Source organism: Neofelis nebulosa, chromosome 11 (assembly GCF_028018385.1).
Source record: "Neofelis nebulosa isolate mNeoNeb1 chromosome 11, mNeoNeb1.pri, whole genome shotgun sequence".
Classification (NCBI taxonomy): domain Eukaryota; kingdom Metazoa; phylum Chordata; class Mammalia; order Carnivora; family Felidae; genus Neofelis; species Neofelis nebulosa.
In genome coordinates this window covers 60,538,784-60,610,872 of record NC_080792.1, presented here as the reverse complement: position 1 = coordinate 60,610,872, position 72,089 = coordinate 60,538,784, and the positions used below count along the sequence as shown (strand labels likewise).

The 72,089-nt window shown below is 45.7% G+C and overlaps 1 protein-coding gene across 1 annotated transcript; it reads right to left on the bottom strand.

Annotated features, from left to right (window-relative positions):
* Nucleotides 1-12,247: 12,247 nt before the first annotated feature.
* Nucleotides 12,248-46,539, bottom strand: APCDD1 (APC down-regulated 1). Its single transcript, XM_058692717.1, has 5 exons — nucleotides 45,807-46,539; nucleotides 32,890-33,073; nucleotides 29,314-29,845; nucleotides 15,795-16,116; nucleotides 12,248-14,328 (listed from the first exon to the last, which is right to left on the bottom strand). Exons 1-5 carry the CDS (start codon nucleotides 45,862-45,864, stop codon nucleotides 13,877-13,879), a joined length of 1,548 nt encoding a protein of 515 aa, XP_058548700.1. The 5' UTR covers nucleotides 45,865-46,539; the 3' UTR covers nucleotides 12,248-13,876.
* Nucleotides 46,540-72,089: the final 25,550 nt, after the last annotated feature.

Here is a 72,089-nt window from a genome sequence, read left to right as displayed (position 1 = left end):
TCAGCAGCACATTTTCATTCCCTTTTTATACTGTCTTCCCAACACATTCAATGTGGATTTCATGGCCACGACAGTTCTCTTTTGAATTTTTTTTTTTTTTTTTTTTTTTTTTGGGACAGAGAGAGACAGAGCATGAACGGGGGAGGGGCAGAGAGAGAGGGAGACACAGAATCGGAAACAGGCTCCAGGCTCCGAGCCATCAGCCCAGAGCCTGACGCGGGGCTCGAATTCACGGACCGCGAGATCGTGACCTGGCTGAAGTCGGACGCTTAACCGACTGCGCCACCCAGGCGCCCCTGAAGTTTTTAAAAATAAGTTGCTGTTTATGAATTTCTTTCTTTTCTATCCTTTTAAAATTCAGCTTTGAAGTTATTTAAAAAAATTTTTTTAAATGTTTTTATTTATTTTTGAGACAGAGAGAGACAGAGCATGAGCAGGGGAGGAGCAGAGAGAGAGAGAGAGAGACAGAATCCGAAGCAGGGTCCAGGCTCCGAGCTGGCAGCACAGAGCCTGACGCGGGGCTCGAACTCACGAACCGGGAGATCATGACCTGAGCCGAAGTTGGACGCCCCACCGACCGAGCCACCCAGGCGCCCCATGAAGTTATTTATATAATGACTACAAAAAGAAGAGCATGTGCAAATAAGTGTGGGGATTAAAACGACTCGTCAATGAGCACACAAGTCAGTTGGTAGCAGCAGAAGTGCTGAGTGTACTAGAGAGTAAGTTAGTCACACCTCTCGAGCTTGCATTGTGCACAAGAATCACCTAGAGGGAGATCTTACTGAAATGCAGATTCTGATTCAGGAGGTCTGGAATGGGTCCTGGGAATGTGCATTGCTAACACACTCCCAGGGGACGCCACGCTGCTGGTTCGTGGTCCATACTCTAAGAAGCAAGGTGCTGAAGCAAGCCCTGAGCACCAGCCAGGCCTCCAGGATATTTTCTGGAGGGAACCGGACAGTCCACGAATCCAGGACACTGATAAGTGCAGGTCTGCTATAAACATTTCTATCCCCCCGGGTTAGTCTTCTCATTATGTGAATGCAGAAGCTGAACACAGAAAAGCTGAAGGACTTACTCAAAGAGGGCAAGTGGGCAGTGGGTGAGCAGGCATTCAGATGCGGGTCTGCTTGGCTCCGAAGCCTGTGGTCTTCCCACTGGATGTCTTGCACAGATGCTCAGGGAAGGGCCACAGGAAATGATGGCAGTTCTGGCCAACCCGCCCAGAGGAAACAGCAAAAAGGAGAAAATAGTTTCCAGGGCAAGATCGGTGACTTTCGGGATCGCTTACAAATCATTAGAAGGGTCAGCTAAAGGTAAGAGGCTAGACATTCTCTTCCTTAAATTTATGTATTACCACAAACACTTGGGGCTTGCAGAGTTCCTATCAGCTTGTAATTATTTTTGTCATCACCATTTTCTCCAACATCCTGGTGCTTTTTGAGTGAATTGCGACTGGAAAGTTAACTTCTTGGCTCTCTGTTGTCTGGAAAAATGATCAGAAACTAGGCACAAATGAACAATTGGGCATAGTACAGTGATGTTATTGCCTACCTCATTCCTTAGAAGAAAGGTTGCTCCAGAAATAGAAAGTATTGTTTTGTTTTTTGTTTTGTTTTGTTTTGTTTTGTTTTGAATCAGACTGCTCATTTGAATTCATATTCACTGTTTTATTATGCTGAAAATTGCACATGACTTCTTTGGATCTTTGGCTCAATCATCACTTTGATGTTTTATTTATTGATGCAAAAAAGGGACCTGCCTTTCAAATTTGTTATCTCTCATTTCAATGGAATTTTTCAAAGTATCCAGAAACTAGCTTCATAGTACTGTCTACCCAGTTTGGAATTGGCACAAGATTCTGAAGTGTTATTGGTGCCCCTGGGTGTTTCCTGCCATTTAGTTTCAAGCTAATAAGGAAATGCAGAGGTTGGCTAGAGTTTGCTATGAATACTGTAGATAGACATTTGTACTGGAACACACTCAAAGAAGTTTCTTTAGAGAATGCATTTTATCGTACCAGGGACTTTGTTTTTTTGGCCATTGAAATGATTTGTATTTGGAAATCAGAGCCATTTCTCATCTTTGACCAACTCTTTTGTGAAGTCTGAACTTCCATGTTTATGGAATCTGTCTGTGACATCATTCAGCTGTTTCCATGGCAAAGAAAGTAATTTTTAAAAAGTTTAGAAAAAGTCAAGGAAAAGACAATATAAAATGTAATATTGTTTTTGGAGAAATGTCTATTCTAGTCCTGTGCCTATTTTGAAAATTAAGTTACTTCCTTTGTGTTTGGCTACTGAGTTGTAGTAATTCCTTATACCTTATATTTCTTGGAATATTAACCCCTAATTAGATATATGATTTGTAAATTTTTTTTCCTATTCCATAGGTTGCCTTTCTATTCTATTAATTGTTTCCTTTGCTCTGCAGAAGCTTTTGAGTTTGATGCAGGCTACTGATTTATTTTTTCTTTTATTGCCCTTGCTTTTGGAGTCACATTCAAGAAATAATTGCCAAGACCAATATCATGAAGATACTCTCCTATGTTTTCTTCTTAGGAATTTTACAGTTTCAGGTGACATGTTTAAGCTTTTAATCCATTTTTATTTGAACTTTGTATATGGTGAAGGGTCCAATTTCATTTCTTTGGGTGTGGATATCCAGTTTTCCCAGAATCATTTGTTGAAGAGGCTGTTCCCATGTATTTCTAGTGCCCTGGTCAAAGATGACTTCCTGTATAAGTCTGACTTTATTTCTGGGCTCTCTATTCTGTTCTATTGGTCTATGTCTTTATACCAATACCACACTGTTTTAATTACTGTAGCTTTGTATATACTTTGAAATCAGGGAGTATGATGCCTCTAGCTTTGTTCTTCCTCAAGATTGCTTGGGCTCTTCAGGGTCCTTTGTGGTTCCATATATATTTTAGTATTATTTTTTCTATTTCTGCAAAAAATGCCATTGAGATTTTGAAGGAATTACATTGAATCTGTAGATCTCTCTGGCTAGTATGGACATTTTAACAACATGAATTTGTCCACTCCATGAGCTGGATGTCTTTCCATTTATTGTGTCTTTAATTTCTTTCATCAATGTTTTATAATTTTCAGTGTGTAAATCTTTTGCTTTCTTAGTTAAGTTCATTCTAATATGAAAAAACAAGCTATGAAATTAGAGGATATATTTGCAAACTATGAATCTGACAAGAGGTTAATATTTTAAAAATATAACTCTTACAATCCAAGAGCAAAAGAAATAAATATCCTGATTATACAATGAACAATGAAAAGAATTATGCACAATAATTAAGTGGAATTTATTTCAGGCATGCAAGTCTGGTTCAACATTTGAAAATCAATAAATGTAATCCATCACACCAATAGAGCAAAAAAAAAAAAAAAAAAAAGGAAAATCACATGATCACATCAATAGATACAGTAAAAGTATTTGACAATATCCAACATCCACTCATGATAAAAATCCTCACTAAACTAGAAATAGAGGACTTAAGTCTCCAACTTGATAAAGACTACCTACGAAAACCTACAACAAACATCATCTCCAATGGTGACAAACTGGAAGCTTTCCCACTGAAACCAAGTACAAGGCAAGGACATCCCCTCTCACCATCACTTTTCAATATCATATTAGAAGTTGTAGCTAATGCAAAAAGGCAAGAAAAGGAAATAAAATACATGCAGATTGGGGAAGAAGAAATAAAACTGGGTTCACGGTTGACATGGTCATCTGTGTAGAAAATCTGAAAGAATCAACAAAAAACCTTCTGGGACTAATAGGTGATTACAGAAAGGTTGTTGGGACATAGGAGTAATATACAAATGTCAATCACTTTCCTACATAGTAGCAACAAGTGGAATTTAAAATTAAAAATACAACGTCATTTACATTAGCACTCTAAAAAATTAATGCTTAGGTATAAATCAAATAAAATATGTACAAGATCTATATGAGGAAAACTACAAACCTCTGAGGAATAAAATAAAATAGCTAAATAAATGAAGAAACATTCCATATTCATGGATAGGAAGACTCAATAGTTTCAAGATGTCAGTTCTTCCCAAATTGATCTACAGATTCAGTGCACACCCAATCAAAATTTCAGCAAGTTATTTTGTGGATACTGACAAATGGGTTCTACAATTTATGTAGAAAGGCAAAAGACCCAGAATAATTGACACAATATTGAAGAACTAAGTTGGAGGGCTGACACTACTGGACTTCAAGATTTACTTTAAAACTACAGTAACCAAAACAGTATAGTACTGGGGAAAGAATAAGCAAATAGATCAATGGGACAGAACAGAGAGCCCAGAAATAGACTCACATTAATGTACTCAGCTGATCTTTGACAAAAGAACAAAGGCAATACAATGTATCAACAAATGGTGCTAGAACAACTGGACATCCATATGCAAAAAAAAAAAAAAAAAAATGAACCTAGACACAGACATTTCCGCTTTACAAAAATACCCAAAATGAATCATAGACCTAATGGTAAAACATAAAACTCCTGGAAGATAACATAGGAAAAAAACCCAGATGAACTTAGGTAGGGCAATGACTTTTTAGATACAATACCAAAGGCATGATCCACACACACAAAAAAGTAATAATTGATAAGCTGGACTTCATTAAAATTAAAAACTTCTGCCCTGTGAAATACAATGTCAACAGAATGAGAAGACAAGCTTCAGACTAGGAGAAAATATTTACAAAATAAACACCTGATAAAGAACTGTTATCCAAAATACACACACACACACACAAAAAAACCTATTTAAACCAAAGAATAAGGAAACAAAAAGTCCAATTTAAAAAATGGGCTCAAGACCTTAATGGACACCTCATCAAAGAAGATATACAGATGGAAAAGAAGCATATGAAAAGATGCTCCATATCATATGTCATCAGGGAAATGTAGATTAAAACAATGAGATACCACCACACAGCTATTAGAATGAACACCACCAAATGCTGGTGAGGATGTGGAACATCAGGAACTGGAGGGAATGCAAAATGGTACAGCCACTTGCAAGACAATTTGATGGTTTCTTACAAAACTAAACATACTCTTACCGTATGCTCCAACAAGAATGCTCCTTGGTATATAGCCAAAGGAGTTGAAAACTCATGCCTAGCCAAAAACCTGCACATGGATATTTATAACAATTTGATTCATAATTGCCAAAACTTAGAAGCAGCCAAGATGCTTTTCAACGTGTGAATCAATCAACTGCAGTACATCTAGAAAATGAAATGTTATTCAGTAGCAAAAAAGAAATGATCTATCAAGCCATGTAAAAACACGGAGGAACCTTAAATGCATATCACTAAGTGAAGAAGCCAATCTGAAAAGAACTACATATTGTATGAGCCAATGACATGATATTCTGGACAATGCAAAACTATGGAGACGATAAAATGGTCAATAGTTGCCAGGGGTTAGTGGGGTGGAATGGGGGAGAGATGAATAGGTGGAACACAGAAGATTTTTAGGGCAATGAAAATGCTCTGTATGATACCAGAATGATGGATACATGTTACTGTACATTTGGCCAAACCCACAGAAGGCACAGCACCAAGAGTGAACTGTAATGTAAAACCATGGACTTGGGGTGATAATGGTGGGTCAACATAAGTTCATCTATCCTAACAAATGTACCACTCGGGTGCCAGGATGTTGATAATGGTGGAGGCTGTGAATGTCTGGGAGCAGGAAGCATCTGAGAAATCTCTGTACCTACCCCTCAATTATGCTGTGAACCTTAAACTGCTCTAAAAACATAAAGTTTTAATTTTTAAAAAAAATGAGCAAAGGACTTAAGTAGGCATTTCTCCGAAATGACATACAAATTGCCAATGGGTACACTAAAATCATTAGGGACCTGCAAATAAAGACCACAATGAAATATTACCTTCTACCTGCTAAGATGGCCCTTATAAAACCACTTCACCACTACCACCACAACAAACTGATAACAACTATTGGAGAAGATGTGGAGAGATTGGAACCCTTGTAACTGCTGATGAGAATGTAAAATGGTGCGGCCATCATGGAAACTAATATGGTGGTTCCTCAGATACTTAAAAATAGAATTGCCATCTGACCCAGCAATTCCACTTCTGCCTATTTGTTCAGGAGAAATGAAATCACTGTCTCACAAAGATATCTGTACCATGTTCGCTGCGGCATTGTTTATAATAACCAAGATGTAGAAACAACCTGAATGTCCATCAACAGACAAATGGATACATGGGGTATATGCACATCATGAAATTTTGCTCGCCATTAAAAAAGAAGGAAATCCTGCAAAATGTGACAGCACGAATGAGCTAGAAGTACATTATGCTAAGTGTAAGAAGCCACTCAGAAGGACAAATGCTGTATTATTGCATTTATATGTGATATGCAACATAGTCAAACGCACAGAACCAGAGAGTGGAATAGTGGTTGTCAGAGGCTGTGGGGCGAGGGAAATGGTTATTGTTCTTCAATAGGCATAAAGTTTCAGTTATGCGAAACACGTAAGTTCTAGAGATCTGCTGTACAACATCGTGCCTATAGTTCACAATACTTTCCTGTACATTTCAAATTCTGTTAAAAGCCTAGACATTCTCAATCTTCTTACTATAATAAAAAAATAATACATGTAATACACACCACGTTTTGGCATTGAACTCTTCATATTGAAAATAAAACATCAACTAATTCAAAGTCATAGTGACTACATAAGTCACCTACGGGAAGATTAATAGAGCACGCAGGCAAATAGAAGAGAGCTTGGGGTGAAAATGTGAAATCTATCTGAATTAAATGATCAGTTACTCCCCTCCCCCAAGTGGAGAGTGAAGTTTGTGTAATATGGAAAATATTTTTCACTCAGCATGCCCTCATGGAACCTGAGCAGTTCAGCTTCTCGTCCACGTCTCTCCTCTTCTTGTTTGCCCCCTCCCCCTGTCCAGCAGTTAACCTGTCTCCATGGAAATGCGATGTGCAATGTGAGGGGCCACCACATGTGTGGGCATGGGCCCCGGAAGATTGGGTCAGGTAAGGAAGGACTTTACTGCTTATGAAAGTAGGCAGCTCCTTGGAAAGGCTGCCACCAGATTCGCCCAGATGTCCTAGAAGCGCTAAGGCATCGTCTGAAAAAAAAAAAAAAAGATTCAAATGCATATTTATGTGTTCCCTCTAATGAGATCAGATGTGCCACAAAGATAGAAAAACAAAGCTGGTCACCAAAAGTGGGGGCGATGAAGGTTATTTACGAAGGAATGCACCAAAAATGAAGGGCAAGCAACGAGGGCCAAGCCTGGTGGGGAGCCATGCAGGGTGTGGGAGGAATGGTTTCCAGAGACAGCAGAGAAGACGGCTGTGTGGAGAGAACTGTCTGGTAGGAGCCGTGGCTCTGGCAGCTGACCAAAGTGAGCCAATGGGGAGAGAGCCAGGGCTCCTACCAGCCAGTCCTCTCCACACCCTCTCCCACCCCTCTCCTCCTGCCTATACCCCCATTGGCTGAAGTCGGTTGGATGGCCAGGGAGCGCATGGCTGCCGTCTGTGTGGGGACCCAGGCAGGGAAGAGTGGAGCCCAGATCTGGACCTGGAGAAACCAGCAGATACTACCCTGCTCAGCTTACCATGGAGGGCTTCCCCTGGACTTTCCTCTGGGCCTCTCCTGCTGAGCATGGCTTCTGAGAACTTCATCCTCAAGACGTAGGTGAGCCTGTATACCTGAAATGTCTAGGCTATGGCCTGGCTGATAACACCACCCCACAAAGGGGAGCAATGGCTGAATATTTGACTTGGGTGACAGAACTGAAAGGCACAGTGGAGAGCTGAAGTGAGTGATGGACTGAACAATGGCTATTTAGCCACCCTGGCAGATGTGCCTTTACCTGGACCGTGTGATAAGCCAAGGCCAAGATGAAAGTTGGCCTAAAATATACTTTGGCCCCAGAGAGCATGGACGCTAGTTCATGTACTTCTACCCAGAGGATCCCTCCCATGCACAACATGCTTTTTCTAAGGACTTTCACAGAGTGCATTAAATATCTCTCTGGCTTGACCCGAGGGGCTCAAATACCTGTTCCTCGAATCTTAAATATCAAGTGTGTGCTCGTGTGTGAGGAGCCCATCCTGAAGGCACCTTTACCCATTGGTCTAGTAGACCTTGGACCAACCAGGAAAGATCAGGACGGGATCATTTTGGGTTGGCTGAGGAACCGAGGGTCGCCACTCAAGCCTCACGAGGTTTGGAAGTTGAAAAGGCCCACTTGTTGCAAAGAGGGCATGGGTTGTTCTGTCCAGATGGTTCCCGAAGCCTTCTGGGAGGAAAGAGGCTCCCTCGGCTTTCCCAAGCCTGATCCTGGGAGGAATGATTGGGAGTTTCACTCTCAAACTTAAAAGCAGAGACTAATGCCCCCCGATTCTCTCTTCTCTCTCTATCCTGAAATCGGGGACTAACATATGCTTCATAACCTTTGCTTGCTGCGTCTCCACATGTTCTGGAAGGGTGGGTGATAAAGTCCCTAAAGAAAAACTGGTTTGTTTGTAGGGAATTAGGACAAGCAAACCATGACCAGACTTTTCAGCAAGAACTCCAAACTGCAACGCATGGTACTAGGTTGAAGATTAAACAAAGCAATATATGTGGACAACCAATTATGATGCAATATATTCGGTGAGCCTTCAAGAAACGGCTGCCGTGCTTGAGAAAACCAGGCTGAACTGCTGGGGTATAAAAAAAAAAAAACAAAAAAACCAGCTCACTAAAAGCTCTTTGATTCCCAAATCCTTGACCTCAGGGAGCTTCACCTTCATCATCTATAACATGAAATTAATAACGCCTTTTTGGTCTGCTCTAGAGCTGATCGAAGTTTCCAAGCAGTTTAATGCTTGTTTAAGGCCATTCGCTAGCCTTATTTTAACAAACATTTAACACCTGGTCAAATTTCATGGGCAATAGAATCTGGAACACATAATGGGGAAGAATTGATTTGTACGTTGACAAAATATACACACGGTTAAAAAAACAGAAAGATCTTCCCATTGATAAAGGGCCAATAAAGCATTGAAAATGCATAAAGATGTCCACCGGAATTGGATAATGATTGCCTCTACATAGGTGGCAGAGAACTCTATAAACGAGGTTCTTTCTTTTTAATGGCCCACAGTGCATGTATTGCTGTGCTCTCCATCTGATATTAGGAAGAGAATTCATTTCAAAAGCTTAATTTGTGCAAGGGGATTTTAAGACAAAGCAGCCCTATGTGTTCCTAAGGTGTCTTTTGTTTCCAGGGAGAGCAAGGCAGCAATAACGAAGAGGTGTTTTCTTGCGAATACGAGTTTCCCAGGACAAGCTGCTTGCTTCTAATACAATGCAATATACTCTCTTTTGCTTCGAGACTGCACACTCTTTTCAGGGATTTTTTTTTTTTTTTTTTTAATGCTCTACTTAGGCACCATGAGTTGAGAATACTGCGAGGCTGGTTAACTATTTTCTTTTACGTAAGTGATGCTGGGACTGAGAGGGTAAGACTGCAACATGCAACCGATATCCTAATTTTTCCATCTATGAGATATCTCAGTTTCAATGAGATATCTCAAGACTTCAAACTGATTCCAGGGCAGATGCATTACCCTGGGCCTAGCATATGAGAACACAGACTATTTTAGTTAGGGAACAGGAAGATATTCTGTAAATGAGCTTTATTTATTTTTAAAAAAATTGTGAAATGTTTATTCATCCATTTTGACAGAGAGGGAGCACGTGCACGAGAATGGGGGAGGGGCAGAGAGAGAGGGAGAGAGAGAGAATCCCAAGCGGGCTCTGGGCTGTCAGCGCAGAGCCTGACACGGGGCTTGATCCCACTGACTGTGAGATCATAACCTGAGCCCAAGTCGAGAATCAGACACTGAACCGACGGAGCCACCCAGGCCCCCCATAAATGAGCTTTCTTAATACACAGTGTCCCTCACCTGTTTGTTATAACCTTGATCTTCTGAAGGTTACATACGTCCTCTCAATCGTCCTACCCATGTTGCAGAAAAAGCCCGAGCCTCAAGTGCCTAAAGTCCTCAGGAAATACAATTCCCAGCCTTCTGAGGATCTTTCTCAGCCTTTCATATCGCTTGAGAGGGAGACACTTCAGGAGGAATAAGAAGGCCGGAGCAGTCCTTGAGCGGCTGACCAAGCTGCCAGGAGCCCCTCCAGCTCAGGAGGATGAAGATTTACCCACCGGTTGCCACGGCGGCGTGGAGGCCTGGGGCTGCAAAGTTCTGCTCTCTGTGCCTGCAAACCCTCTAACCTCTAAATTCTAAGGTAAGAGCTACACAATATTGATTAAGTGAAGGGGGTGTGGAATTTCTCAGGTGGTGTTCCAGAGGGCGTAGGGCTCTCAGAGGTGACTGTGTGGCAGATGTGAGACACCAAGAGACCAAAAGGAATCCACGGAAACCATGGGGGTGCCCACCGGTCGGATCCTGCAACCTGCTGCCCAGTGTGCCGTGCATTGGAGTAGAAGAGCTGTGTTTGCTCAGTGTGGCACCCTTTGTGGAGCACAACTTGGTGTCGGGTCTCCCCTGGAGTAATGTGATTATGTCACGTGAGCGATGTGACATAACGTCATCACGTCTCAGTCAATGCAGAAGCTGGAGGTCATAACCGCCCTCCCCCCCCCCCCCCCCAGTATTTTTTTCTCATGATAGTGTCACTTACTTCTGCCTGCTGGAACACCGGGGAAATGGGGCAATCATAAAATAGGAGTCCCACGTACCTTCAGAGACCGTTTACCCTGCAAGCCAGAAACACTCTTGGACCATCACAGGGATTTAAAGCATTAGTACTTTAGGACACGTGATCCAGGAAAGAGTGCTTACACATTTTCTCATGAATCCAGAAATCAGTGAGAAACATCTGCCCCAGCTACCTTTATTTATTCTTGACGCAGAGGTATCCTTACGAAAGATGTTAGGATTCATGAAAGCTTCAATGTCTCGAAATGGCCGGAAAGTTCTGTGCCGGGCAGAGAAAATCTGTGTGTCAGAGTGGACCCACTCTCGCTTGTATTTCCACCCCACATCCTTGCCCCAATACCACCACCTCGGGATGGTCTGCGTTTTCCTTCGAGGCCAGCGTCCCGAAATGCCCAGTGAGGTGCCATCTGTCGGTTTCTGCACTCCATTGCCACGTGCCTAGTAAGTCTTGTAGGGACGGGGGGGAGGGGGGATTACCACGTTACAATAAAACATGGCAACGTGTGTGTGGACTGTTTTGAACACCATCTTTGTTTTCAAGATATATTTAAAGAGTTGGTGGAATACAGAATGGCTTTTCTATGATTGGGAAAGCCGTCCCTTCAACCAGGAATCACAGGACTTACATTAATCCAGTCATGTTTACAAGGTGTGTGTAAAGCCCCATTGAGGATGCCCTGACCCCCAGCCTCTCTTGCAGGCGTCCTTGGTGCTGGGCACTGCTGAGAGTCACCCCCGTGGGCTGCCACGGCACTGTGGCATCATCGCGGACTGTTCAGGATGGCGGGATGGACATCACAGACACTGGGCCCGGTGTCAGCTACTACTCTCAGCAGATGACCAGATCTGTCATGTCCGCACAAGTGGGGGACTGGAGGCTCCAGGAGGCTTCTGAGTCCAAGGTCAACTTGGACTTTACAATGCTTGCCCAAGCAACAACTTCCTGATCCTGACCATCATCAGTTACTACCCAGGAAGGGAGCAAGTCTAGTTGTAGCAGGCCAGGGAAGTCTGGAAGAGCCATCCTTTATTTACTTACTTCTTTCACCAAACCTAGAATTTACACGTGGACCTGCCTGCTACTAACTTCCTAACCCTTATGTGTGTTAGCACGTCATAACCAAGACAAGATGTGATAAATGTGGGGGATACAGCAAGTGACAGGCATACACCTAACTGAGTTGGTAACTTGTGAATAAATTATACTGGCCATTCTCTGTATAGAGTATCAGAAAGTGATATGACCACATGAATGCCACCTTGTCCCTAAGACACATATACATACACATACATTATATGTTAATACCTATGTATTTGGATATAAGTGTGTGTGTGTGTGTGTGTGTGTGTGTGTGTACTTTTTTTAAAAGTGTGAGCAGCTAAGTCTAGGTGAATGGCTGTGAATTAAATGGCTATAAATCTATCACTTTTATGGCAAATCACTGAGGTATTCTTTAGCGGTGAACATAGTTTTCCATATAATTTTATTATATCCTTTAAAGATAGCATTAGTATTAAATAGATCCACAGGCAAAATGTATTCTGTGGGAGTACTGTTGACATCTTTGTTTATGAAACTTGGCAGACATTTAAGTTAGTATTTTCATTTGAATAAACCCCCTCAGTATGCACCACAACTTAAAATATATTCTAAAGATAAAGCACTTTGGTGCTCCATGCTATCCATTTAACTTATCACCATCCTGAATGCTACAGCATTTCATAAAGTTAATTTTTAAATACAAGTATGACTCTTGACCTTGATCATGGTTTGATGCTCACTTTCGGTCGCATCCAGGCTTTCAGTGACTTGCTATTTCCCTCCATCAGTCTCTATTAGCAATAGCACTTGGTGTGCAGACAGCACCGTTTGTAATAATCCAAAGTAATGGGCAGACGTGACTCAGGCGCCCTCCCAGTGCCTGTGAGGAAGATGCTCACAGATTCTGTAGAAGGTGACCCTGAGACTCTCTGCCACACGGCCAAGGCAACAGCAGGACAGAAATCGAGTCAAGCTGGCATGTCCGATGAGAAAGCGGCTTTACCCAGAGCCTGGGTTTCACACGAGTCGAGGGTCTAGTGCAGCCCCCGTGAGGGTGCCTTCACTGCACTCTCTGAACGGCCAGGCCCCTTAACAGCAAAGCGTGGTCTCTGAACAGTCATCTTTGAAGGCAGCAGAGATGGCAGAGTGAAGATGTCTGGTCGCCCCTCACCAGAAACAGCATGAGCCAGGACGACGGTCCCACGAAGAGGCAACTGTGGAAGGAACAGGCACTTCCTATCAGTAAGGTGGCACTTAACACACTGTGACCATCCCGGAGGTCACTGTTCCTGTCTGTACTGCTTTTGATATTTGCTCAACCGCCCTCGTCAACGGAGCAGGAATAAAGCAGTGTGCGTCCTGCAGCCACCCAGAAGCCGAGTCTCCTTTCCCCACCAGTTAAAACAATGATACTTTAAATTATGTTGAAACTTTAATTACAGATACTTTTGCACTCAACATCTGAAAGCTTGGATTCCCTCCTTTTTTTTGCATAAAGGCTGTCGAGGTGGTTAAGCTAAACCCTGTGTCTTTCCCTATGTACATATCTACACCCAAGTCTCTTCTTTATTAATGAAAGGTGTCTTGATTGCAGTTCCAAACCAACTCCACACTGGATTCCCAGCTCGTAAAGCAGTTTTGAGGGAAGACAGGAAGCGACTGCGGTATAGTGGCAAAAAACGCCATAGCTTGATATCCATTTAAGTTTAACTCGGAAATTTAATAATAATTACAAGGAAGAAAAGAAGAGGACTTAGCTGTCACCCTGCCCCCTCTACCACACACACTAGCTCGATACTCTCTGTGGTCTTAAAGTGCAATTACTCTCGAGAAGGCACCCAGGCCTGGGATCCCATGGACAGAGTTCAAAGCAGGAACTTCAAACAGCGCTGCTCAGGACTCAGGCCGGGAGGGAGGGGGCCGGACAGCAGAAAAGGAGCCACAGTTCTCGGCCATTCAAGTGCATCACAAGAAGTGTCCTTCCTTTTTGTAAAGAAAACCTGTAAGTTGTAAGGAATCCTGGTGTGGAAAAATATACAGCTTTTTAACAACTTCTATCTGAGGACGTGCCACTGCAGGAGAGTCAAAAGGCCAGCAAGCACGGCCAGGAGCAGGGGACGAGCGCTCCTCCCTGGCGCCCGGCTCCCATACTGGTGACCCCGGTGGTCCTCGGAGAAGTCCTCGGCTCTGGGCGCAGAAGACGCACACTGGACTAAGGGCATCTGATAGGAGGTGGCTCTCTTCTCAGGCCTGTCCGGACTGGACCCGTCGCTGGGCCTCTGGCCGTTGAAGAGCAGATAGCGGCCGCGGGCATCCTGCTCCATTTTGAAGATCTCGTACTCGGTGTGAGGTAGCTTGATCCCCAGCGCCACACAGCCGTTGGTGTGGGTCACGTCCTGCTGGACGCCCACCTGCCAGGAGCCCTCGGCCCCACACTCGTTCCCATTGAAGACGTTGAGGAGCGAGGCTGTGGCCGCATCCATGGGGGTGACCTTCATGTGGTTCACTGAGAAGGAGAGACGACAGGGTGGTGACTCTAAGGGGGTCGCGTGCGGTGAAGAAAGCACTCTGTCTGCACAGGCCACCTGCTCTAAACCCGACCCCGCACAGCCACCCACCCGTCGCGGCCTCCCTAAAAGCATTCCCCAGTGGAAAGAGTTCAACGTGTTGGTCCGAATGGCCATCACATTGAATACAATGCAGGTAGACTGTATTTGGCGTATAAATGCGGAGCCCAGACTGTGGTTGACTGCCTGTTAATGTGAAATCAAACTGTCACGCAGAGGGTCTCCAAGGAGTTGTCTTTGGGAACACTGACTCTTTGGGATTGACAAAATATTCGACGCAAACTGGAATTTTATTTTTATGAAAGGTTTGGAGGTTTTTAGTTTTGCTGTCATGTCACACACCTATACTAATTAGCGGTCTTGGAAATTAATATTGGCCCATAGATCAGGCAACTAAAAAAATTAGGCTGAGAGCAAGGAAAATGTGAGTAAACGCATTAAATAAAAATCCCAGCGCTTGGAGAGGGCTGTTTTTGAAAGACCCCAGGGGATTATATTTTATGTATCCCAAGGCAGCTTCGGGGTGGAATCAGACAGAGATGGTTGTTCTCTTGGCCAAATCTAGCAAAAGGTCCATATTTCCTGGAGAAAATCTTTCTCTCTAAGCGGAGGGTTAAGATGCCCTGGGACTTATCTGGGTCAGCAGAAATACTTCACATTAAAAAGACTGAACCACGAAATGCCATCCTAGAAGGGGTCACACCCAGTTTCTGGGCCACCTCTCTTTTATTTGTCAATGACATGACTGACTCCGTCTTAAAAAGGTGTACAAGCTTAAAAGATTCTAGAAATAGAGGCCACAAGGCCTCCCTTGCGGATAACGGCCTGGTGAATTTCACCCCTCACCGTACCTTCCTCGCTTAGGTAATCATTGCAAATCTCAAACCTCCTCCCCCCAAGCACATGACAACTCTTAAGCGCGTGACAAACTCAGCGCTGGAAAGGACAACTGTGGGAGCACCTGTGGTGTGACTAACACCTGCTCTTTACCTCCCACTCAAGAAAGCACACTGAATGCAGCAAGTAAGTGTGATGTTATCACAGGGGCAGCTCAGAGTCGGCATGAGCTGTGCACAAGAAAGGAAACATGCAGACTTGAGGCTTCATTACTAGGAGAACATGCTCCTTGACCACATCTGACACCGTGCACAGCGGGGTGGGAGGCTCCAGCATTGTGGCCCATGGGCTGAGCCACCCCTGTTGGCCCCATTCTGAGCAGAGAGGACCTCAGAGGCTGTGGCGAATGATGAACTTGAAGCAGAAAGTCCTCCCTAATCTCTCCCCCAACATCTCTACCAGAAGAAAAGCCCTTTCCCTCAGGCTCTGCCTGGACAAAAATGTCCCCAAACTGCCCACTTTCTCACCCGTGGGGCTGCTCCCTTGGGAGTCGAGGCGGGAGCCCTACCTTTGAACACAAACTCAGTTCCTCCCATGACCCTGGAGGAGTGCACGCCCCGGCTGTAGCGGCCCTTGGCATAGATGGTGAAGGTGGGGTGCTTGCAGACGGGGTCGGAGTAGTGGTAGTAATGCCCTTCCCAGGTGTTATTGTTGTCATGGAAGATGAAGTGGCGCGTGAGGAAGAGGACTTCGGGCCGCACCTCGCAGCGCTGGCTCACCCACTCGCCGTGCAGCCCGACAGTCAGGTCGGCCTTGGGGGGTAGGAGCGGCGGGCGGTGCTCATCTGACCGGTGGATGATGCGGCAGGCTATGCAGGCGTGGTCGTGGTTCTGGAGCCAAAGAAACAAACACACGGAGAGACATTTGTCTTCATGACAGAGCAGCGCACACAAGCTTCCTTCAAGTGAGGCTCACCAGTGGGGCCGGGCAAGGCACCATTACTAGCCACCTGGGAACCCAAGAGACACCTGGAGCTACGCCCTTGGGCACAGACAGGAGGGTCGCGGTGGGTGTGTGCGCGCGCTGGTGTGGGCTCAAGAGTGCACCTGTGAGCACAGACATCAGGGACTTGTCTATTTCAGCCGCGATGTGTACTCTCTTTAGAATCCTATCACATGTCCTGGACACTTGACTTCAGAAAGGCGAGCCTCATCTCATACCCATTGGGACGGCTACTCTGAGAAACATCTGAGCCTAACAGTGTTGACAAGGATGTGGAGAAATTGGAACCCTCGTGCACTGCTGGTGGGAATGGAAAACGGGGCAGTTGCTGAGGAAAAGAACTACCGTAGGATCCAGCAACCCCACCTCCGGTTTATAGTCCGAAGAACTGAAACCAGGGTCTTGAGGAGACAGCTGTTCACCCGTGTTCACAGCGGCGTTATTCACATGGCCAAATGATGAAAACAACCCGATGTGCAAGGACGAGTGAGTGGATAAACAAGACGTGGTTCACGCATACAACAAAATATTATTCAATCTTGAAAAGGGAAGGGAATTCTGACCCACGCTACAACATAGATGAGCCCTGACGACATGACGCTAAATGAAATAAGCCAGACACACTTTGGCTCAGGTCACGATCTCACGGATTGTGAGTTCGAGCCCCCTGTCGGGCTCTGCGCTGACAGCTCGGAGCCTGGAGCCTGCTTCCGATTCTGTGTCTCCTTCTCTCTCTGCCCCTCCCCCACTTGTGCTCTGTGTGTGTGTCTCTCCCTCTCAAAAATTAAGTAAATGTAAATAAAAAATAGGCCAGACACAAAAGCACAAATAACCGTACAATTCCACTTCTAGGAGGGACCCAGAGTGATCAAAGTCAGAGACAAAGGAGAACAGTGGTTGCCAGGGGCTGGGTGGGGGGAGGGGCGGAACGGGGAGTTAGTGTTTGACGGGGACAGAGCTTCAGTTCATCTTCAGGAAGATGAAAAAACTGCGGATGGATGGGGGAGATGGCTACACAACGGTGTGAACGTACTCCATGCCACCGAACCAGATACCCTAAAATGGTTACGATGGAAATTCTGTGTGTGTATTTGACAGTTAGATTTTTTTTTCCCACTAAAAACAATGATGAGACACACAAAATAACACACACAAAAAGGATAACATTCTAATTGCTGAGATAACAAGGGGAGTTGTGTAGTAAAGCAGGGGGCCTTTCAAAGGAGGGCATAAAGGAGGAGGCCGGAAAGAGGGCGAGAGCAGCGGCCTCTGAGAAGTCAGCACGCACATCCATTTGTGTCTGCTGGCCCCGAGGTTTCAAGGTTTATGGGCTCTTCATTTGCTTCCTGCTTTATAGCTTTAAGCCACTTAATTAGTGCAAGATAGCTGCGGCTCTTCCGGGACTGCCTCCCTGTTGCATTTGCTTCAGAACGCTAACAGAGCCTCGGGGACAAGGGCCGTCTGTTTAGGGTTGTGGCTTAGAAAACCTCCAGTGAGTAGAGGTGGCCAGGGACTGCCAGCCACATAAATGCTGTCTGCCTAGACGGCTCAGGGCGCCCCTCAAAATGCCACGGTCTAGAAGACAGCAGAGCTGGGTTCTTGACCACCTGCGCCATTGCCTGGCTATCTGACCTCAGTCAGAGGAAGCCTGTGTGCCAGGGGCTGCCTGCCCCTGGCCGTGGGGAGCGTCTCTTCGGAATTCTCCCTCCCACACTGGCTGTGGCAAAGCGGACAGAAGCACGAGGCAAATCTAATCAGTGCTGTCGCAGGAGGGTGACAGTTGTGGCCCGCTCTCAGGGGGACAGCTCCCGGACACCGGCCTGGGGCTCCCCCAGCCACGGGGCCCAGGGTGTGCAGCTGCTCACTGGTGCGGCCCCAGGCCCGAGTAACAGGGACTGGCAGGCACTCCCAGGAGGGCACACACGTGTTTCCCGAAGTCAGGAATCCAACTTCCCAAGGCCTTTTCATTGCCCGCACTGACACAGCGTGATGTTCCTGCGCTTGTTTGGTTAAGTGCTCGGATGTCTCCAAGAGCGAGGGAGCTGCCCTCCCTCCACATTCTCCTCCAGGGAGAACTCAAGGCTCACTAACTTGTCACCGTGCTCGTTAGAGGAGCCTAGAGTTGTCACTGAGGGGAGAGAAGGCTTCCTTTGCTAACACCGATTACGGCTTGTAGATGGTAAGATCAAGTGGGCCGCCACAGAGTGAGATGAAGGCCAAGTCCTCACTGTGTTGGGGTCCTGATGCATCTGTTACACATTCTGTGCACAGAAGGAGAAGTTCTGGCCAGGTCCTGGGAGCCACGGGCCAGCCCCATGCTTTCAGCTGGTGACCTTGGGCAAGTCACTAATCTCTATTCCAATGTCCTGATGTGTAAAATGGGGGTCATTCTACTTGCATAACTGCTGCAAGAAATTAGCAGTAGATTAAGATGGCTCCCACTCAGTGCACCCAGAATCACTTTGGGGAGAAACTTCTCAGATGAGGCCCAGGGAGCTGGATCGCAGGCATGCATGGCATTTGACAGGAAGACTAAATAAAGGCATGTCTCCCACTACAGGTGCAAACACAGGTTAGGGTGGATAAGATAAAAATGTAGTTAAAGCACCACCGAATGCAAACTGGTGCAGCCACTCTGGAGAACAGTATGGAGGTTCCTCAAAAAAAGAAAAACAGAACTACCCTACGACCTAGCAATTGTACTACTATTTATCCAAAGGGTAGAAAAATACAGCTTCAAAAGGACTCAGGCATCCCCATGTTTACAGCAGCACTATCAACAATAGCCAAACTATGGAGAGAGCCCAAATGTCCATCGACTGATGAGTGGGTAAAGAGGATGGGGTATATCTATGCAATGGAATATTACTCAGCCATCAAAAAGGATGAGATCTTGTCATTTGCAACGATGTGGATGGAGCTAGAATGTATTATACTGAGCAACATAAGTCAATCGGAGAAAGACAAATACATGTGGAATTTAAGAAACAAAACAGATGAATATACGGGAAGAGGAAAAAAGGAGGAGAGAGGGAAATAAATCACAAGAGACTCTTAACTGAGGGTTGACAGAGGGAGGTGGGTGAGGGATGGGCTAGGTGGGTGATGGGTGTTAAGCAAGGCACTTGTTGGGATGAGTACTGGGTGCTGCATATAAGTGATCAGTCACTGAATTCTACTCCTGAAACCAGTATCATGCTGTAGGCTAACTAAAATTTAAATAAAAAATAAATAAAATAAACATAAATAAATAAAACAAAGCACCACCAAATTCAGTAGTTTTGTCATTATGTATTTTTTTAGTCAACTATCAGGAGGGGAAGAATCCAAACTTCTTACCCTGGAATGGGGTTCTGATACTCAAAGTCTGGGATGCAAAGTGAACATAATGTCTGTAACACATATGAAGAGGAAGCAGCCTCTTAACTGCTAACAAGTGTCATCATGACCAGCACCTTTACCAAACCATACCTGCTGTCCCTGGTCCCCTGCCCCTGCCCCACACAGTCTGAGTAAAACCAGCCCAGTACTCAGATCCAAATCCCTGAGATTTCACAGACAGGACAGCAGCGTTCTGGTGCCCGGGCCTATTACAACAAGGATGCTGAGCTGTGCAGAAGACGGCTCTGGAAAGAAAGAGGACCAGCCTGGCCCAGGCTGTTCCAGAAAGGTGCCATGGTAGCACCTGGAGTCCACTTGGCATTTTTAAGAATAATGGGGCAGGGTCCTGACCTTTGAGATGGGGACCTGGAGGAAGAATTCCTGTTTGGCAACAGAGAAAAGCAGGCCACAAGCAAAGGAAGCTCGCCGTCCAGGAGTTGGGTCGGTGAGAATTTAGGGACACAATGGGAAGAACCTGGCCCTTAGGTATTGATCTTGCCAAATTCTTAAACTATTTTAATTGTGGTAAAATATATGTAACACACAACTTGCCATCTGAACCATTTTTAGTGCACGGCTCCGTGGTACTAAGTACATTCACATGGTTGTGCAACCATCACCACCGTCTACTTCCAGAACTTTTTCCATCCTCCCGAATTGAAACTCGGTACCCAAGAAACAACAACTCCCCGTTCTCTCAATCCCAGCCCTCGACAACCACCCTTGTACTTTCCGTCGACCCTAGGTCCCTCACACAAGTGAAAGCATACAGAACTTACTGTTTTTTTGGGACTGGCTTATCTCGCTTAGCATAATGCCCTCAAGGTTCATCCATGGTGCAGTATGTTGCAGAATTCCCTTCCTTTTTAAGGCCGAATAGTATCTCAACGTACGTATGGACCACACTTTGTTTATCCTTTCATCTGTTGACGAACACTCCATTTTTTGGCCACTGTGCGTAACGATGCTATGAGCACAGGTGTACAAGCTATTTAAGACTCCACTTTCAGTAACTCTGGGCATGTGCTCAGAAGTGAAATTTCTGCATCACACTGTAATTCTGTGTTTAACTTTCGGAGGAACCACCATACTGTTTTCCACAGCAGCTGCGCCATTTTACACCCCCAAGCACGGTACACAAGGGTCCCAATTTCTCCACATCCCTGCCAACTGGTATTTTTTTTCTCTTTTTGATAACAGCCATCGAAGGGGTATGGTGTGCTGTACTTTGATTTGTGTTCCCCTAATGAGGAGTGATGTTGAGCATCTTTTCGTGTGCTTATGGGCTATTTGTATATCTTCTTTGGAGACGTGTCTATTCAAGTCCTTTGCCCATTTTTTAACAGGGTTGCTTTTCTGGTTATTGCCGACTAGTAACTTTTGATAACAACTTTTGAGAAGGCATTAAAAAAACCAAAGATGTAGCAGACAGGGGTGGGATTTTTGACCTCTCTGTGGATATTATCACCAAGAGACCAGTTTTAGTCATGGTTAGGTAAAGGGGAAACCACTCTGTTTTATGGACAGATTTTTAGATTTTTGTGCTCTTCATTCCCACCATCCTTGGCTTGAATAAAACCCAAAAGACCTATAGGAACAATAACGGGGAAGCAGAAATTAAGACCTATACACTGTATTGGCTCTAACGTTTCTCTTTTTCAGGATGCTTTCCTCAAATCGCAGCTCTTCAACACTACTAAATGAGAAGAGTTTTTCGACATGAAGACTCATGTGTAGTATGGAATATCACTTGCTTTATGGAATTGCTCTCTTTTTTGGTCCACACTCTGATACATGATTCTCCTCTGAGAAGCTGTCAGTTTGTAGGCTCTCCCACTGGGCTTCTTTCTACATCACTCCCCTCCCTGATTCTTAGAAAGGGCTGCTTTGAAGTCTGGGTTTCTGAACACAAAAGATCCGAAGGTTAAAGCAAAGGGACCAGAATATGTCTCCTTGTTACTACTCTTTCCACCAACCATAAAAAGCTTTAATTCTGAAGGAGGAGGGGAGAAAAAAAGATCCCTATGTAATTAACATCGTAAAAGAAAACAACCAAACTTACTCTAAAAATGAAAGATAAACCTTCAACATCATAAGCGAGCAATGTTCTAGGCAAAGAGTGGGGTTTTGCCCACTCTGTTCTCCTGCCCAGCGCCCTGGCAACACGTCAGCTAAGGGCAGCTTTGCACACACAGGACATTTGATTCTGAGGAGGTTCAAGTACACCATTCCCTTAGCTTTACAACCTCTCAAAGAGACCACGGGGACACTTCACAGATGAGGCCACCAAGGCACACAGAGATAGAATAACGTGGCCCAGATGACTTTACAAGCCAAAAGTAGAATCTGGAGCATAATTTGGTCTTGGGCTTTGCTGAGCGCTACACCCTGGCCCCAGGCTGTCTCTTAGGCTGATGTCCTGCAAAGAACAGATGCCTCCCTGTCAAGGACTCGGGTCCCTGGGTAAAAGGTCTTCTCTGGCCGATGACTGATAGGGATTCTCTAGGCTTTCTCTCGTTCCTTGCCAATATTTATTTCTGGAGAGACTTGGTCCGTCGACAACATTTGCTGACAGTATCCACTTGTTTCCAGCGTCTTCCCAGAATGGAAGAAATTACTTGATATCATCTTGCTGTGAACAGATCAACTAGAAAAGCAGGATGAATAAAACATTTCTTGGTCTAAAAGTTTTGCTCAAAGAGGAGGAGAAATGGGCACAGATGATGGAAAGTTCCTTTCACAGAGTTTTCTTCCATGGGATAAAAAACATTCATGTTTCTCAGGAAGAAACCTGCCAATGACTGAAGCTGAAAGCTTTTTTATTTATTTATTTATTTTTTTTTTTACAACTCCGAATCTCCACACATTTGATTAAATTTCTACTGTAGGTATTCCTACACATACAGACTTCCCAGGACCTCTCCATTTCACTGGAGAACAACTTCATCAAGCCTTTTGAAACTAAGACCAAAGTACTCTCCCTTTCTCCGACTTCCCGTGACATCTGGGGGGAGCACAGAGGGTATGATAAAGGTTTGAGAGTGACAGCCTGATTGCTTGAATGCGGTCACCAGTTATTTAACAATATGAATAGATTAGGCCAGCATTCATCACAAATGAGAGCTGACCACCTTGTGGAAGGGGCCTCACTGGGTGCTTTTCAGATCTGGGATCCCAGGAGTTCATGAACTTGGGCTCATTCTGACCACCTCAATGAGTCATGATGATTCTGCTTTCAGGAGGAAGCAAGGGGAACAGCCACGGTCACACCTGTTGTGTCTTACAGCAGCTTTCGGGGCCACAAGCGGTGGCTGATGGTGCCCACGAAGGGACGGGGGATGGAAGGCAGATGGAAGAACACAGGCCAGGTGGGTTGCTGACTCTCGCGGATCACATCTGTCTCCCGAGGCAGAAGCCAACTCCACACTGTCTGCATCCTGGAGTTTAGAAGGGGCACATGTTTGGGGGTGGGGGGTGGGGTCTTTGGGAGCAACCCTTCATTTCCTAGAACGGCGTTCTCTAAGAAGTCTAGAATCTGAGAGGTTAGCCCACAAACGCCCTTCCAGTTTGCAAAACATCAGCAAATCACACAAAAGACAATTTTGCCTCCACCTTGCCTACACGTACACACTATGTACAGACTCAACAGCCAGATGTAAAGGGCCCTAAGAGGCTGGTTCTTTAAAACAAATGACTTCAAAAACGTTTCAGAAGAAAATTTCTCATAGATGTTTTTGCTTGTTTCTTCTACTCTTATCAATGTAAATTCATTTAAATAGTTGAAGTAGATTCATTGTAATAATTAAATTAAATCTGCTGTAAATCCAGCAGACCCCAAGGTCTGGCCCATCCAAGGGTCCACCCTCCTTCCACTCTTCCCCCAGAATGGGCTTCCTACAGACTTTGTGGATGGTTGATTTCTGGCACGCCCAGGCTCTCACTCCGTCCTCTGGGCTCTCTTGCTTTTTTTTAAAATTTTTTAACATTTATTTATTATTGAGAGACAGAGAGAGACAGACTGTGAGCAGGGGAGGGGCAGAGAGAGAGAGAGGGAGACACAGAATCTGAAGCAGGCTCCAGGCTCTGAGCTGTCAGCACAGAGCCCGACGCGGGGCTGGAACTCATGAACCGCGAGATCACGACCCGAGCCGAAGTCGGATGCTTCACCACCCAGGCGTCCCTCTCTTGCCTTTTAAGGGCTGAAATGTTTACCACTTGTTCCGTCCCTGACAACAAGTATTTCCTGGTCTGCTAACCCCTTAAATAAAGCAACCTTGCATGTCTGTTTATCTGCTGAAACACTCTGGAGTCAAGAAATGTAATGAACTGTTTCTGCAGTAAAAGTGTATGCCAGGAGCTGTGAGGCAGAGCAACTGTATGGCATTTCATACTTTGGCCCAAATAAAAGGTCCACACAGGCAACCCTTTCACAGTCAAGACCCCATCACTCAACCCCAGTCGTCAGCTCTGTCTTCCCTTATGATGTGCAACATTTGCTGCTTTATAGTAGACACCCAGCCCCGGCGAGCTGGGCCACACTTCTCTTTAGGATTCATCCTTAATGCGAGACGGGCTTTCCTAGGTCATGACTCCTTGAGCTCTCCGGTCCTCTATCACCTCTTCCATTCCCTGTCGCCTCCACGAAGCCCGTCTCCTTTCCCTACGCTGGCGGGAAGAGAAGGAACACGAGATCTTCCACAAACACCATGCACGGCTCCCTCTACTGTTAGTTCCGTGACACCCACTCACCCACCCATCCGGGGTTCCCGCCAAGCACATGCCTAAGGAGGAGCCACTTCCCACGGCACAGCCATCTCCCGGAGCTGGCCCGAGAAGTGCGCTGCCCACGGCCCTGGTCCACAGTCTCTCTGATGTCACAGATAGCAGAAAGTCTCTGTATTTCTCACATACTCTGAAAAGGCTTGGAAAAGCAAGCTCCCTCAAAACCGAATGCTCGTTCACAGTCTAGAAGTTTCTACAGAATTCAGGACAGAAAGCCCATGAGTATTTCCTTCTTCCTTTTCAGTCCTCAGCTACTCTTTAAAACACTTCGGTGCTTGTCCTCCTCCGATGTGCTATGCATGTGCTGGGGCAGAATACTTGAGATACACGGCTTGAGGAAAGTTGTCTGGTTTCAGACAACCCCTTTGATTTACGACCCTGTGGCTAAATCAGTGCAGGATTTTGGCGAAAGACCAATTCCATTTGCTTACAAGTCTGATCCTGAGGCTCTGGCGTTTCCCGGGCAATCATTTGCTTTTAATTACTATTTGATTCTACCACTGAAAGAATTCGGCTGGCTAACCCTTCAACTGCACAAAAAATCTAGGCAGAGGGTGACAGCTGCCCTGATGTTAAGCTCAGTTCAGGCAAAGCCTCTTCTTTCGGGGTTATTTTATGCAGTCCTGATTTTTCGTAGCGAAGGGTAGCCAATTTCATTCTGAAAGAATCCTCCCGGCACACCTGATTCTCTTCAAAGGCAATGTATTTGCCAAAGGATTCTGAACCTCACAGCAAAGCTGTATAAAGCTTAGAAAAACAAGTTGATTTAAAGTTTCTATTTTTACACGGTGTCCCGTTTCCAGAGGGGCTGAGACTAGTGGTTTCAAACTCAATTTAGCATTTAAACTAATTTTCAGCCAGGTCTCTACGGACCGGCAATTAGGGGGAGGCAAAGAGTTCAAACAGGCGGGTGGCGGGGGGAGTGCGGTCTCTCCGGATGTGCTCCCAGCCCTCCTCCTTCCCGTTCCCAGCGGGTGAGGCGACCCGCCACTGGCCAGCAGGCAGGGAGCACCTGGGGCTTTGCCTGCACCGAGTCTGGAAAGGCACCAATGGCCAAGTCCGTTTATTCCTCTCGTAGCTGTCCTGGGGAAGGATCTAAAAACTTCCTGAGGACCTGGCGGCATGCTGCAGGCCAAGACGTTCAACGCCAGGGACAACAAGAGAAGAATGGGCCCTTTCAGCTCCCAGAGCCACACAGACCTCACTGGCCTTCGAAGGACGCCCCTGGCCACGCGGGCTGGCAGTCGAGGCGGTGGACAGCACGCATCGGCCCTGGACGCCTGCCTGGGTCCTCCTCCCAGCCCTGCTGCCGTCTTTAGCTGTGGCCACTGCACTCCTCTGAGCCTCAGGGTCCTAACTTTCCTAATTCATTGTAAGTTTGCATGGTGATTCTGTTTAGATAATACGGGTTCATGGCACAAACTGCAAAAGGTACAAAAAGGTATACAGTGTTGAGGCTCCATCCAACTGTCCTCCAACTGTTCCCTTCCCCGGAGACAATCATTTTGTTTCTCACGTCCCCTTCCAGAAATACTGCCCCCTCTGTAAGCTTATCTTGTTCTCCCTTCATTATTAGTTTTACACAGTGGTATCATACTGTTCATACTCTTCTATACTTCTTCTTCCTCCACCCCTTGCCCGTCCCCTTTCACCCTCCCCCTCCTCTTTCTTCTTAACAGTACGCCCAAGGTTCTTTCTACCTTTAAAATTTCTTAAATCAGGGCATTAGGATTGGGGCTTAAAGGATCTATGTCTTAAGAATCTGGGTAAATGTCCTCACAATTGCCTTAGCAGGGGAGGGAGCAGAAAATGGAAGGAGATGCTTCATAGTGAGTCATCATCAAACACCTGGAGGCCCGTGGTCAATGTCATCCCTCTAGGAGACACCTGCCCAGAAGGGCTACCTACTCCAGGAGTGGGGAGAAAGGAGCATTGGTGGAGGGCCCTTTCCAGATGGCAGGCAGCATTCTGCACACCAATCCAATCGATTCTTATAGTCTTACTACTTTATAGAAGAAAAATTAAGGCTTCAGAAGGTCAGATGACACAACCAACACCCCGCAGCTGATGGACACAGAAGAGGATTCCAGGATTGGCTACCACCTCCAAAGTCCATATTCTCATCAATTTATCCAGACAGTGTTTAAAAAAAAAAAAAAAAAGCATGTCGCCCACTTTTTTGTTTACAAAAATCCTAAGGTCAGCCTTACAACTGTCATCCTCAGTCCCTGTGCCAATGGTAATAACTCACAGTCAAGACATTTTTCCTCCAGGAACCACAAGTGTGTGCCTTTGCCCTCCCAACAGACAGGCTCTGTTCAGTGAGTCGACTGACAGCATGAGAAATCCCTCCTACAGGTCTGGGAAGGAGTGGGAGAGAATCTTCCAGAGCTGCAAGTCTTAGGAATACTGATTTTACCTGTCAGTCCTCCTGATGAGGCATGCCACAAGTACCACAGTGAATTGAGTGAGGGCATAGAGGTAAGAAGAGAAAGGTGTTATGGTTAAATCTGTTTTTCTTTTCAGTCCTAAAAAGAGCCTCCATAGGCATCTGAAGCTGAGGGAAAGGAATCTGAACCTGAATGTGTGCAAGCTATCAGCCCAAGGTCAGGTGCAGACAGCAGAGCAACCAGACTCCAGCTCGGGCAGCTCCAGGGATGCACCTGCCTCTTCCTGCAGCAATTCAGCCTCCTCCCTCGGACTCCCTCCTCCATATTCAGTTCCCTGCCTCAATGCTCCTGCCTCTTGGCTGTCTGTTGTTGAGCAGTGTCTCTGCTGGTGGGTGAGCAGGCCACGAAAAGGACTCTCTGTGCATAGCAGATCTTCATAAAGCTTCAGAGTGGGACCCGGTTGGCGCTCTTGGCTTGCATAACGTCTGGATTATCTGTGGGCCATTATCTGTGGGCCATTTTGATTCATGACATTCTTACCTCTCATTACCATAGACAGTTGAAGAGTTGGCTAGATTGTACTCAAAGAAAGCCAAATGTTTGGAGGAAAGCTCCTTTCCCTGCTGCTCTTTCACACCAGAGATATCAAGAGCAGTTCTACTCATAGGGCAGCTGGTGGCTCAGTTGGTTAAACGTCCGACTCTTGACTTCACCTCAGGTAATGATCTCACGGTTTGAGAGATGGAGCCCCACATTGGGCTCTGTGCTGCCAGCATGGAGCCTGCTTGGGACTCTCTCTTCCCCTCTCTCTCTCTGGCCACCCCACTCACATGCTCTCTCTCTCAAACTAAACAAACATTAAAAATAAAAAGGAGGGAAGTGCTGTTTAGCAGCAGCATTCAGCACCGCCTCTGGATGACACTTCCGCCTGGAAGGGTCCCACGATGGTACTGGGAGCCTGTGACTCCTAAAAATCTCCCCAGAAACCGCACCCGTGCCCAGGTGCCACTGTCCTCTGGATGCCTTTGTGTGATGTGCATTTGGGTGGAGCTTCAGCTTCTCAGCTCCTCCCCCATCCTGAGGGGTGCTGGGGGATCCCAGGCAGATACTGGGACGAAGGCAGGCAGGAAAGGCCACCCTCTCCCTCACTGCCCTAACTCACTTCTTCCTCCTCAGTGCATCTGGCACCTTATGGCAGGACACAGTCAAGCTGTGAGCCCAGGGAACGCTGGGTCTGGGGCCCTGGGCCCTCCGTCTGGCTTCACCTCACACGTGGGGACAGTCCCTGGTGAGACGCATCTAGAGGAAGCAGCCTCCGCCAAGTGGGCTTCCTCAGCAGATTTCCCACAATTATAATAAAGGCGACTTTCATTACAGGAGCTCACAATAACACAGATAAATAGAAGATAACACCAAGTGGTCTTTGGCAGGGAAAGTACTCTGGGATATCTCTACCAGTCATAAATGAACTCAAAGGACTAAGAAAAAAAAAAAAGATGAAAAATAATGAGTAAACTGTCAAACAGAAGTCAAATGGGGCCCCTCATTTAGAAAATCATTGTTCTAGAGAAGATTCCACAGAAGCCAATCTGATGCAGGGGAGCACTGGAGAAATCTCCCCTGGCACCCTCTCCGCACCCCCTCCCTGTCTAGAGCTTCCCCAACTTCTGCAGTGGAAACGATCGTGTTACAGGCTGACACGGATTCTGAGCCCATGGGAAGGAAATGCTTTGTGAATTCCAAATATAATTACTGGACTATCATTCAAGAAAAGAACATTATAAGGTTTTAATTGTTTCCTGCCCCCCTCCGTCCTCCCTGGTGATTACAGTGACTTTACATTTCACTTAGTCGAATGGAAAGAATGTGGGGTCTGGAGAAAGAGGGCTGGGTTCAAGTTCCAGTGCAGAACCTCCCTAACTGGGTGACCTGGGGCAAAAGAAAACCCCTTGAATCTCTGCTGCCTCTCCCTTCAGCCCAATAGGGTGGCGACATCTGCCTCAAGGGGTCGTTGTGAAGACTGACAGCAGTAACGTGGGTGGGTGTAAGACCACAGCCTTACAAGAGCCCTGTCGCTTTCCCTCAGGCACCCCTCCGCCTCCTCCAGGGCTGGGATCATTGCTGTCGTTGTCCCTCCCAAGTGTGGTTATAACATCTTCGAATTCCCTTTATGCTTTCCTCTTAGAATCAAAGAAGATATTCCTGGAGGGTTAGAGCTAAACAGAGCCTTATGGATCTTCTAGAATAACCACCCCAGGAACCCCTAGCACACCAACAACCCCGCTACCACCACCCATGTCAACAGGAAAACCGCAGCCCCTGGCCGCAGAGCAAGGTGGTGGCCCAGCCAGGCCTCCTGCTTCTGCTGCGCGTGCCTCCCCGTGCAGCCCTCCACATCTCCCCCATGACGCCGGGTGCTTCCTCTCATGGGGCTCTTTGGGCCCCACTGACACGTCTCCCCGCGGGCCACTCATCTTACTTAATAAAGAACAAACAGCCCGCAGGCCGGGAGGGCGGTCAGCTGCAGGGTACCTTGGCATTCTGCAGCGGGGGCTGGTAACTGGACGGCCGATAGAACATCCTCTGCGAGGCGTCGGTGTGGATGTCCCCGAGGAAGAGCTCCTCCACCAGGCGGTCCAGGTTGTGCTGGAGGTACTGCTTCTCCACGCGGATGAGCTGCAGCTCGTGCATGGCAAAGTTCACGGCCTTGGTGCACTCGCAGCCATTCTCTTCTCGCCACAGGTCGTAGGGCACGTCCTGCACCCAGGGGCCCCCGGCGGGCACGAAGCCGGGGCACGTGCGGTTCACCAGCTGGCTGAGCCTCTCGGCAACGGCCTCCGTGTGGCAGACGACCTGCACATTGTGCAGCTGGTAGTCAGCCTCAGTGCCCCCGCGGATGATCCAGGAGGCCTGGCGCAGGCGGACCTTGCCCCGGATGACGAGGGTGTAGGTGGGGCTCGTGCACCTGTTGCCGCCATAATAGAACTGGTAGGCCTTGAAGGTGTTGTTGTGGTAGAATCTGTAGGACCTTGTGATGAACTCTGGGCCCGACCTCACTTCACAGCTGGAGGAGAAAAGGGGAAGGAAGGCATTTTAAAACCCAAAGGCATGCGGAACAGATTCGTTACCCTGTCAAGAAATCATGGTCATGATAAACGTTTACTCGGCCGGACATTACTCTCTGCCTTCAGAGACACCAATTCATTGAATTCTCACAACAACCTCTGAGTAAAGTAGTACTGTTTCCATTTTACAGCTGGGGAAACCAAGGCACAAGAGATTAGGGAATGTGCCCCAGGCTCCAAAACCAGCCAGTAGCAGGAGCAGACCAGGAATCCAGGCAGTCTGGCTGCAGGTCTGTGTTCCTAATCTCTCTACACCACATTCTTTCATTCATTTTATGAACAAGCCAGGAGAGCCCAATCCTGCCAGCCTCACTTCCACCTGGGGGCCTGACTGCAGAGAAGTGTCTTCCTTTCTGGTGGGACGAGGGAAGAGTATAGTGCTGGCCTATGAAGGAAGTATCCTTATGCTCGTGCAAAAACAGTTGATTTCCTGAACAATTCCCTTTTATGGACCTTGTCTAGAGCAGGCAGGTGCTGGATGTCTGTCATCCTGAAATGGAATCCAGTCTGGGGAGAAGTCACTTAGAGGCACTTGCACACTCACCCTCCCATCTAGTGAAAATTAATTTTCCCTCTCCTGGAAAAACAAAGGGTCCATTAGTGAAAAAGCAAAGCTAACATAACAACAGATATAAGGGTTCCTTTCGTCTGTGCTGACAAAATGACAATGACAAAATGGTTTTATGCTGTGGCTTTAGATAAATGCTGGATTCCTAGGCCAGAAATACTTGGATGAGGTCTACAGGGCACAAATGGCTCACAGGAACGGATCACCGCTGTACCTGTGGCCAGCTCCTGTCTCTGCAGCACAGCCCGCACCAGAGAAATGCTGGAGAGTTTCTTCAACACATCGGCCAAAGAGCCAAAGACTCCGTCCTCTGTAACCCTCTGCTAGATCCCACTCTCAGTTATATCATGACTTACATGTCATCAGTTTTGACCTTATAAATCTGCTCCAATCTGTGATATGTATGTATATATATATATATATATATATATATATATATATATATATATACACACACACGTATTTTTTCATATATATATACACACAATGTAATATCAGAACTCAATGTGATACACAATATATCATATATCATGTTATATCTATAGTATTTACTATATATTATTTATAATAATTTTGGTTTGAGCAGATCCAGCATCGCTAAATCAAGCAGTGGGGCTGAAACCTCAAAGGCCGGTGCTTCTCAAAATTGCTAACATTTCCTTTTTTTCAGCTCACACACTGGAGAGAGGTAAACATTACTCCAAGCGGGCACCTCCCTCTGGGGAGGGCGGTCAGTGAACGTCCGATGAGGGTGCATGCACAGAAGGCACTCAGAGGAACTCGGCAGAGTCTGCAGAGAAGGCTTGGAAGGAGACAGTCGTAAGGCTCCTCCCTGCTAGGAAGGAGGCTCCCTTTGGCGTGAGTGGTTAATGCAGTTTAACTGCTCATCTGGGCACTGGTGGTGGTGTGCCTCGGGGGGCCCCAGAGCTCGGCGCTCTGAGCATCTCAAGTCCTCCACACTCCACGGACCCACCACCTCCCTCACCTAGGCCTCCTCACCGCTAGATGCACCTGCTGAGTCTTTTAATTGGTCACCCTCACATCACTTTTCTACCACTCAGCCAGGGTGCCCGTATGAAAGCATGGTCTTTGCTGCAAACTCGTCAAAGACCTTCCAGTTCTCCTCTTGGATGGTAAGTCCAGTTCGGACAGACGTGCTCTGGCTGGCCTTGCCCGCCTCAGGAGCCTCCTCTGGAGCTGTTCTCCCCAGATCAGACACCCAGGTTTACTGCACCTCAGCTACAAGGATTCTGGGTCAGTTGTTTCTCCAACCCAGCCTTTGCTAGTTCTTCCAGATGGAAAGCTCTTCCCCGGGTCTTTGCACAGCTAACAACATCCCAGCTCAAGTGTCCTCTCCTTCTTCGGTAGCCTTTCCTGACCCCACCCCCATCCTAAAATAAGGTCCCTGGTATTCCCCTTTAGCACCTGTTGTTTTTTTCCCTCTTCATAGCACTTCTTTGTATGTTTATTTGAAAAATTCCTGAAGACAGGGACCATGTCTTGTTTTGTTCACTGCTATGTACACAAAATCTAGAACAGTACTTGGCACACAGTAAATAGTTATGCAATCAATAAATATTGTTTTGAATAAAATGATAAATTATTAAAAGCACATCGCATTCAGGCTGTGCAAATATTTACCATCTCCTTATTTTAAGAAACCCCATCTTTAGAAAAAAATAAAACCTCTGGGTCTTCATCATCTTATAAAATTCCTTTTTTGTCTTCTCTGTGTGCATTTGATCCCTCCCCAAGGTACCTGGAGGCTGCAAGGGAGAAGTGATTAGATCCCAGAGTGAGCCTTGTTAATTCTCAACAATTTAATGGGTAGGGGAAAAACTGCAGGTCTGCCTCTAGGCTATTTTTAAAAGCTCTAATGGAAGATAAGCCAGAGCTCAAACTGGGATAAATCTCAGCTCTGCAACCTGGAAAAGAGTCCAAGATATACGCCCTGGCTAGTAGAGGTAGCCTGAGTACTTTTTCACGTACTCTTAGAACCCTGAAGCCGTATATTAAATTACCAGAATATGGCTAGAATATTTAGACCATCAGAACCTTGGCAAGTCATGTTTCAGGGTTGGTGAAACACAGACTCCTAATTTCACTTGCTAATGGTTTCTTTTCATACACGAGTGGTCCCACAGACTTCGGTAAACAAGGACCCATTCACTCACACCCCTTGGTTAACAGTGGTACATCTCTGCTTTAGCTAAGATTTCTACAGTACTTAGCTCTGTTTCTTTACCAACCAGAGTTTCAAAGTGTTGCTTGGCTTTTAGTTAGAACTTAGATAACACCTACACCATTGCAGATAGGAGAGAGTCTCTGTGCATCTGAGAAACCCTAAGAAAGGCCTTCCAAAGACATTGTGCTCTCTGGTCCCTCCCTGGCCCGGTCCAGCCCTGGCCCTCTTACCCAGTGGACACCCAGTGGCCCTCGATCGCTGGTGGCATCTGCACAGTGATCCTGGCGCCATTGTGGAGATGTTTGAGCATGTGATGGCACTGTGATTCCTTGAAAGCCCTCCAGGCACTTTTCTCTAAGGATCTGGGATGGGATCTGCTGTCAGGATGAAGGAGGGCAGAACCCTCTCCCAGCCCTGAAAGAGAAAAGTGGAAGTTCGCTGAAAGGAGAGCTTGCAGCAGACAGGAAGGAGTCAGGCTGAGGAACTGCTCCTTGGCCGGAAATCACTGCAAGTGGGAAACACACTCCTACCCCGCCATGCTTATCACTGTCTCTGTTCTCGTGGAGTTCACATCTCAAAGGCAGAGGTGTCCCTGGAGACCGTTTCCCAGGTGGGAAAGCCGAGGCCCATGGAGACAACACGGACTCGCGGGAGGTCTCTTGGCTAGTTCCTGGCAAAGCCTGAGCTCAAATCCGTGCATCTGTGAAGCAGCAAATAAGGTCGTGCATCCAAACGAGCAGCTTACAGTGCAGGCAAATGAACGTAACAGGGACTGAAGAGAGAAAGGAATATGTCCCAAGGGAGGAGTAAGAAAGGGGTCGTGCAGGGACACATTTAGGGGAGGAGGGGGAAGACTGTGGAGATCAGCCTCAGTGGAAAGGGAAAGGGAATTGTGATGGAGGGGAGAAAGGCCCAGGAACAACTCGGATGGACTCCCATCTGACATGTGCTCCCTGGCTTGGCTCCCAGCTGTTCCCACCAAGCCTTCCATCCTCTGGCTCTGTCTCTGGATGGACACCCTCCACGGGCTGCCCATCAGTAGGGTATAAGTCATATTACCCGCCCTACACTGGGGAAGTGTGGGACACTTTCCCCCAGTTACATTCCCACTCCAACTCTTCACACCCACAAAGTCGATGACAATACAGGGTTCTAATAGGAATAACTACAAGAAGACTGTACATTTTTATTTCCCACGGGTAAAGGGATATTAGGACTAAGTTTGTCTTTAGTATAAGTGGTTTATGTTGCCGGACACTTAACCATGCAAAATAGCCACCAGCCCCACGTTCAGAATAAAGCCATGCTGGCAAATGAAGTTATAATCTGAAAACCCATTGTTTTGAGATTCACTCCTGAAGTAATTAACACATTAATACGACCTCATCGTGGACCTACTAAGTACTCAGCACCTTGTTAGCAACCCCACCCCCCCCACCCCCCGCAAAACACCAGTTAGACAAATGTATAAAAACAAAATAGAAATATACACGAAATAAATAAAATGCATCTGTTAGAATGCTACCTATGAGGGGGCAATCATATATTTTTTAATCAACACCTTAATAACTTCATAGAGAAACCATGGCTTACAAGAGAAAATTTAATTTAATTTAAAAATGAAACGTTAGACCCAGAATATGGTGACTTACAGCAACATGATGAAATCTACTGGGGAAACTCAGACCTACAGGTTGATAACATTCAGATATTTGTAAAATATTCAGATTTTCAGATATTTGCCATGATTCAGAGGGCTGAACGAATCCTTTGTGGAAAGTCCTTGGTACTGAGAAGACAGCAGTCTCCACGTGGGAAGTCTGGGGCTTTCCTCTGAGCAACATGTTGGCCGTGGGCTAGAGCAGGGATTATTCTTATGTATCTTAAATGAAGCGAACAGGGAACGAGGCAGAGACACCTATGGGTACAATTCAACTAAATGATAAGTGTGAAAAAAGATTCTAAAACGAGATGATGGTGCTGTGTTCAAATGGCATGCAACCTCACCACCAGCCCCGTGTCGCCCAGCCAGGTGATTGGGACCCCAGCCAGGTGATTGGGACCCCAGCCAGAATGAGAGAAACACTCAAATCCGAAATCCACGTTGGGCAGTGTCGATGCTCGTGGCTGTTCCATGAGGACCTTCTTTCCCGTGGCCCCTGCTTCCAGGGAGGAAGGAAGAGTGGCATTTCTCGGTACCCTTTCTGCCTCCCTCATTCACCCTTCCCCAGTGAAGCCCGGTGCAGGATGGAGAAGGAAACAAGTGTGTGTGACCACGCCACTTTTCTCTTTCTTTGACAAACTGGCCTGTTTTCAAAATATAGTTCACCCTTGAACAACATGTTATATGTTTTATGTACTGTATTCTTACAATAAGGTAATCTAGAGAAAATAAAATGTTATCAAGAAAATCATAAGAGAAAATAAATTTATATCACTGTAGTGTCTTTATTGAAAAAAAAATAGTCCACATGTAAGTGGACCCACTCAGTTCAAACCTGTGTTGTTCAAGAGTCAACTGCTCGTGTATCTTGATCAGCTCCCACACTCGCCACGTAGTAAGGACCCCACCCCTTCCGATGTTTGACTGTGGCACTAGGCCAGGTGGAAAGTCTGAAAACTTCAGGGGTGAACTGTTAGCAATCCTATCCTGGCCATCATCTATACGGTATTTTCTGATTTTTATCACAATCCTCATGTTTTCATGTCTTCATCTGTCTGAGACCTCTGTTGATCTGTCAGTTGGCTTTGAACTAGAGGAGGGAGAAGGGGTACTATGGACTATACCTCCCACCAATCCCAAGAGCTGTAATTATCCTGATGATGGGAAGCATTTCCTGGATTCCCTGTTAGGCAATCAAGAAATGAAAGACAGTACAGCTTGCTGTCTCTGGTAGGTCAATGGACTGTGTGATCAATTACAATGTTAATTCAAGTTACAAAGCAGTGGGAGTTGGGGAAGGCTCTGCTTTAAATGAGACACTAAGCATTTAGTAAAGAACCATCAGCTCGCTATCAACCAAGCTATGTTCTAAAATTCAATTTGTAAGCCCCTTTATACCCCGCAACTGTTTTCCTGTAAAGATGATGAAAGCCGGGAGGATAGTGGGTATGGGCGAAATATCTGGAGCTAGGCTGCGTGAGTTTGAAACTGGATCTGCCACTTAAAGGATTTCTCTGAATCTAAGACGTCAAGGATTGTTAAGATGCATCATTATTTTACTACTAGTGACAAAACACTTGCATTTAAATGAGGACACAATGCCTGAACTACAGTCCCGAGATACTCTGAATCAGAGTAGCATTTGCTACTCTGACATTGCTTTTATCTGTTCCAAGAGATTTGACAATGTCTCTTGCCTCCGGCTGCAATGCTTCACACGTGACAGGCAATATGTTTGCTTTGCAAGGATCTCAACAACAAAACAACAAACACAGCCACACCGTTTTGTGGGTATCTTCCTTTCCAGGTAATTGATCACTGCTAACATGAGAAAATATAGAATTGCAGTTATTCTTCCAGTGATAAGTATTTGCCTCATTGATGTCACACTAACGCTCTGCTGCTCTATTATGAGGCCACTCCAATTTTCAGTGGTTTTTCTTTTCAGCTCAAAGAGTGTAATTTATCAGTAAGTTATGGAGAAAGCAACCAAGCATGCGGGGGTCAAATGTTTACTCTACTTTCAAAACCAACCTGTCTGCAACTAATCCATAGACATGGAGTCACAAGGACACACACAAGGGAAGTGATGGGATGACAGTGTGTGCTACTATGTCCAGGTTCACAGAGGCAAAGGCCGTATCACCCCCTGACTGCTCCCGGCAGGCTAACAGGGACTAGAACCCCCATCGACCATAAGATGCGTATCCACTGCAGAGATCTTAAAATGGGAAGAAAATGTGTTTCTTACAATTGATGAAACACACCATTAGCACTGTGACCTTAAACAAATGACTTAACCTGGCCAAGCTTCTGTGTACTCATCTGTAAAAAGGGGATAACATTACCCATCTCTTAGGGCTGGTCTCAGGATTATCTGAGACTGTCTTCCTTAGCACAGGCACATAGTTCTCATTAAATGTGTTATTATTTTAAATAACGATTAGGCTCTTAGACTGCCCTCAAAAAGTCCATTCTAACTAATAGAACAGCTAAAATAATGGGAAAAGTCATCCAGAGCCAGGCCCCTCTGGGCTCTGAGAATGACACGGGGCTCCCCAGCAAAGTTAACTGGTGACCCTGATGCAGAAGAAGGTGGGACCCAAAGCACCGGGCTCTGTGGTTGTTGACGAGTTCTACTCAGTTTAACAAATACCTATTCACTCTTACTTTGTATATTTCAGGAGCTGGAAGCATGACCAAGAATGAAGATAAGTTTTTCTGACCTTGAGGCTCTTAAGGACTCATTGGCCTGGATGTCAAAGAACAAGGGTGGAGATGATGAAGGAGGGCTCTGGGAAGGAAGCTGGGAGTTCAAAGGCAGAGGAAGAGGGAATGGTGGTCAGGATTTGCATGGATCGTTCATAAGGCCAGTCACACAGGAAGGGAGCCTACAGTGATGCTTTCTAACCGAGGGTGGAAGAAATAAAACCCCAGAACCGCCAACACACAAACCATTTGAAAGCAGGCAAAAGATCATTACATCACTTGGGTTTCTAGAGACATATCTCCACTTGGCCATCGCTCTCATCAGACAACGAGTAAAGCTCACAGACCCAGCAAGGCTGTCAGGGGAGGAGAGTGGTAGTGTGAGCAGCCAGATGGAGAAGAACTCTCCAGTTAGCACAGCTCCTCAGCACACAGTGAGTTAGGGTTTGCACTCGTGGCTGATGCTATACTTTTAGCGTAGAAAAAATGGGATTTGTTCCCTTTCTATCTTTGCCCTTTGAAGTACCCACCACCTTGGTTACCACGAAGGAGCAAAATTAAATGGGTCACATGAGGGGCACCTGGGTGGCTCAGTCGGTTAAGCGTCCGACTTTGGCTCAGGTCATGATCTCACACTCCGTGAGTTCGAGCCCCACGTCGGGCTCTGGGCTGACAGCTCAGAGCCTGGAGCCTGCTTCAGATTCTGTGTCTCCCTCTCTCTCTGCCCCTCCCTCATTCATGCTCTGTCTCTCTCTGTCTCAAAAATAAATAAACATTAAAAAAATAAATGGGTCACGTGAAAGTAGGACCTGCTGTACGGTAGGAGAAACTCTTCGGTCTGCAGTCAACTGCCAACAGTGGTCTCCAACGTTTACTCGTTTTGTCTGGTGTGGAAACTCTGGGAGGCCTTCTCATGAGTGCTACTTCTATTAATTGGCTTAGAATTAAAAGGCCATTAGAAGCACCAAGTCTAGCTGCAATAGAGGTCAGGTATAATAGCTCTCCTTATCCCCCAAGACTTCCTCCTCTGTTTCAGCCATGGTGTGCCCTCCAAGGAGACCAGCCTTACTAACCCAGGGGCCCCTTTGTTCATTGTATTGCTCAGAGTATGTCAACTCCCATTTGGGACTGAAACTAGTAACTCATTCATCAGAATGAGAAACCATCAGAATGGTTCTGAAGGGCCAGACTCTGTTCTAGGCACCGAAGCTACACACATTATGCCCTGAGGGAGTCTCAGTTGGGCCAGAAACCAGACCCCGAGTGGGCTTGTAGAGGGCCTTATAAGGACAGAGAGAGCAGGCTCTACATTCATCCTTGGAGGGTTCATGGAGGGGCAGCCATGTCTCGAACACTGAACCAAAGTGGTCTAGGCAGAGTATGCAGCATATCCAAACATAAAGAGGTGGACAGGAGGGGATCACATAGGAGGAACTGGGGATAGACTCAGGGAGGGGGGACCAGAGGGCGGCCCATGACAGAAGAGCAGAGAGGCAGGGCCGTGATCAAGAGTGTCACGGCCATATTGAGTGTGCATTTCACTGGAAAGGTGAAGAGAAACCATCAAAACACTTTAAGCTATGTCACAGCACAATAAGAATTCCAATTGAAGATCACTTTTCCCATTTTCGGAGGGATGGGCAACAGACAGGAAAGAGGAAGATCCGTTATGAAGCTTCTACTATGGGTCAGTGTATCGTCTGGTTCAGTGTATCATTTTTGCCTGAATATATGAGAAGGGAACCACTCTGGACAAATAGCAGTAAATCTCTTTTGTAGTCTTGGGAGTTTTTTGTACTGGCCATCTCTTGCGTGTTGTAGAGAAGGTATATGAGAAGTTATAGTCAAAGAAAGGAAAGGTGGGGGGAGGAATGGAGGAAGGGAGAAAGGAAAACAGGAACCTATACTAATTTAGCACTACATCGGAAATAAAACTTGTGCAAAATATTTCTATGTCCTACTTTAATTTTAAATTGTGTAAAGCCATCATCCTGGTACTTAGCAGTGTAGTAATCAAGGATGGTGACTATCATAATGGTTCCTGTCTGAGTATTCCTATTATTTATACTAAACGCGCTTGTTATATATAATAACTTTTTAAAACCTCCACTTAATTGGATTACCTATGTAACTGGAAGTGTTGACTAATCACAATATCTAGTTGTTGAAAATTCTGCCATTGTGTGTTGAACGCAGTTGACATTTACGGTCTTTCTTTGATGATTTAGGTTCTCAAAGTGGCTCAAGGTCATTACTAGGAACATCAGTCCTTGTAGGATGGTACTTTGGATACAGAGATACTGGGGTGAACAGGTAATAACTCTGTTTAAGCCATGAAAATTTTTTTTTCCTTCATTTTTTTTAATAAGACAAGAGTGACAAAGTCTGTGTGTGGGAATGCGGGTGCAAGTAACATCAACAATTTGGTTAACTGAGGATTCTAGACATTTTGGCTAATTGAGAAGACTAGCTCATTGGGTTCTCATTTATTAAGATTTTTGCTGCAAATGAATCCAAGGGAAAGAGCATCTCAAAGGATTAAAAACCAACACCCCTACAATAAGAAAGTGACTGTGAATTCAGTCCCAAAGGCAGCTTTGGGTGGGTCATGTAATATGTGCCTTTTATCTATTTAAAAGTAAAAATTATAGTAATGGTAATAATAACTAAAGTCGAAGGGTTATATAGATTGCCAGTCTGCGACACCAACTAAACTGGAAGCTCTCCACAGCATCGTGCCCTGTCCGGCAGAGGTCCAAATCAGGAAAATGACTTCACCGTAAAATGGTCTCCAGCATTGGGGGGGGGGGGGGGGGGGGGGGTTCCCTGGCCTGGGCTCAGATAAAATTATGATGACAAATGCGTACTTCTTTCAAGTGAGTGTGGGGGGAAAAAGTAGATTCTGGAAGGAAATTATTCATCTATTGAAAAAAAAATTAATTCCTGAAGGTTTTAGGATATAATTCTACAGATTACCATTTCTAGAGAACTAAATGAGACCCTGGAGCTCTGGAGGGTTTATTCACGTGTGTGCCTGTGTGTGTGTGTGCGCACACATGCACACACACAAATGATTTACTCCCAGGGAAAAAAATCATTCTATACTAGTAATCCAAAATGACTGTAGAATGACCTTAACCACTATCATAATTGTAACAGTCTACTGTTCAGAGGCTGATAACTCTCAATGATATCAATAAAAAAAACCCATAGATTTCCCAAAATGAAGCATAGGGTTGACCACTTACACAGAGATTTACACCCTAAATACAAAGCATATGGGACCAGGTGACTGTTTATACCACCGAATTCACCAGATTATGCATTCAGAAAGCAGTTCTTGGCATAGTTTTCAGAGGGAATGAATATAGTACCTCTCCTACAGTCATCCATGGCAAACCTTGTTCCTAAACCCACGGTGTTGTCAGGAAGCAAGCCAATCCAGGGACAGGGACCAAACAGAAGAGTGAAGGGTGGGGGTTTGGGGAGGAAGCAGGGGCTACTTGCGTTTTCAAAGTCAATATTCATTCATTCACCAAGTAGCTGAGTGCCTACTACCTGTGAGGTTCTCTCTCAAGCATGGGACATTGTTTATAAATGAAAGGAAAGGTAGGTATACCCCAAGTCCAAATTGCCAACTTTTCAGTAACATATTAAAATTTTTGAATTTTCTAGATATATTCCAGAGTTTTTCACCTATCTAGATTGAGAACCAAAAGCTCCAAACTGCTTTATGTGTCGTAAAATGCAAAATTAGTGGGGAAGGAAACAATTTTCCAGCACACTGGGACTGAACCAATCTTTGATCAGGTCAGTCTTTAGAATATGTGGTTGAATGCTTCAAAAAAATTTCAAGAGCTAAATAAGCATAATGTGAAAATATTAACAATGGTTGTCTCTGGGTAGAGGGTTTTGAGCGATTCTTTTCTTGCTCATTTCACATGCTCCTGTTTTCAATAACGTGACATATATTACTTGGATAACCAGAATGAGAAAGTATTCTCAAGTTAGAACTGGTGTGATATGTAAAAACCCAAAGCAGATAAAATGTGACTGATTAGATTAAATGAAGGTAATTACTTGGCCATGAAATTGCCCAGCCCAATTATATAAGCAGTCATTACTGTAAATGTATGCTTTACCCTGGATTCTGCTAGATAAGCCCCAGCACAGTTTTCCATGTGCTGGAATAAAAGCACGCACGCATTGCAGACAAACTGGATTTTATGACCGTGTGGGTAGCTGTGCCTACCAAACTCTTATCCCAGATTGTTTTTTGAGACAAAAGCTAAAAGAGCTGCTTTGCCAATCTTTAAGCCTTTTTATCTAAAGGATATTATATTATAATAAAGTCAAGATTTCAAATTCCTGGCTCCATTCAGCTGTCGTTGCAAAGGAGGTAATTTTCGATGTCCTTTTCTTCTAATGCCACAGTCCCCAGGCTAGACACTGAGGTTGAACTGGAGCCACAGACTGCGAAATTTGCATGTTGCCTCTGAAACTGACTGCTGCTGCCACACCCGTACTCTTCAGCTCGGTCGTGTGCATGTGCGTGCACGTGTGGTGCGTGCGCATGGAGTGTGTGCGTGGTGTGCACGTGGTACGTGTATGTTTGGCGTGGTTTGGGGCGATTCTCAGCAGGGAAAATACTGCAGTCATCTAGAGCCTGCCACGCTCCCAGCTCTGCTTTTGTTTCCTCGCCCTTCGATATTCTTTGGGGCTCTGCAGGAAAGGCAGTGTGCGTCTCCTCACAGCTCCTGTCCCTAGCATGCAGGGCCTCTTGGCCCAGAGTAGGACCTCATAAACGTACCTCCTGAACGAGTGGTTAGCTGAACGAAACGGGACAACTCTCACAGAACAGAATACTCTTAATGATTTTAGGGTGGCACTGTATCATTTCTCTGACCTAGATACCTATCATGTGACTTTCCTGAAAAATTCTATTCCCGCATTAGAAGGAAACAAGGATCTATACACACAAAATCTTAACACAGCAAGAAGCTGTGCGTGGATGACAGTGGCAGGTTCTGTGCTTCAACTACATACACGAGACTCTACAGAAGACATGTCCTCCTGTGTTAGCTGTCAGCAGATGTATACAATCACTAACATCTCTTTTTATGTTTCTAGTCTTAAACGTTCTATGCTCCACTTTAATTGATTACATCAAGTTGTCATCAGTCTGTCCCTAAGCAGTATATAATTACACAGTCATATCATCCACTTAATGTTCGATTCTCTTCTCATTTGGGGAGAAAAAAGAATAAATGTGGCTATTATAGATCTGCCTGGCCACATGTTTGAAGCAAGTCCATTTATTTCACAAGAGAATATTTAACATCTAAGACCCTTGCTCCCTGTTATGTACCAGTGAGTCATATTTCTTTTCAAGATTTCATTTTATGACCAACAGGGAAAGGGCGCAGGAAACACAATGTTTTCTTGGTTACAAAACCGGTCTTCAGAAAAATGGTATTTCAAAGATTCCTATCTTACCCTAGTTAAGGGTTTCCTTAGATTTTGTTGGTGAAGGTATCATTTGGAAATCTACACGTTTTGTGTGTGTGTGTGTGTGTGTGTGTTTCAAGTTTTGCTAGCATATGCTTGAATGAAAGGGAATGGCTCAAAAGTGCCTTCACCTTTCAAAAAAGTCAATGAATTCTGAACAAGTAAACAGCTCTGGGGAATAGAACATCTCCCCCAGCATCAGTTCCAAAACTTAAAATCAAAGGTTTCCATTAGCAAAGAGAGTCAGCACTTTGCTGCGCATTAAAGCACCACTTATTCTGGAATACCTCATGCTAATCTGTGTTTCTGGAGCCGAATGATTTTTGTGGCTTTTCATCTAAGCAAAGAAAACAGTGATAATGGACATCTTCCAGCTGCATTCTTCCGTGACATTCAATAGGTTTTTTTTGGATTAAGAAATGCAATTGTTTTCAGAAGCTGAAGGAGAAGAAAGTAAAACTGACATGTATACTTTTATTCCATCAAATTTCGAACTTGAGTTTTGCACTACATTTACAGCTTTACAAAACAGCAAAAACAAACAACAGGCTCGAGTCTAGCTGGAGCCTAACTTACTCACCAATAGGAGCCGGGGGTGATTTATGACTTGCAATGAGTTGAAATAAAAGTAACCAACAAACTGAACAAAGACTGGAGGCCAAACATCATAGTTTCTACAGCATCCTCACGCAGAATCTTCATGAAGGCCCTGTGCCCTTTTAAATCTCATTAATGTGACTTGCAGGTGTAACAATCTATAAATGTCTGAAACTACATTTATTAAAGTTGGTCACAAATACACTCATAACTCTAGAAAATGTGTTTTTACCTACTAATAGTTACCATGAATAGACAAATAATGTCCTACGGTTAGCAAAATAAAATGCCTAGGTATCGAGGGAAAAAAATCATGAAGCCATTCTAAAGAGATCTCAGGTAATCTTCAGACTCATAACTATTAAAATATATGATCAAGTTCATCTGTCACTGCCAAATTTGTAAATGCTTGTAAAACCCCTCACTATAGAATAGGACACATTCATCAAGGCATTCTCCTGGATTAAGTTGATTAACACCCATTTTCTGTTAAAATTACTTCCATCGGGTAGAATCAGGAAGAAAAAGGGGAGAGGGAGCATACTCCATTCCTTCTTGGTGCTTTACACTATCCTAACGAATTATGACAAGCCCTTCTTAAATCCCAAGGATTCATGCATTGCACAACTATTCCATCTGTTTATTTTTTGTGCTAGGGTCCAACACTCCCTGCAGGATCTAAGTTGATCTTTGAGCAACTTCAGTGTTAATAATTTTGCCATTGCAGATTCACTTTGAAATTGGATAGCTTTTTGCAGGGTATCAATGTCATCCAATTAAACTTTGCAAACTCCTTTTTTATCTTACATCCTCTTCGTCACACAGGCACACACGTGCACACAAGCACGGGGTCTGCCCCCCTCCCCCTTCCTCGGGTTACAGTGCAGACTGGCCCCTTCCTTCCTCCCTCCCACCACAAGGTTCTCTCCCCAGCACCACCGGGTCTGGGTAAATCGCTCATTCCAAGACGTTCAGGCCAACACGGACTCAAGTTTGGAGATTAGGGGCTATACTCACTAAGGATATACTTGGGCTCTTATTACGAACTATTAGTTACTATCCCAGCTTGGACTGGTGGGGCCGTAATTACAACCCCCACCTCTGAAAAGAGAGAGAGAAAGTTGGGAATGAGACGGTCCACACTGCACATCTGAGGACCACTTTTGTAGTGCAAAAGGCAATGAGCTTATGCGAAAAAATTCTGTTTATGCCAAACTCTCAAGTAATTTCTCATTTCAAAAGTCATTTGACCACACTGCCATTTTTGCTCACAGATATTACAACAGATTTTTTTAAGGGGACAATTTTGTCTGTTTCATCTCTCTCACCCTTTTTTCCCCCCTGGTGTGTGTGGCAGCTGCTGTTTGATCTGTTCATTGGCTCTGATTTGTTTCATGTTTCAGCCAAAGATTAAAACTGCTCTGTAATTCTAAGCAGATGGGCCTAGGAGTGCAACCCTATAATTATACCTTCTCTCCCCGGCCCTCGAACTGCAAGCCTTCCATCCTGACTTTTAAAGTCTGGGATCACTGGGGCTCGGGGTACACACCTTGGCAATCAGGCAGGTCTGGCCCCACCAGACACCTTAGCAGGGCTGCAGGGCTGGAGCTGTCTGCCCTGAAGCCCTACTACAAAGAAAAGAGCCACTTCTAGCCCCTAGATTCTCCCCCTCTTCCCTTCCTAGATCTTGGGGGGGCCGGGGGAGGGGGGGGAGGGGGGGCACAGCTTGGTCTTCAGTGCTGGCAACAATGCATCAATGCATTCTGAAGCTCCATCCAGCTGCAGATCCTCAGAAACCCAAGAGTGTCCTCGAGGGTGCTCATCTGCCCTGCAGGGGTTGTGGAGGCCACGGCGTTGACGCTCTGCCGAAATGTCAGGTGTCCACCATTACGGAAAGTTCACTCTGGATTTCTGAATCAGCACAGTGCGTTCTGCCACCGCCTGCAGCGAGCATCAACACCAACCTACCACAAAATCTGCCTTATTTTTCTCAGGGCAATTCCTGGAACTCTTTGAAAGCGCTGATGAGTTCTCCGGCTAAGGGGTTACCGGAGCCCCTGAGAAAATGTGGCACACGAAGCGCAGAAACAAAACCATCCAGCGAGAGTATGCGGGAGATGAGGCGTCCCGTCCCGGAGAACCTTAGCAGACTGGTTTTAATGACTACACCGTGGCCGTGAAAGTGTCCCCTGCTCCTTGAACTGCACCCAGTCCACTTGGGAGAGAGCCCCATCGCCACACCTCGGGAGGCACCAGTCCTCTCTGAGGCCACAGAGAAACCCGCGCGGGCTGCTTTTCCCCCTTAAACGACCACAGTTTCGCTTTACAGACCCACAAAAGCCTGGACCACATCAAGAGCCCCTCCGGCAGGCGCCGTGACACTTTGGAGACGGGATCGCCAAGCCTGCGATTTCATGACAGTCTGGACTCTGAAAATCCAACAGGCTGCGTAAAAGTTTTCCCTCGAACTTGAAGCAATCCATTCAGGAGCTAAAAGGTGTCTGTGTGTGAGCTCTGCACCCTTCCAGAAAGCAAGCTCCAGCCGCAAACTAGCTCCGGGCGCCGCCGGGGAACCCGCGAGCCCCCCTCCCGGGGATGGGGGGCGGGCAGGGGGTGGGGGTGGGAGCAGCGGCTGCGCCCGGGTTCCGCGGCGCCGACGGAGGAACTCACCGTGAAGCAGGAGGGCCGGGAACAGGTACGCGAGCAGGAGGCGGCACAGACCGGACATCTCCAGTCCTCCTCCGGGACCGCGCGAGCCGCCCGCCGGCCAGGGACGCCGCTCCCCGGGAACGGCCGCGGCGCCGCGCGCGCTCTGTCCCCCCGCCTCCAGCCCGGAGGACGCGACGAGGCGGCGGCGCCCGGCGAGGCGAGCGCGGCGGCGCGGGGACACGGGCGGCCGGCCCAGGCCCCGCGCGTCAGGCGGCCGCGGCGCGCCCCATGCCCCAGGGGCGCGGCGCGGGGGCTGCGGGGCGCGCGCTCCCTGGGCGCCGTCGGGCCCCGCGCGCCCGGCCCGGCCCTGTCCGCGCTCCCGGCCTTCAGGCTCCCGGGCCGTCCGCGTCCCGTCCCGGCCGCCGCCGCCGCCTCTGCCGCCGCGCGCCGCTCCGAGCTGCAGTGGCCGCCACCGCCGCCGCAGCTGCAGCGTCTCTTCATATTTCCCGAGCGCCGCCGGCGGGGCGGCGGTGCCGCGGGACGGGGGAGGGGCCGGGGGAGGAGTCGGGGCGGCGACGCCGCGCCACCGCCTCCCGGGCCGCCGCCGGGGGCCGGGGGCGCGGAGACTTGAAAGGGCGGGTGGGGCACCGCCTCTCCAGCTTCCCCCTCCAGCCTCCTCCTTGTCCTCCTCTCCAGCCCCTTCGCCTCCTCCCGCCTCCTCCCGCCTCCCCGCCTCCCCTCCACCTTCCTCTCCCCTCCCGTTTCTTAGCCTCCTCCCTCCCGCCGGCGACCCCTCTCCTCGCCCTGGGCTCAGCGCCCCTTTCCCCCTCCATCTCCTCCTCTTCGGCCTCCGCGCACTCGCAGGCCAGGAAAGAGGTGCCCTTCGCCGTCCCGGCCTCCCCCCGTTCTCCGTCTCCCCCCTCCCGCCCCCCCCCCCCCCCCCGGGCACTCTGGACTCTTTCTCTTCCCTCCCCAGAGGTGGAGGCACCACTTTTGAAAGTTGTTCCGAAAAGGGGCGGGGAGGGCGCTGTAGAGCTAGGGGGCTCATGGCGAGGGTGGGTGGGGGTCTGAGAAAAGTCCACTTGCAACGATTGGGGTGTGTGTGTGTGTGTGTGGACGCGTGTGTGTCCGCGCGCAGGAGAGAAAGGAGACGAGGAGAGACAAGAGGTTACTGCAAAAAGAGGAGTTGTGAGTTCTGGAAAATTGCTCAGGGTGGCGAGGCTGCAGTGCTTACTCCCTGGGGGGGGGGGGGGGGGGTGCAGTGTGCGCTTTAACCGGCCGTCCTACCGGGTGAGCAAGGAGCCCGGTCACAGCCCCAACCTGTGAAGCGAATGGTGTAGGCAGCAGGAGCCCTTGCTTCCCCCGCCCCCTCCCCCCTCCCGCCAGCCTTCCAGGAGGCAAATGACTTGTTGAAACACGGGAGAAATCTCTGAGAAACACTCGCTGTCGATCTCCAAGAAAGTGCACGGAGGCCCGTTTTCTGGTTCCTCCTTTCTCCCAGCCCAAATCTTGATTTTATTTATGTTCTGTGGGCCTTTGGGGGGTATGGTCAATTTTACAGACCCAAAGGCAGGAACGGCTTCCACTTTCTTCATTCCCCAGAGCCCTGGTACAAGCTGTTTGCCTACAGGGCAGCTCCCCTGGGCTGATGTGCCAGGGCTCCCTGATTTATCTGGAGGTCCCTCCTCTGCGGAGCTCCTCCACGGGCCATTCAGCAGCTCCCAGGAGGTTTAACCAGGCTCCTAGGCTAAATGTCACCTCCTCCTCACACTGGGATAAGGGAGCAGCCACGGGACCAGATGAATCAAGAGACCGTTTCTTGACTCTGCTGCTGTTTTTCATAAATAAAACACTTAAAAAGAATGCCTGACTTCCCAAGAGAGTTCTCTGCCCCTTTGAACAATGTAACAATTCAACTCCTTGTGCTCTAGACTTTCAAAACTAGTGGGACCTTAGCATGGGCGTACAATTTAGTACAATAGATAAGAATACATTTGACAGTTTCTACTTTTCCCTTCTTTTCTTTCTTTCCTTCCTTCCTTCTTTCTTTCTTCTTCTTCTTCTTTTTTTTTTTTTTGAGAAAGCCATGAGTCTTTTGATGTGATAGTGCTGACACTGTTTGATGTGCTTCAATTTTTATCACCATCATTATCATCTTTCCATCTTTAATACGAGGGATCATAACATGTACCACCTGCCTGGCTCACAAGGATGTTGTGAGGGTTACGTGCCAATGTTTGCAAATCTCAAAGATGAAAGACTAGCTGTGTGCGAGAGAAGGGAAGGCAGAGCAGCAGCATTATTTTGTGTTGGGCTTGAATCTCTCTGGGCTCACTTTGTCCCCCGGTCTCTGGCTTGTCCCTGTTACGAGGTTTGGGTAGCAGACTATGACTGGTTGGATTTGAATGTTGCCCAAAGGTCAGTCGTGTTTAAAGCAGGAACTTGATTTCCTCACGAATGTTGGGCAGTTGGAAATGATGTAAACAGCATACTTGGCTGCTTAAGCAGAACATTAGCCTTGTCACCAAGAACACATACTAGGCAGTGTTTCGCTTCTCTATGCCTCCTGGTCATTTGATGCTTTTCTAGCCTATCCGCGAAAATTTGAAACAAGCAAGCAACAGGACAGAATGTTAGGGTTGGTGTGTTTATGAATAAGCACTGGGTGGACAGTAATTGAAAAATGTTAAGGTCATTCATTACATGTTAGCAGAAAAATTAGGTAATATATTTAGTTAAATAATTACTTGATTCTGTTACTTAAAAGGAAGAAGAAGGAGGAGGAGAAGGGGGAGGAGGAGGAAGACAAGGAGAAAACCAGCAGGCCAGCCAATAATTTGGTGTCATCTTGACAGCCAAATTGATTCAATTTTTGTTTTCCAACTGGTTTTACTGGTGTCATATAAACATAGCCAGGATGATGTCATCATTTTAAAATGTGTTTTTGCCAGTTTATTTTCCACATGTAGTGTCATAGGTTTAAATGTTCGACCCTCAACTCTCAACATAACATCCAGCCAGAGTCTCTGCTCCCTCATAGCCTTCCGCCCTGTCGTAGGAGTAGGGTTCACTCTCTGTGTTAAATTTTAGTTTTACCCTGAGTGTACTCTCTTCTGGAAGAGAATAATGAAAACGATGTTAGGTATTTGTCTCAGAGTGATTACACAGTGTGTGGCTATCTGCTTAAAGTAATACAATTGGGATGAGGGCCTTTTCTAGGAGGTAATAAGGTGGCTGTGAGCTCCAGCTCAGAGGCGGGCCCCCGCCACCTGCACGAGAAATTTCCCCAGGCCACTTGTGAGGATCGAGCCTCGAGCAGGAGCATGTGTGGCCAGGTCCTGGTGATAACGGGAGAGTCCCTGGCAGGGGTAGGGGGACAGGTACCCTCAGCAGCATCAACAAGTGTGTTAGAATATTCAGAGCTACTCATAATTCACTTTTGCCGGGTCGATGGAGAAGAGCAAACTCAAAGGGTCTGAGTTCTCAGCCACGCCGCAAATCAGAGGCACACTTGGAACTCCTAGGAGTGTTCCATCACCGGCTCACGAGGTGTCTCACATGCTCAGCAAGTGGTATTTTCCCACGAACACTGCTGATCCTCACTCAGAAGCTCTACAGTTGGCCCCGTCTTTGAGTCAGAACCAGCCCTTCGCTCTTCCCGGTAACTCCGAATCGTGAGCACATTCTCTGGAATGGACTGTGCTGGCCCCAAAGCTTGTGTCTCGGGTTTTAGTGAGCGCACAGTAGTGGACAGCTCAACAGCATTATTGCCCTGGGAGGTGCCAGGACCAATGTCCTTTAAAACCTGTGCTACAATTTGGTTTCCTAATCAGTCCTTGGGGAAATTGATTAAGGGTGGACGATCGTGCAAGCCATTTGCAACTTGGGGGATTCCATGTCTTTTGGTTCTCGAAGAAAATGATAGTTTTAAGAAGGGTCAGAGGAATGAAAACATTAATCTTGAAATATGTTCAACTATGAATAAGGTTGAAAGCATTTTACTACGGCCGCGTCCTCAGAGGATGGGAAATGTCCCTGGGAATAGGCTTTTCTCGAAACTTGTTAGACGTCAATGCCCAGTCTGTGACACCGTGGAAATGCCTCTGAGTGTCAAAGTCTGGAGGATAGGAATGATGTCTAGTCATGACTTAACCCTTTTAACACCTAGACCAGTGTTTTCAGTGTTTTGCCCCAGCAGGACTTTGGCAGTTGATAGCAATATTAAATTTAAAAAATCTTTTATAGTTTCCTCAGAGACAGAGTTAATAAAATTATCCTGAGGAGTCCTTAGAAGGGGACGTACGTCTGAGTTACATTTTTACAACACATTAGTTTGGACAAACTATTTTGAAAATAAAGTGTAGTTCAGATATATTTCTGAGTGACATGGTTTTCTGAGCTTCAGAAACTAAAGGTTACGTTCCATTTTATACTCATGGCGGTTATCAAGGGAAACCACTAAAATGTTTGTGAGCTTAGCATTCATTCATTCATCCATCCCAACACATACGGACCACTGCCAAATACAGATGTATGCGTACAACGATCCAAAAATGGGGATAGGTATGCAGGAGGATGGCCCAGTTTAACCACCCATTCATCCCATGTCACACGTCTCTTTGGGGGGCTGATAACAAGACTGAGGACCCTTATCACCGAAGGAAAATATGAGATCAACAGGGACAGGAGGCAATAAAGGACCTTGGTAACATTTTGGTCTTTACTTTCATGTGCCTCTTGTAATATTCTTCCTTGTAGTGCTGGTCGCCCTGGTTGTCTAACTGCTTTATCTGGTTAACGAGATTACTTGGCTCTTGGAGGGCGGGAAGAAAATTGGGTATTATGTTTGTATCTCCTCCCCCAGCCCCTCTGCAAGTCTTTCCATAATGGGCATTTGTTGGGCTGGTAGATGAGGCAGGATAAGATCAGACCATCAAGAAAGAGTCTTTATGAGGCCAACACTACCCTAAGCCACCGCAGCACACAACTACAGAAACAGGAAGACACAAAAACACTGGTATTCAATCCGAGCACGCCCTGTGTTGTTATGGAGCGCATGGCAACGCTCAAACATGTTTGTCAAATGAGGCAGTGTGGCACAGTTGTTAAGGAGCCAGATTCACTAGGCCCAAACCTCTCAGCTCCAGGACCTTTGGCAAGATATTTAACGTGGCCGTGAGATGGGCGTAACGGTAACGAATACCTGCACATAGCCAAGCACTATGTAAGCGTACCCTAAAAAATAACTCACTGACAACGATGACTTCAGACTAGACCGTACGTTGTCAGTGATGGTGAATTTGCCCCCAAGAGGGTGCAAATTGCGTTTCGGTGCGGAGAGGGGACGACGACGACGACGAACACAGGGGTTTGTGGGTCTCCAAAGGGGCACAGTGCTTAAACAGGTGTAATGTATATCCACATTCCCTACAATTTGATGGGGGTGGGAGCAATTAGCAATAAATGTCTAAAAGGCTCGTTGGGGACCAATAATGAAAAAAAGTCTGAGAAACAGTACTGGAGGAATAAAGTTTCAGGTCAGTCCTATTATAGTTAATCGTATATCAAACATTTACCATAACTATTTCTTTAATCCGCTTGGTATGTTTTGATTATGTGAACCCAAATATGTTTTACTTCCGCTGGCCATCTGGTGTGGCATTCTACCGTCTGATTACACCCTCATCATATCACATTCAATATTGTTGGTCTGTGATTTAGATACTTTAACTATTACAAGCCACTTCACAGATGGGAACACTAAGGCCAAAGAGAGTAAGTGGTTTGCCTAAAGGTCACGCAACTTTAAAGGGTAGGCTCCCTAAGAAGGTGCTATTTTCAACTCTGATGCTATACCGCCAAAAATAAATGCCTCTTATCTCTCCGAAGGAAAAGGTTTTTTGGGTTAGGTGAGTGTTCAAGCTAAAAAACGCATTGCCCTACAGGCTATCAGGACACTGATTGCAACTGCCGTCTGGATGGTTGGTGCCACGGTTCTCTGTTTTACATGTAAAGCACCCAAACAGTCTAATCTCTAGAACAGATGATTGCAATCTGTAAACTAGGAGGGGTGAGCAGATGGTCACGTGCTGCCCGCTGCTGTGAGTCTCCGAACTCAGCATTAGGACGTGCCCAGCCCTTTCAGAACATTCGCATCCGTGTTACTGTGTTTTCGGTTGTGCGCAGGCCGAGTGATGGATGGGCTGTGTGGGTGCGGCTGTGCGCAAACGCATTTCATCTCCCCGAAGCACAGGTCTCTAAAGCAGTGTTGAGCTTAAGCAAAACGGTACGCCGGGCCACCGACTGCGACCTCACCAGGTCCGTAGCGATGCCTAACCTCCACGTTGGAGTAACACATCCCAGTTCTCAAAAGGCTTCCAAGTACATGGTCTCTTTTGATCTTCATGCAATTTTGTGTAGGCCAGAGGACAGTCAGGCCTTTCGATTTAGAGATGCCAACTCCAGTTTCAGAGAGGATTACGATGTCTGTGCTAAGATCTCCTCATGACACACAACACTTCTCAATTTTGCATCTCCACGCACCGACAACATTACTTTAGTTCTATCAGGGCAGAGCAGGTGCTAACTTAGAATCTTTTTATTTCCTTATACAGAACGTGGTGTCTTTGCTGCCCTTATCCTTATGGAGGCAGCAGGGGAAATCTTTTTTTTAAAGACAGACACAGCACTGAAAAAGCACCAGAGTTTGGTTAAAAATAAATTAATCATGGGGCGCCTGGGTGGCTCAGTCAGTTAAGCATCCAGCTCAGGTCGTGATCTCATAGTTCATGAGTTCAGGCCCCGCGTCAGGCTCTGTCACAGCTCAGAGCCTAGAGCCTGCTTCAAGTTCTGTTTCTCCATCTCTCTGCCCCTCCCTCCCTCATGCTCTCTCTCTCCCTCTCAAAAATAAACATTAAAAAAATAAAAAATAAATTAATCCTATTAATCTAGGAAAACTGCAAGTGTACAGACCGGTTATATTCTCACATCTCATCTCTAGATTTTCCATCTGCTTTAGCCTAAATTAGTAGCTATTGACAGATTCTCCATTGGTTAGATGGAACCTAGTGTTTTACTGTAATGGAACCATTGAGTCAAATGAAAAGCAGCAAATACGCTAGCAAATCATGCTGGAAACTGGATAAGGAGGTAAGAAACTGAGTCGTCTACACCAGCCAGGCTCATAGAATCAGATGTCAACAGCCAGTAAGTCCATCCAGAACAAAACATCACGCTTAGGAAGGGTTCTCCGGTTGTAGAAGTCTAACGCTGATCAGTTGGTTGATCCCACACCCCGCTGCGGGGCGGAATGGCACCACTGAGGATGGCTGCACAGTCACCATCACACATGGTGTCGGCAGGTGGAGTCAAGCAGGTGGTCGAGCCGAACAGTGGGGCTGTTGTCCTTTAGGCTGGAACTCGTTTCTTTCACGCGCCGGAATGGGAGAAGGGTTGAGTAACTCCAAAACAGTCGGAGGAGAAACAACTGAAATGCGGAATGAACACTCCCACACTTGGAGAGATGGAGTCTACCTGCGATGGGTGGGGAGGAGCCCTGGGGTTAGCCAGAGGGTTCACAGCCACGAGTAGACTGAGGGCCCTTGAACTCGGACTTTCCAGAAGTCACACAAGCTGGGGACCGGGACCAGACCCCGCGTCCCCATCTCATCTCAGAGGTCTTTCACTCCCACCTGGTGCTTCAAATCTGTATTTTCTCTCTCGTAGTGATCAAAAACTTGGAAAGCAGGACCTTGCGAGGCATTGTTTGTTAAATTCATTATATTTGGGATTTCCTTGTAAAAGTATATTCTGCATAATTAATTCTTTCCTTCACGGCATCAATTCTGTCCTTGCTGCTTCTGGAAGTACCTTAGATTCTTCTGTCCTGGACCCAAATATTTTCTACCTCACGAAAAACTCCTAGTTTATAAGCATGCAAGTTCACATTGTAAACTAAGTATTTGGACTTTATCTGTGGTACTTGTGATTTTTTTTTCTTTTTTGTGTCCATCATGGTAGCTGTTGACTTCGAGCCCCTCTGTGCAGGATGGCCATTGTGATTCTGTGAGATGAGCTGTGCTGCTGGGGAAAACTATTCCTGAAGAATTCACTCATGTTGCAGATCAGGCCTGGGGAGAGATGGACAAAGGAGAGAAATTTGAAGCTACATTTTGATACGTATTGTGCCATACCTTCCTAGATCCTCTGACTCATCTTTCTAATATTTTAATGCAAAATGAAATGCAGAGACGTTTTCCTTGCCATTGCATAACTGGAAAGTATGCCAAGACTAGGTAGCTCTCCAAGAACACGGCAGGTAGAGAAAGGGACAGTGCTTAATTCCATGCTTCACAGACGGGAAGGTAAGGCATTCCCAGCCCATGCTGAATTTAACATGGTGCCATGTTGCCATCAATTCCATGGAAGCCACTGTGGCAGACAGGCCCCCTGAGCCTGGATGCTTTTTAAAGGTGGGACGGCTTGCTAGAAGCCCATTTGAGGAGGGCTGACCCCACATATTATAGTTGAATTCAATAACTCAGGTTTAAAATCTTAATCCAGTCCCCTGAACAAAGTTTGTGCACAGAAGACCCTCCATTCCCCACTGCCAAGCACACATCCACTCCTCTGTCACAGAGAAATGACCTTGCCGTGGAGCCCAAGCATTTGTGCAGGGCTGAGTCAGGCTGCAGGAGGTGGGTGCTGCCACGGAAGAGGCGTAAAGCACTATATAGACAGCCATAGTCATTGTGACGACCACCAGAGGACAGGTCCCCACGTGCAGTTGTCTGGCTCCAACGCTTGTTGAATCCTCATCGTCAAGTGTCCATCGATAGATAAAACAGATAAAGAAGATGTGGTATATACACAATGGAATATTATTTGGGCACAAAAAAGAATGAAGTCTTGCCATTTGCGACGACATGGATAGAACCAGAGAGAATAATGCCAAGCAAAATAAGTCATTCAGCAAAAGACAAATCCCACACGATTTCACTCATATACGGAATTTAAGAAACAAGGCAAATGCATAAAAGGGGAGGCGGAAGAGACAGACCAAAACACAGACTCGTAACTCTAGAGAACAAACTGAGGGTTACTGGAGGGGAGGGGAGAGGGGGATGGGTTATGTAGGGGATGGAGATGACAGAGTACACTTAGAGATGTAAATTTAAAAAATAAAATTAAAAATAAGTAAAACATTAAAAAAGGAAAGAGTAGGGGCGCCTGGGTGGCGCAGTCGGTTAAGCGTCCGACTTCAGCCAGGTCACGATCTCGCGGTCCGTGAGTTCGAGCCCCGCGTCAGGCTCTGGGCTGATGGCTCGGAGCCTGGAGCCTGTTTCCGATTCTGTGTCTCCCTCTCTCTCTGCCCCTCCCCCGTTCATGCTCTGTCTCTCTCTGTCCCAAAAATAAAAAAAAAAAAAAAAAAAAAGGAAAGAGTACACTTAGTATGATGAGCACTGAGTAATGTATAATTGTTAAATCACTATATTGTACACTGGAAACTAATATAACACTGTATTTTGACTCTACTGGAATAAAAATTAAAAAAAAAAAACAAATTAAAAAAGCAAACACCCCTCCCCTCTCCAAATCCTCATCTTGGATAATAAGTGATGCTGATGTCGCATTCCATTGCTGGTCAGGTCAACTCAAAGTGAGAAGTTGGTGGTTAGGCATGTCTCTGACCAGACACTTTTGCACAAGCAATCCCTGAAATCCTATTGTCACAAAATAATTTGAAAACAAATAGCACCTGTCTCCAATAAGTCAAAGAACAGGAACTATCTAAGAGCGCAGAAGAATAAGGAAAACAAACATGACTGAGCCATCTTGGAATAAAGTTGCTACACACAGAGAGCCAAACACAAAGAAAGGAAAACATTAAAAACCTTTCTCCTTTGTCCAACAAATATTTACTGAGAATTGAGCCTTATTTCCCCTCTTACACATACACATCCATCAGATCTTTTTTTTTTTTTTTTGGAAGCATTTTTTTTAATATAATTTGTTGTCAAGTTGGCTTGGCGATACGTACAGCATACAGCATACAACATATGCTGACACACGACATACGGGGTGTAAAGTGTGCTCTTGCTTTTTGGGGTGGATTCCCATGGTTCACGGCTTACATGCGGCACCCAGTGCTCATCCCAACAAGTGTGCTTCTCAATGCCCATCACCCAGATCTTAATTCAGATGTCACTTCTTCCTGGAAGCCTGCCTGGACCTCAGGCCGTGGCCCACACGGCATTTCGCAGACCGATGCCATTTCACTTGACTCGATGGCTGTGGGAAGGCAAGGGCTCAAGCCAGCATCCGGGACAGGCAGTGGCACAACTGTAAATGAAATAAATGCCTGTTGCACAATTAAAAGAACGGATACATGTTCTAGGTGTCTGGCTGGGCGCTGGGAGCTCACAGCCAATGTGAAGTGTGTGTTGAGAATCATAGTTCCTGCTGGACACACTCTGTTGATAACCTGAGTTAGGGCAACATGAGACCACGGGGAATCTGGGAGACCATGAAGGGGTAGGTGGGGTGGGGGTATTGTTTTCAACTCTGCTCCTAACAGTTAATGCTCTCAGTTTCCCCATTTGCGAGATCAGGGTTTGCTTAAGCCTCTCCCAGTACTGAGTCCTGTCCCAAGGAAGGAGCAGAAAAATTTTGATATCCACTGGTCTTTCTCTGGGAGGAGAAAATGGAGCCAGAGGGCGGTCACCCTAAACTTATTGGTTGTTTCACCAGCACTATGCTATGTACCTTTCAGAAGCCATTGAAGGCATAGCTTATGAACCTGATCCTAAGAAATATGTTCTCCAAAGGATATTCATTTTGGCATGAAGCAATGATGTTTTTATTCAGCATCTTTAAGTTTGCAATCAAGGATATACCCGTCGAGGGCATGTCTGTGAGAGATGGAAAATACATAACCCAGTGTGACAGTGGCCGATTGCTTGTCTAACACCTATCCTAGCCCTTTGATTTAGTATCAGCATCCTTGTGTTTGGGGTGGAAATGTGGCCCGCTGAAATCCTGCATTTCCCAGTGTTCCTGATGGAGTGACAGTGAGCTAAAATTTACATCAGGTTAAGATCGAGGAAACTCGGGGCGCCTGGGTGGCGCAGTCGGTTAAGCATCCGACTTCAGCCAGGTCACGATCTCGCGGTCCGTGAGTTCGAGCCCCGCGTCAGGCTCTGGGCTGATGGCTCGGAGACTGGAGCCTGTTTCCGATTCTGTGTCTCCCTCTCTCTCTGCCCCTCCCCCGTTCATGCTCTGTCTCTCTCTGTCCCAAAAATAAATAAAAAAAAAATTAAAAAAAAAAAAAAAAGATCGAGGAAACTCCCTCCATCCCTTGTACCTCACGTTTCCTTTCCATGCTGAGCTCCAGCTACCCTTGAATTAACTCATCCGCTTGTTCTCCCTGGTGAGCCATGAGCTATTATTATCCCCATCTTACCCACAAAGCAACTGAGTACCACAGATTCCAAGGCTAGAAAGAGGCTGAACCAGATTCAGACCCAGGCATTTCTGAGAGATTCTCTGCTCCTAACTGGAGCACTGTACTGGGCTCAACAAGGCCAGCAGTCAAAACTAGAGATGCAGAGGATAAGGGGGCTGGGGGGGAGGGGTGGGCCTCATCAAAGAGCTGTGGGTGTAGCTGGGCCTTGAAGGGTGAGGAGGAGTTGAAGAGGTGTGCGCTTTTCCCTGGGAGACGGGGTAAGACCACTCCTGTAAGCAGGGCAGTGAGAACCAGGAGGACCCAGCAGAAACTGTGCATAGAAACAAAGGCTGCTTCAGGACAGGACAGAGTGGAGGCAAAGATGGCCCCAGGAGAAGATCCGTGCACAGTCTCCACCAGTCCATGCTCGTGCCCCACGATTCTCTGATGTGTCTGTGAACAGTCACTGTATAAGAGGTGAGGGCAAAGGTGAGATGCCCCAGGCATCCGCATACACAAGCCTTTTCTGTCTCTGTCCCCGCCTCCCTCTTTTCACACACGTACAGCCACACACGTGCCCCCCCCACGCACGTGCACCTACACATTTGCAAATATATGTGGCTTTGAGGACATGTTTGAAAATGAAAATCTCTGAGGTTACAAGGATAGTCACACACGTGGGGGAATTAGCACTGGCAGATACACTCCTGACTTGAAAACCACTGGTTTCCAAAGATTTCCCACGAAGGTCTGCTACATGATATCTACGCCCTTTCCAAACACGTGTGATAAGAGTGGCAAGAACCACACGGATACACACGCTGGCATATTTTCCCTTTTTCTACGACAATGGAGGCAGCGTAGCGGTCAGAGGTGCGGGCTTTGGGTCCTGGCAGACCAGATTAAGTTCTGACTGTACCGTCTGTGAGCCCTTGTGCAAACCAAATCTCAGGCTTCTCATCTGCGAGATGGTCGTAATAGTAAAATAGTTACCCCTTGGTGCTGGTGGGTGTATTAGGGATGTGAATTACGTAAAGCACAGTACCTGGTCTTCAGAGGAGCCTCACTGAGGTTCCTCTAGGAACCAAAAGGGGTGGGTCCAAGGGGCTGCATCTTGGGCTTCCTCCTTGTATGCCATCCCTTGTGCTGGGCCTCCTATTATAACTATTGCTTAAACAGCCCAAGGGCCTTCTGTGTCTACTTTAAATCATGCTTTTGTTCAATAAGCATTGACTTAGCATCCACTGTATTTCAGACACCGTTTATGTAAGTGCATTGCTATTTTCACCAGGAAAACACAGAAGAGCATCGGGATTAGAGGAAGGGTCTCAAAAAGATGAATTTCCCACCCTCATCTCCCTGGTGCTGCTCGAGGTCATGCTCGGTGCTCGTCTGACTTGGCTTCCTCCCTTCCTTCCTTTGTCCCATCCTCCCCAAAGATACCAGAGTGTCCTTGTGTCCTCTGCCCTTATTCCCTAACAAAACAAGAATTGACCTCATACACTCATTCATACGAAAACGCAAAGAATAAGTCTGTAGTGTCAGCATTTTTTTTTTTTAACGTTTATTTATTTTTGAGACAGAGAGAGACAAAACATGAACGGGGGAGGGTCAGAGAGAGGGAGACACAGAATCTGAAACAGGCTCCAGGCTCTGAGCCGTCAGCACAGAGCCCGACGCGGGGCCGCGAGATCATGACCTGAGCTGAAGTCGGCCACTTAACCAACTGAGCCACCCAGGCGCCCCTGTAGTGTCAGCATTTAAACTGCAGATGAAACCCTGACCCAGAATGAAGCTGGAGAGGTGGAGTTTCAGGCATCGGTTGGAAGTACAGAGGGCTATCCAAGAACCGTTTTGAGTAACCACTCGACGACCCCAGAGCATCTCAGTTGGAAGTACAGAGGGCTATCCAAGAACTGTTTTGAGTAACCACTCGACGACCCCAGAGCATCTCAGTTGGAAGTACAGAGGGACATCCAAGAACCATCTTGAGCAACTACCCTGACCCCAGAGCATCTCAACTTTGCGAAACACTCGTATTGCCTGTGAGCCTCTGTGCTTGTATTTAAGACACTGCTCGCTCCCTTGTGGGGGTGTGAGTGAGGGAGTGGTGGAGACTTGTTTATTTTGAACTCTGGGGAAGCCAGATTTCTCATTATGGCTCTGGTTGTTTTGTGTATGATTTCTATCTGGGAGTGGAGAATTTGGTGACACCACTGGGGTATCGTCTTCTGGTTCTGTTCTAACTTGTAGAAGTTATCTAGTTCTATTCTGTTTTCCACTTTATGTAATATACCTTCAGCAGCTAGATTACCTGAACCATGAATTGGGTTGCAAAACCTTTCCCTCTCCCATGTGAAAGCAGAGAGGAAGAGGAGACATGGCTGTAGATAGTCACCATACATATTTAGTTAGATTTAGAGGACCTTTTGCTTCTCATGGGTAAGAAGGTTCTCTTCTCTCCCCCACTTTTACTATCCTTTGACCAGTCACTATATCTTCTGTAAAGTATTACTGGGGAAAGGCTTGACATACATGGAATAACCGAAATCTCTACCTGGCTTTCATTCCATGGTTTGCTCAGATTGCCGTATCTTGGGTTCCCAGTGGTGATTTCTTCATCATCAGCAAGCCGAGATCAAGATTTCTGACTCTTGTTCTCTACTAGCCAGTGGCATTATGGAAGAGGTCTCCTGTAATAGATGGGAAGTTGGTGCATTCCAAGAGCTGGACAATGATCCTATCACTGAATATGCCAATGGTGCTCTGTGTTGTCCAAGAGCACTTTATGAAATGGGAAAATGCAGATGACCCCTGGAAGAAGCACTTTGCGTGGGTCTTTTTTTTCAGGGACGCGATGGACTTTACAAGCTCTAGATGGACCTCAAGATGGGTCAAAAACCCCAAACGTGGTGATGGTGGCCTGGGACTGGGGTTTGCCTAGCCTGAGACCTACGAAAATTACTCTGCTGTTTCAGTATTAACTAAGGAATATATAAATCTATTTTTACTTGTGGGACTTGGTATGATGACTGTCAGCTATAACAAACTTATTTGTAACCCATTATGAACATTAGTATACCTGGATCAAATAAATAAATAACTAGGACAGACTCTGAAAACAGCTTCCTATCACTTCTTTCATTCGGAAAGACGTTTGCCCTTTTGCAGATGAAAGCAGACATTTTCTTATCAGAGTTCCAAAATGATTTTTTTTTCAGTTTCTAGTCCTTTTGGATGCAGATCTCTTTGAAATTACAATAAATAGAAATTAAAAAACCCAGAAAACACAGTAAAATGAAACATATTTTTCTGGATTTCAGTAAGCCTGGTGATTCTTTATGAGATGGGAAACACAAAGAAAAGTATTTTTGTGTTTTTTTTTTTTTTTTGTCCTACTGAGAGGTGGGCTGTCCATGTTTATTTAAAATGTCCCCTTTATTTTCTGCTTTTAAAGCAGAACAATTTCTAGGAATCTGAAGGTGTCACATCTTCAGTTTATTCAGGTAATTTCAAGCAGACACAGAAGGTGTTACAAAGGAGAAATGGAGTAGTTTAGCTTTAACTCATTTGCTTTTTGGGGTTCGGTTTTACTTACAATCCATAAAATACACAGCGCGGCTAAAAGCTAGCCTGAAATTACGCACACAAAGAAAAATAATAATAACATTAAACGACGTTGTGTCTCACTACACAATGAAGCTGTCTTCAGGCAGCTGCTGAACAATTGAGCTTTGTGTGGGTGTGAGGCTGGGGGGGTGCCCGCTCCATACATTCACAGAATACGCATGATAATACGGATAAACTGGAGGAAAACAAAACCGAGCTGGATGAAGTTCACATGTCAGCCGGTTGACAGTCTCCCGTGAGCATTTTAGCACTAACATTCATACAAAGAGGGAAAATATTAAAACCGTAGCATAGAGAACCAACTCCTTTATGAAGTGTAGGAAGTGTAGACGGTGTCACTAGATGAGACAACATGGCTTTGTAAAAGTAAACTAAACCATCTGCTGGGCAAGACCAGTGCGCAGGGAGGTGTGACGGGGACTTGTATGTGCATTGAAGGAGCATTCAGAGCGCTGATTTTCCATTGTCCCAACTTCAGTGATGGCATCGCTGGACCTCAAGACGGCTGACAAGAGGGATGTTCAGTTAGGTAGCACCCACGTGGTCAGGACTGGCTCAGACAAGGCAGGAAGGCTGTTGATCACATGTTTAGGAAAAATTCTGATAATGTCTCCTGGTAGGTGTTGAGTAAGATAACACCACTTACTCATTGATGGGGGTGTCTGGCCCTGAGGCAATACTGTCAAAGGGAGACCACAGACCATTGCCTGGTGGAAGACAGATTTTTCTTCTGTGGCTTAGGGCGATGAAGCCAACAGTGGTTCAGGCAGTTTTTTTCTTTTTTTTCAGTGACACCGAAAGTCACGGCCACATCCATAGTGACCCAAACTGGCCGTGTCGACGGCTGTTTCTCAAACCCGCCTTGTATACAGCAGCAACAGTCTGAATGAGCAGCTCAAAGCTGCTCCCAGGGACGCCTGGGTGGCTCAGTCGGTTAAGCGTCCGACTTCAGCTCAGGTCACAATCTCGCGGTCCGCGAGTTCGAGCCCCGCGTCGGGCTCTGGGCTGATGGCTCGGAGCCTGGAGCTTGCTTCCGATTCTGTGTCTCCCTCTCTCTCTGCCCCTCCCCTGTTCATGCTGTGTCTCTCTCTGTCTCAAAAATAAATAAACGTTAAAAAAAAAATTAAAAAAAAAAAAAAAAAAAAAAAAGCTGCTCCCAGGTTTCAGATCGGTTCATACCGGATCAGATTGTTGAGGGAGGTCCTGTCGGGGTCAGGAACATGTTGCTGGTCTGCGTGGTGGTAAATGATTGTGTGTCTGGGGGAAAGCAATGCGTGAGACTGGAGGTAAGGGCGTGGACTTTCGTGTGCCATGGGCCTCGTTTTGTATCTTTACTATAGCTGCGGGGCTCTGGCGCATTATCCGATCTCTCGAAAACCTTGTTTGCGCGTTTGTAAAATGGTAATGACACAGTGGGGATCTCATGGCGTTGTGCGTGGATTAGCTGAGTGACACAAAAAAGCTCTGTGCACCGTGCCTGGCACCTGGTGGAAGTCAATAAATGTGTGTTTAGTGGTGAAAGCTGAGCAGCCTTTGAGATAAGCTGAGCAGATGAGCTCCTAATGGTGCCAGCCCGTGCCAGCAACCAGTCTGAGAGCCCCCTGCAACTCTTGACGTTTTCCTTGAAATCTGTTTGAGTCACTAATTGTACAAGCTAGGGTTCTTGGCTGTGAAGCAATACAGACCAACTTTAGTTAATTTAAACAGAGAAGCATACAGCTGGTCACTGCTATCACTGGACCACACTGTGTAGATTGCTCTGTGGACACCTTTAACACTGGACCCCGGGCTGGCCACTAGAACTGCTGTCCCGACCCGTCTAAAGTGGTGACTAACTTCCCCTGCTGGCCCCACCCACAGCAGAACGGATTCCTCAGGAACCCTTTTTGTCACCATGAGCTCCAGCTATAAACCTGGAGCGGGTAAGTTGGACTGGCACCTTTGACACCCCTTGAAGTCACTCTTTGGGGAAAGATGGGCTCTTCTTGTTCAGACTTTCTGCACTACTGCCCCCTAGGGGCTGCCCAATTCTGTGGTGGGGATCCAGTCCATTCCAGCACCTGGGACCCATGACTCAAGAAGAGATGCTTGAGGACTGGACAGTGGCGGGGCTCTGGATATTTCAGCCCACCCGTCTGTAATGGTCTCAGTCTTCCCCAAAGCTCAGAAGGTGGGAACTGGTGACTCTCCTTGCAAAAGGCATCTATGGGGTTAATTGACAGAAAACAGTGAGCATAGAAAGCAAGTTTGCTTTGTATTGGAACATGAATATGGAAGAAGACATCACTGAATTTTGAGAAGGGAGATCAGCCGAGGGAACAGGCTGAAAATCCTGAGCATATCACCAGCTACACTTCCACACGGGGGTGGGGGGTGGGGGGAGCACCTGGGTTGCAGGGAGGTCAGTCCAGCCTCTGCCTTGTCGCATGGCTCCAGCATGGATTGAGTCCCTACCCTGTGTACTGATGAGGTTTGAAGAAGCTCCTCGTGCCCCTACTGGGTGCTCATGGAACTTTTACTCCTCCTTAAGCAGAGCCAGGAAAACCCATGGGAGATCACCAATGCTTTTCCTGCTCCCAGGTCCTTGACATGGAGGGGAAAGAGTTACCAACCTCCACTTTCTCTGGATATGACTGGCAGGGGTTGATCTGACATTATATAACATAGTTATACTTTTGCCTATCCCCAGACTTGAGATTGGAGGCAGGAGGACGGGATGCACAGACATGATTGGGAAAGCCACAGACGGTGATTTCCAAAGTGGTCCCTATCCACTTCCTGCCTCATGAGGGGACAGGAAGAAGATCGCAACATTTGTACTTACTTTTATCCCTGTGTTAAAATAAGAAAAAGATGCAGGTTTCCTCACTTTTCATACAGAGGCTGACCGTCACCTTCAGTTGGTCTGTGTGTCAGGGGGTCTCAGGTCTCAAATACGCAGCCCTAGCAGGACCTTCACGGGTCCTGGCTATGGCCCACTGCAGCATTGGCAGTTTGTGTCCTAGGGGTCTTCAGTTTGCTGTTTTCACAAACTAAGAAATCTGTTTATTTATTTGTTTGTTTGTTTATTTATTTATTTATTTATTTATTTATTTATTATTCTGGGAGAGTGAGAGCAGGGGAGGGGTACAGAGAGAGGAAGAGAGCGAGAGAATCCCAAGCAGGCCCCACACTTTCAGTGCAGAGCCCGATGCAGGGCTCAAACTCATGAGCCTCAAGATCACGACTTGAGCCAAAATCAAGAGTCAGACGCTTAACCGACTGAGCCACCCAGGTCCCCCACAAACTGAGAACTTTAGATGGGGAATGTTCATGAAACTTTGTAATGAGGTTGTGAGTTAACATACCTTTTGTACCACCCTGAGGTTTACTGTTAGTCATATGGGAACGTTTTTAGGAGAGTCATCTATTATAAAATAAGTAGTATCTTTTTTCTTATTAATAAGGGACAGCATGCTTCGGAAACTCTGACCTTTTCTTTGACAATAAGTCCCTGCCAGTGGAAAGCTACCTGGCAGAGTTTGGGGGAGGGGGCAGATGGGAGGAAGATGAGGGAAGTAATCTGTTGAAAAGGCAAGACTCAAAAATAAGTAATCAGCGGTTATTTATTATCTTCAAAGCAAAGGTGCCTTTAAAAAATAATAAATGAGGAATAAACTGGTTTTCGAAACAGACTATTGCTACCCTCAAATATTCAGAATATATCTTTGCAATTGTTTCAATCATTATATGATTTGTTGCTAAAATTGTATCAACACCCTCATATCTCTATGGCTAAAACGCTTGGACATTTTCTAAACTGTCCAATTTAATGCCCAAACATTCAAGTGCAAAACTTTCTGATTAGTTTGCAATGAAACAGAACAGTTCAAAGTCATGATTGACATAAGAAAATGAAAGTTGTTCAGCCAATTTCACTGGAAACCTTGATAAAATTGGTAGACAGGATTGAAAAATGAGTGTCATGATTGAAAATACCCAACGCATACCAAGTTTTTTCCATTTGGAGGGATGTAATTTTGAGCACTGCCTACTTCAGCCATCAGAACTATTACAGTGAAGAATGAAGATAACCATTTAACTTTCTTTATCACAAAGTATCAAAGCAAGATTTTCAAAGATTTTTCAAGGGAGCATAGTCAATCACAAAGCAAAGAGAAAGTGTTTAATAGCATTAATACTGTTTAAGATACTGTTTAGTCTGCCCTTAGTTCATCCTTTTGAAAATCATACTCACTACGTATGTTTTATTACGGATGTAGCAGTGATGCCTTTTTTCAAACTGATAGGTGCGTAAGATCAAAAATGTTAAGAGGCCGCAGCTCTAGATGTTGCATAAAACTGGCAGAACGGAATCCCTTCCTATAGACAAGGCAAACGGAACATGGTCTTCTCTCCATTGGTTAGAGGCATGTACCATGTAAGGCAAACTGAAACCTCAATGGGTTTACTGAACTGTGCTCATTTTGTGTCTCAAATAAAAAGTTAAGGACAGAGTTGAGAGTATTAACTTGAGAACATGTGTATAATTTTCCACGTTTAACTGTTTATAGATGTATTGACTATTCAATTTTTTAAAACATGCCCTAAGTAAGTGTCAAAAGTAGCTGGCAGTGGCAGAATAAAAATGACAGCAATACAGACGTGATTGACCGAGTGAATATAGTAAAAGGAATTTTAGCCTGTTTGAGTTCTATTTATCTTAAAATTTATTTCCAGCTTCTAGTTTTGACACATTTTAGATAATGGTTTACTAAGTATCAGAGTCTTTTTACAAAAAGATTCTTATAAATACTGTGCTCTAAGGTGGAAGTTTGGGGAATATTTATGCCACATTTACCTTATCAAAAATATCGATATATTCTACAGGTTCAGTGAAATCTACTTACGTTAATTTAGCTCTCCGTGATTAGCATTTTACTTGATTTTGATTACAGAATCCCGTGGAGCTGGTAATGCAGCAGCATCTGGGTTTTTGGTGTATTTACCTGTTTGCATGTCACTTCCAGCCAGTTTCTCATTAATCACCACCCACACGTAATATATCTGTATGCTCTTTTCACATCACGTTTGTGAATATAGCCAAACTGCGTACCCCTGAAATATGTGGTCTGTTCAGCTCCTACACACAAAACTAAGTTACAAAGGCAATATAGTACAAGATAATATCTATTAGGAATTTACAATAGCTATTGAACAATTACTAAGATAGCCAGTCTATCAAGCGTCTATAATGAGCCAACCACTCTTTCAGCAGTGAACAAATAAACCAACGAGTCAAAAACCTCATTTGAGTCATCATAAATCTAGGGCGTTTTCTGTATGAACTCCATTGTAGGTAATTACGTGATTGCATATGGTTTTGTTTTATGTCTATATATTCAACAAAATGGCACAGATAAGCTCTTTCAACAACTATCAATGAACATGGGTCAAGCTGAACACATTTCAAACAAAATCTCCAACGTTGCTACTAATGGCTTTAAGATAATTTTTAAATGAAATTTTCATATTATTGCCTTAAAAACTTTCCACTTAATATTGACCCTAAGTTTTCCTAGTCCTTCAGAAATCCAGGGCCCTGGCATAGGATTTGCTTCCTATTGAGTATTGGGGAAGTCTTGCCCCAATTGCTTCCAGATGTCTCTCCCTCACCCATACCAGCAACTCTGGACCATATGCACTTGTTTGGGGGAGGGAATAATCCTTTTGAATCAGAATCTGTTTTTCCAATGTTCACTGTATGAAACTGGACCATTAAAACTTGGACATTTGATGTGGTCCAAATTGCATCTCTTCTTGTGCATTTGATGAATGTTAATTAGTTGTTTTAGGTTTTCTTCTAATGATTTACTGAAAAAAAATCTTCCCTAATGTATACTCTTTCAAGACAATGCTATATAAAACATACATCTCAAATGCCACATGTGGTTTGCTGAAAACAATTATGTTTCTTCACTGAAAAGTTTTTTTCTTTCTTCTTTTTTTTTCCCCCCATAGTTTCACTGAATCTTAAAATGTCAAGTAAAAATGCTAGGGGAAAAGAAAAATCAATTACATTATATTCAGATGAACAAATAACATGTTGCCTCAAAAGGCAGAACTATTTGTTTGACCACAACATACAAATATCAATATCAATGTATATGCACACACTCATATGCTTGTGTGTGTGTTTAGATCTGTATCTTCAGACCCTAAATGGCAATCATAAACTTTGAAGATTAGGTCTAGTTTAAAAAACAAAAAGAAAAAAAAAACTATAAAGGGGAAGAAAGCTTTGAAACACGTCTGTAAACCATGTGAATTGCATTTAGGTTTTTCAAAGAGAATTGAAGGCTTTTAATTTCAACAGAAGTAAATTGCTGTCATTATTAATAGCAGACATGTGGCAGTGTTTTTAATTGAGACCAAAAGTGTGGGTTCTTCATAGTACAAAGACAGTGAGAACTCAGAGGCAGTGAAATATTCAAGATCAATTTTTAGTCCCCCAGAGGGTTTTTTTTTTTAATGCCTAAAAATTCAGTGTGCAGCCTTAGAGCTCAAGGGATAAGATATTTTGAAAAGTAGTGATAATCCTTTGAGCAGGAAAAGAGTGTCTATCATTAAGATGAAATGAGAGTGGCCAAGAATTGTGTCTTTTAATGAGAATTAGGGTAAAATTTACTCATACAGGTGAACACCTGCTTCTTTGTCATTCTCTGATCTCCTTTCTCCCACTTCTCTACAGCATTGTTTGACTTAGGGAACCAAGTACAATTTAGTAAGTCTGTTCCCTTAATAAAAGAGTTAATAAAACTGCCCAAAACTTATCAACATGGGCTAATATCACCTAGAACTGGCCTCCTGGTCATGTAGAGCAGGGATTTGGCAAGGCTGCTTGGGCTGGGGCCCTTGCTCAGGAAAGGTTTCTGGAGCAGTGGTTCCCATACTTTAGGAAGCATCAAAATCCCTTGAAGGGCTTGTTATAACATAGATTGCCAGGCTTTACCCCCTAGTTTCTGATTCAGTAGGTCTGGGGTGGAGGCCCAAGGATACACATTTCTGACATGTTCATAGATGATGCTGAACCCCTACTGGGGGCCCACCCTTTGAGAACCACTGTACTGGAGGATGAGGCTCTTGGCTGGGTTTTGTAAAAGAAGAAAGAGAGGATCATTCTAGGCTTACACAATACCAAGGGTGAAGGCCCATATAGGGATCCTCTAGGGAGCTATAATAGCCCTTAGGGCTGTAGAGAAGGGCCTCAGTAGGGATAGCAATCTTACCAGTTGTTGAGTGACTGGGAGGTTCCCCAGGATGCAGGACTAAAACCAGGACAAACCTGGGTGAACCTAGATGGTTGGTCTCTTGGGAACAGCAAGGGATAAAGCCAGAAAGGTGGGCATAATTCACACGCTGGTCTTCCTTGGAGCCAGGTCATAGGGCTTTAACTCCAATCAGGAAGCCATGACACCCATAAAAAGGGCCTTCAGCAGAGGAGAATCATAATAAACTTTGTGTTTTAGAAAAATCACTTCAAAAGGCTCATGGATGTTCTCGATTAAAAGAGGGAGGAACAGCGGGCAGGCAGGGAGGAAGCTACTGTAATGAGTTCAGGGAATCCAGTGAGAACCGACATGACCTGAGGCAAGGTGCTTGAGGTGTGACAGGTAAGGGGCAAAAATGCCAAATATGCTACCAGACAGAAACATTGGACCTGCTGCCCTGGCTTCCGGGCGTTGAAGACCGGAGGGTGGCTCCTGGGTTTGTGGTTGGGGGTTGAGTGGATGGTGCTGATAAACAGATAGGTATAGGAGACTGTGAACGTTTAAACCATTGGCCAAGCCTACAATATCCACTACGGGAGGAGCCACACTGCTTCTTTGTCCACAAAGTGTTTACGGTGACTCTGACATCCTCCTAGTGGGGTGGGTATAGCGTTCGTCGTGGTCTTTAAGGAGCACAAGGATAGGAGTAGAAGTGAGAAGCTGCTTCAGCAGCTGTACCCAGAACACTCTCTACTCGTGGACTTCCTTTCAGGGAGCCATTTTGCCCCTTCGGGGAATGCCATTTATTACACTTCATTTGTGGCTTTTGACTCCTGCTCTGACCCCGTGCATGCTAGTTTGTTCTAATCTTTGTTCCAAGTTTCGCATCAGTGAGGGAGTGTGCGGACTCGGGCTTTGTCTGTCTTTGGGAGTACACTAAAGTGACTAATACTGGTTTTTAAGTGAATTTCTATTGCACAGAATTAATCCCTTCTCCATTTTCGACTCACTGGGCAATAGTGCTTCCAAACATAATCTTTGTGAACCATGTTGACACAGTGGGAGTGTTTCAAGACTGCCCGAGGAGCACCTTCTACTTAACATCACTGCTAATTGGAAATAAATCCCGAGTTTCAGCGTGAGTCAGCTAGCTTAATAGGAGCTCAGTGTCGCCTCTATACCACGGCTGCACAAACAGAGGCCACTCAGGCTTTTTGCCTTCGGCTAGGGTTAACCAGTTTAAAATTCAGACACAGGTGAGGGTCTCGGAAATGGCTGTGTGTGCAGAGTGACCAGCACGGATATATCCCCTCCCCTGATCACAAGACCAGCACTTGCTACCTAAACAGACGTTTTCTACTAGCTCTTAGGCATCTTTGCCTTGGCTTATTTTAAGGGGTGTGCCCTACAGTTCCAACAGGGGCAAGGCTAGCTGGAGATAGGACAAAGGGTGAAGGCTATGAGGTTGATCTTTGGGGCTTGATTACACATTGCCCTTCTCTACAGACACCCCTCCTTTCAAGGTTACGCTTTGCCCTGCTTGCCGTGGAGCCTCAGATGTCTCCTGCCACTCCCAGGTTATTGTGGGATCCTGCCCAAGTTAGCCCCATTGAGACCAGGCCTAATATTTAAGCCTTATGACTACACTTCTGGGGGTCCCACATCGGCAACTTGAACCTGTAATGTGAGCCAGTGGCCTCCCAAAGAAGAGTCTGGCAAACGACTCTTGCCCAAAGGAAATTACTCCAATTTCCCCATCTTGAATTTATTCTTCCATCCTATCTGTCCCTTAGTTCTTCATTGACTTCAGTTCTCAAACTGACCTCCTTCGGTGACATATTCAGTTTTTGGAGTCTCTGCTTTGCAGACACCTTGTTCCTTGGCCAGTTCTACCCATCAGCTCTGCTTTCTTCCATCCTTGTTCCCCCACGCACCTGCTGATCTTGGGTATGGTTTTTCCTAGCTCCGTACAGGCTTCCAGCACACATCTGTCATCCCTTCAGGTCTTTGTTTTTCACTGCCAGCAGGTTGATAAAAGATTTGATAAATGAATTCATGTGGATGTAACCATAACTGATAAGTCAAAAGGATGATAATTTTTGAAAGGCTGGTGTCATTTTATGTCCTTCAAATTACGCAATATAGGCAGGTGTCTTCTCTCTTTAAAGTAAGTTCTGTGCCCAGAACTGATTAGTGGTGTATACAACCCTCTCCTTCAGGTCTGCTAATTTTTTTACCCCCAAGGCTAATTTATTTTTTTTAATTTTTTTTAATGTTGATTTACTTTTGAGAGAGACAGAGACAGAATATGAGTGGGTTAGGGGCAGAGAGAGAGGCAGACACAGAATCCGAAGCAGACTCCAGGCTCTGAGCTGTCAGCACAGAGCCCGATGCGGGGTTCGAACTCACAAGCTGTGAGATCATGACCTGAGCTGAAGTGGGACGCTCAACCGACTAAGCCACCCAGGCGCCCCAAGGCTAATTTATTTTTCTTCAAGAATGACTACTGTATCCTTTTTGTAAAAATGGCTCATAGTTGATATAAAAGTCTAAGCAATGCAGAAAAATATAAAGAAAGGGAAAAAATCATCCTAAACCTCATCACAAAGAATTAAGTGTTATTAGCACTATGTGAACAAATTTCCGGCAATCTTTCTGGGCATATATACAAATCAAAACCAGACAAAACATTGTCTTATAAACGTGAGATCATGCTGTGCATTCTATTTTTTAAAAAAGAATGAAAAACAATTTTTCTTCAAGTAAGCACAAATGTATGTAAAATAATGGGATTTCAGGAATTCAGATCAATTTGTTTCTCCATGAAAGAGCCTTTCCTGAAGATATTCTTCTATGATTGATGGAAAAGATCAAGACAACATTAAATGGCAGGAGGCATTTGTTGTTTTAAAGTACATTTCACATTTAGATGTGAAAAGTGGGATATTTGCGTACATTTATTCTTCCTGCCTCCTCTCTTAGATCCTATATGATTTTAAGATTTATAACATCGATATTCCATTTTCTAACCCTGGTTCTCTTTGTAAATGATTCCTTACTCACCATCTGTTCTTTTACTGTGGTTATGCCAGTTCTTACTTCTTTACTTTGATTTATCACTTAATTGGCTGGATTTCATTCTTAAATGCTTGAAAGGAAAACTTGGCCAGATAGCATATTCCTGGATCACTTGTCTTTAGAATCTTGTAAACATTGCTTCAGTATTTTCTGGCATTAAATATTAGTCCTTGGTTTCTCCATTTATTCATTGGTCCATTGGTTATATCAATATATAGTTTTTCAAGAAGGACTCAAGGATACCATATTTCTGGAGCTCTTTCATGTTTGGGACTGTTTGTATTTGAATGATATCTTGGTTGGGTGTAACATTCCTGGATTGTGCTTTCCTTCCCTAATAACATTGCTCCAATGTATTTTGGCTATGAATGTTGTTGTGGACAAGTCTGAGGCCAGCCAGATAGTCTCTAGAAGCTTCTCTATTTGGATGACTGAAGAATTCTTGATCTCTGCATGGAAGGTTAATAACAATCAGGAAAAGTCTCAACGGTCATAATTTTTGCATCAACTTTCTGGAAAACGTGTCCCTGTGGTTCGGAGGTTCCCTTTTCCCTGCATCTCAGGAAAATTCACTTCTTAGTTTGAATACTTTTTATTTATTTATTTATTTATTTATTTATTTATTTATTATGAATCACTCCCTCATTTTTTTATTTTTTTAATATGAAATTTATTGTCAAATTGGTTTCCATACAACACCCAGTGCTCATCCCAACAGGTGCCCTCCTCAATGCCCATCATCCACTCATTTGCTGACATTTTTCTTTAAGGACACTAACTTTTATGAATTACGTTCTCTTTGTTGTAATTTGTCTTTTTCCTCTCCATTTACTCTGATTATTTGAGTCCATTATTTTATGTTAGTAATTGACTTCTGACTTTAACTATTTTGCTGCTTGTTGT

Bases quoted from the DNA above. Each gene is read 5' to 3' on its own strand.
- APCDD1 (XM_058692717.1), bottom strand. From the start codon at position 45,864: ATGTCCGGTCTGTGCCGCCTCCTGCTCGCGTACCTGTTCCCGGCCCTC. The intron at 33,074-45,806 runs GTGAGTTCCTCC...TTTCTCTTTCAG, and splicing joins CCCGGCCCTCCTGCTTCACG to GGCTGGGAGAGGGTTCTGCC. The intron at 14,329-15,794 runs GTAGGGCTCCCG...TCTCCTTCTCAG, and splicing joins AACTGAGTTTGTGTTCAAAG to TGAACCACATGAAGGTCACC.